Here is a 50490-nt window from a genome sequence, read left to right on the forward strand (position 1 = left end):
TTATTATCAGAACGTGATAACCTGTCCTTGTGCTTAATATATCCGTTTCATTTTTTTTTAATTATATTTTTAACAATATTTTGCAATGAGTAATTAGTTATTATTAATTACTTGCCGGTGTCTAGTGCAGAATTTGTATTAATTTTTTTTTTCATTTCAAAGATAATAAATAATATATTTACTGAATTATGCTCGAGGCATTTGAAATTTTAGTTTGTAGAAGAATGGAAACATAAACTAGACAAAAAGTATTCTATACCCCTACCACAGTGTAGAGAAGAGATTGTTCTTTATTTTATTTTTTTTCGTTATTTAGAAAGGCAAACAAACTGACGGCCCCCAGTCGCCTATCGACATGAATAGTATCATGGACTAAATGGCTCCATAGTAGCTCTTATTTGCTGCTATTTCTGAGGACTATAGTCTCATGCCTCCGAATCTTAGTAATTGCATTGTCATGTGTATATGTGTCATATCATAGTCTGTGACTCCATATGTTGACTCTATTACTTTATTAAAATTATATGTTAAATACAAAATTCACTATAAAAAGCTAAGTAGGTACATCTCTTTCATTTCTAAAAGTCGATATTGGAGTCTTAGTTATGGGTGAAAATGGAACGGTAACCCCACCTGGGCTGTCGATATACGTTGGCGGGACACCAGTAAGAGATGATAGGTCAGGATAAAATTAGATCAGTTAGCTCATGGTAACGATTCCACAAGAATTAAAAGTATTGGTTTTTAGGGGAAGCCGCGTGAAGGTCGATCTGATATCGTATATTGCTGACAATGAAGTTGTTAGACCTCATTACTAATAATCTCTTTCTCCTGATAATGAAGTTGCAATCTGGTTGGTATTATCAATTTACGTTGCTAGAGTACCAGTGAGGGCCGACACGTAAGGATGATGACAAATCCGACGGCCCATCTTGACGAATTCAGTAGAAGTTACCAGAGTGAGACTTTGTACAAAAGTCGATTGCTTGGATACAGAGGAATAACACCTGAGTCCTCAGGAATGGCAACGCATGGGGGTATCATGGACGAAACAGTACACTCTGTTATTTCTATAGTACTGCTCATGTCTATAGGCGACGGTTACCACTTTCAATCAGGTGGGCCGTCAGCTTATTTGCCATTTTAAGATGCATAAAAAAAAGTTAACTATGATGATTTCCAGGGGAGACCGCGTAAAGTCGTCGTGAGGACTAATCTCCCCATTACTAACAATCCTTTCCCCTCCAGCTATACCGGTGTTAACACTTCTCACGAGGCCCGCCTTATTTACGCGCGTTACTAACAATCTCTACACACTTTTGTCAAAGTATGCAAAATATCGTTTTCGACTGTCAAATATATACTTGTATATAAAATATAATAGTTAAGACATACGAACGACCCAGTACGAGGTTATTATTTGTAATAAAAGCTTGATTTACATACCTGTTTACTATGTTTACGTAACTATTATATTTGTATGTGGGTATTTTCTGCGTAGGAAAAATGGTTTCTTAAATATACAATTTTCACAAATATTATAATATTATATCCTTATAGTAAGTATCTATATTAAGTGCTAATACTAACTAAACCCACCCACGTTGTACGATTTATTTATTTACTAGTTGTTTCTCGCAGATTTGTCAGCGTAAATTACTGTACAAAATATTTTTATTTTATTTAAATAACTTTATTGATCCAATGAATGGTATGGTACAAAAGGTTACTACTTGCTTATTTGTACTTAACGCTAATAGTATTCTCTACCAGTCAATCTGTATGATAGACAAAAAATAGCAACTAATAAGGTATACATACATATCTGTATATATCACGCCTGTCTCCCATTAGGGTAGGCAGAAACAATGGAATGCCAAATGCTTTGATTCAAACAAACCTCTTTCGCTTCTTCCATATTCATCAATCTTTTCATACATGCTCGCCGGTTACGGGTATTTTTAATTTGGCCCTTCTTCAGCACGTCGCCTATTTGGTCAACATACGTCCGTCTAGGGCCCCTACCGACATCTCCATTCATTCTTGCTCCATAAATCTCTTTCGTAATTCTTCTAAAAAAAACGTAATTCACACATTCTAAAGTATACTTATACAAAATAAATAATATATAAATAACATAAGATGATGATGATCATCATAAGTTTTCTATGTGCTATGAGATAACCTATCTGTGTACTAATTTTCGTTCAAATTCGTTCAGCCGTTTATGCGACATTAACAAACATACAAATATCTAAACATCCAAATATCTTTACAATTTTTGTATCTTTTATAACACGTATAGTGAAGATTTACTAGCTACCTGCAACTATGCCTTCGAGACCATGATAAAAAGTGGCTTATGGTCGGAGTTCGAGTCTGGTTGGTACAAAAACTTTGTAAACTTTCCATTTCCGGCTCATTCTCCGGTGATGGTAAACCCTGATAACAAAATTAAATTATTTTAGTGACGGCGGTAGGTTCGCGTCTGCCTTTACATTTAAATATGTTTGACGAACTTATGCGTGTCGACTTTTAGATTTAGAACATTACCTATCAGTTGACAAATGTTACTGATTACAGTCGTGTACATATATGTTCTATTTTTTAAATTTTGTTTAACCTGTCCTCTTTAGTGTATCACTATTTTAATATTATGGGCCTACCTCATAGTGTTGTCATAAGAATAAGGAATAGTTTTATTTTACTACAATCTTCTAGGCTCACTCAGGTTCAGGTAAGCAAGCGGTCGGTGGCCCATGGCCGCAAGGACGTTGGTGCGCGGGTGGAAGCAAATGTTCCACAACTTCTTACCCAATTACAATCTGTCTTTTTAAGTGTGTGTTTCCGCGTATGTACACATACGGGTTCAGCAAGACCGCGAATAACATTGACGATTAGTGTTGCCCACAAAATACTTTTTTTACACATCTAGTTATTCTGTGTTGTTAATAATTGGGTCAAATTTATTGGTTGTTGTGAAGGTTTTACTTTAATGATAGCGAAATAAGAAATAAAAAGTCAGAGCGTATCGAAAGGACTGGAATATCTGTTATCTGAAATCGTTAAGAATAAAATACTTTACGGGATAATTGTAAATATGCGGTCATATTTTATTAAATCGTTTCATATACATGGGCTACCCGTCGCCCGCGCACTGAGACGTTACAGCACGTGTAACGTCTCGGTGTGCGGGCGCGTCGCGGTCTGTCATTGGTTGGCGCAGCGCAAGCACCTGGGAATTGTTTGGGAACGCAAGTCTGGCGGGGTCGCTGTAGATGCGCTATGGGATGCGGATATGGGTATTATTGTCTTAATGTTATTTAGTTAATATCACTTGACAGGACTATTACTATAAGTTACATCACAGTCTAACTCAGAATATGACACGATGACATAATTTTTGGTATTATTTCGATAAATATAAATAAACTGTGTAAAATATTCATTATACAAGATTATAATTTAACAGACGGATTTTAAAGAGTAAATTGTTTAAGGGCTGGTTTTATTAGTTCTTATTTTTGTGCTTATATTATTATATAAATAGAATTATTACGAGTAATATTCAAAGAAATATATCAAAATAATTCCTGGGAGTAAACAAATGTGTACATTTGTGCCGAGTACTATTATGTATTCATGGTACTGGTAACACTATTATCGTATTGCGCGCGCTCACTCCTTGGTCTCTCTATTCGTTTCATTCACGCACACTGTTGCGTGATTTGTGGAAGTTGTGAGGCTTGGTTTCTGATTTTTGTTTTTTTTTTCATCTCGTCTGTGCTTTGCCAGCCACTTGCTCGCTTGTCCGTCTCTTACTTACAATTGCTGAACTTTATAAAGTTACCCAAGAAATAGTTATAATAAAATATGTGTATTGTAATTCAAAAAGTTGGTTTGTTACAAAGTGTGAAGTGAAATCTCTGTCAAGTAAGCTCCAGATGTTGGTGTAAACGGCAATAACCTCGTTTCGTGTCAACAAATAATAATAAACAGTGTCGAGAACAAGTTATTGTCGCCGTTTTAACTACAGTATATGATGAATTATACTATGTAAAATAATAGAAGACCACAGGAATGAATATCAGAAACAGTGGAACATGAAATTTGTTGCGACTTTATCGGACTTCACCCACTTATCTTTTATGGTAAGTAAAAAGTTTCAAGTTTTGTTTCGTAACTTACGCCTTTTTTTGGTGGGTTAGTTAATTTTTTACACAGAGCCTTTCTCCATCCTTTAAACATACTGAAGTATAGTACAGTGTTTGTCATTATTAGTTGTAGATAGGTATTTTTTAACTTTGTTTCCTCAATCTTATATATAGAAGAAATTATACTATAATAAAATCTTCTTGGGACTTTGTAGGTGTAACTTAGAACTTGGTTTATGTCTCAGTCTCTATATTGAGCTTTGTATTTTTTAAAAGTAGAAGGTAGCATTTTTTAAAAAAAGAAATTTTATGTTTTTATTTTTTTAAAAGCTTTTATATTTCTATTATTTTTGTAATTGTAAAAATTATAATTAGGTTTACAATTGACTGTTATAAGTGTATGGTTGAAGGGAATTAGAGATGATTTTCAATACCTAAATTTTGTTAAAATAATATAATTTTTGGGAATACATTATTTGGGCTAATGTAGTTGATCCAAATACAAATAACTCTGTACTTATTATTACATAGAAGTAATGAATATAATTTTGTAAAAACTTATTAGTTACATTAATATATTTCATATTTTTTCTTTTTTTAGTAGTTTATACACTTAAAAGTTTTTTTTATATTATTGTGATAATGTTATTATCATATGTGATCATATATAACACATTGACAAATAATAAAAGAACAATGTGTGTAAGGAACATTGTCACTAAATTACAAGATTGCCCATCATAAATGCAAATTGCGTACATGAACACAATGCCGAATTGTTAGAGGTGTATGTGGCAATACAATTTAGATGAGGCCAAATTAATCATTAATGTCAGCACAATACAACTGATGAGTGTCTTTGAATGAATAAGGTGTGGGTATATACTTTAGTAAATGTTTATATATTTTTTTTGTTAAAATTATATTCTCAAAAATTCTATCTGTTCATTTGAAGCTTGTTTTCATTCCAAATACAATAATATAAAGTTCTTAAAACTCTTTTTGTTTTTAAAACTGTTCATATAAAAATTTGCATTACTGCATTATACACTATTTAAAAAAAGTGTATGTGTTCCTGAATGATTATTTAAAAAGTGATTATTTGAATGACTATTATAATGAATTGAGTATATAGTGTTCTATAGCAGTATAAGTGCTCTGTAGCATGTAATATCAATAATAATAAGAGAAAATTTCTATTAGCAACAGTAATTGGTTGGTTATTTATTAAAATCAAACATTATTGATAGTTGGGCTTCATGGAGGGTTATTTGATTGCTATATTAGTGTTACCAACTTTTGAAGAAAAGAGAAGAGATTATAGAGTTACAAATTATATGTATGTAAAATTGTAAAACCTAGCTTTTGGTAATAGGAGAGAAATGGAAGCTTAAAATGATGTTGCCTTGATATGGTGTTATTACAAGATTTTATTGTTTTGCATTGATTATATATTAAGAAAAGGTTCTCAAAATTCCTGTGGAAAACACTATGGAGTATAGTTAGTGATGAAATAATAGTAGTAATTAATGGTGATGATGATAAGTCTTTATGATAAATATATTATGAAGTAGTCACTTTTACATCAAGAAACTTAATGAAAAGTTAAAAAAAAAAATGAAATTATTGTGGAAACACTTCACATTAATTTGTGACAAATCAAACCATTCAATCGGGGGGAAAGGAATTGTTAGTAATGGAGACTGAGAATCCCATTGCTAGCAATATATCCAACCAGGTCGACCTCCTCGCGGTTCCCCTTGGAAACTATCAGGGTTAATTCCTGATGAATTCATCATGATGGGCTAACTGGCCTGTTTTCATTCTCATTTATCACTCTTCACTGGTACTCTGCCAGCATATCCCGTTAGAGCAGGTGGGGTTACCATACCATTTTCACCCATCAAAAAAAAACCATTCAATCCTTAATCAGTTTTTGATTTATACTAATATTGAATATCAGCAGACTGTCTTGTAGTCAGGTCCATTATTCATTTGTTTACCTTTTCATTAAATGTTTCAAAACAGACTGTAAGTACTTAATTTATTTGTTTATTGTACAATATACAGTTTATACAGTATCTTTTATTTTATCAAATCTAGATAAATATGATATATTATTTCTATTTACCTATGCCATGATTACAAATAAATATATCATTGAAGGTTCTGTATACCAGAGGGAGACTTTGTACAAAAGTCGATTGCTTGGGTACCTCTGTCCCATTCGTGTTTCGACTGTGATGCAGCTGTGTTTGCATGGCTGTGTTTCGGTTTGAAGGGTGGGATATGGCGTGAATTTACTTGGTACAGAGGAATAACATCAGAGTCCTCAGGAATGGCAACGCATGGGGGATATCATGGGCGAAACAGTATACTTTGTTATGTCCATGGTACTGCTCATGTCTATAGGCGACGGTTATCACTTTCCATCAGGTGGACTGTCAGCTTGTTTGCCATTCTAAGTTGTATAAAAAAAAAAGGAGATGGAGATACTTTTGCATCCATTTAACGTAACCCTAAAACATTATAAATTATAAAGTTATCTTAGTTCTTTTTAAAGAAACCCATGTTCTTAGAAGCAAATTTAATCTTGAAAACAAATGTAACGATAAAGGCGTTGATTATGTTATTATGTGTCATTATTTAACGTGTAGGTTTTGTGTTATACAGTAGGTATTAAACGATGTCGACTGCAAAGTTGTTTGTGTAGTTGTGTGTCGTAAGAAACGACTAAGGGAGGGCGAGGGATGAGCAGCAGTGTCCCTCATAAAACGTCTTCAAAGCTTAACTGCGGTTGTTAATCCGCTTGTGAATCGTGGCACCTACTGGCAAAACCCCCAGGGGGGGGAGAAGGATTTGTTAATAATTTGCACCATTACTAGCAATATGGATTGACCTCCACGCGGTTTTCCCTGGAAACCATCGCGATTACCGAAAGCGTAGGCTGGGTTACCATTCCATTATCATGTCATAAAAAAAATTCCAAGGGGAAGGCTTATGTTCAGCAGTGGACAGTTAAAGGCTGATATAGTCATGATGATGAACCGTCTAGTATTTCCCGCATTTTTTTTTTACATAATTTTCAACGTCCTGCCAAGATAAAACATGTCTCGTATTTACGAGAATCCGTAAGCAATTCATATAAATGCGAATCGAATCTAATTAAAACCGAATTGCTAACCATGTTTAACTACGATTTTGATTGTTTCATTGTATAAACATGTTCAACAAAAAGATGTGTTACGCGCAGCAAAGTCTGTAACAAAGTATAGTTTTAATTTTAAATAAAACGGAATTGAACAAAAAAAACGCAGTTAAATTTATTTACCCCGGATGAAATAGAGAAATCCCGTATTTTTAACGTTCTTGGATTGCATTTGTTATTTTGAAAAAAGCTATTTCGAGAACACAAAACATGGATGAACGATGAGATTATTAATATCTTAGACTGAAAATATTTGAATTTAGAACGCGATATTGTATCTCTTACAAGTCGGCATATTTTGTTTCGCAACAAGCAAATTCCTTTTTCTGTAAAGAAAGACGGCATCTTTAATCGTTATAAAAATAATATGTGACCAGTATAGGAATACCATAGACTACGTACATAATTGTGAAAATCTGATCAGATCAGAATTGGCGACGTTATCACGTGATATAATAAAAAGATTCGTTCGAAGTGTTGAGAACCTCATTTAGACGTCGCGTTACTTAAGAATTGAATGGAGTTCTCAAACAATTTTCATATACTTGATAACTATACAAATGCAGTTTTTGACCTTGTATTATGTGCTTCCAAGTTTAATAACGCAGTGTATTCAAGGGTACCATATCGCTCGTGCTGCATTCGAACCAGTCTGGGTGACGGTGAGTTTTAGGGACTATGCATATTACGACGGTGGTGAACGGTCGCGTGCTAGAGGGCGCTGCGAGTACAATATAAAAAAATTGGTAATATTACAAGATCACCGAGTGTGATCTTGTAATAGTAACAGTTGTAACAGTTTTGAAATGTTGTGATGTTATTTATGAAACGGTTATTGTATTGAGGACAAATATCTATTCTTCCTCAAAAAACATAGTTAAAATAGGAAAATAATTTTTAAATAATTATTCATCATAATGGCTGAGATGATGATGATTCATCATTGCCTCGTCTCAATCTCATTTTTATTGTCGGCATAGTGTCCTTAGCATCCATTATTTTTTTTTATTAGCTATTTTATACATTATTCTTTAATATCTCATACTAAGTCAGTTACCTATGCATTTTTATAAAATATATTTTATATATTTATAAAGTCTTATCATATTAACTGTAACCAGTCGTTTTGTTTGTGTGAATTGCGACTAAAAAGTTTTTATAACAGAAACGTGTATCAAGTTGAATTAAATCTTTAAAAGGGATAGTGTACCCTAACAGCGTAAATCTCTTGTATCACATTTTATTGCCCAATAAAATTTTAAATATTAAATCCACTTTTACTGTTTGTTCAAATTGTATTGCACTCATCGCGCCTGCGCTTTTTCCGCCCGTTGTAATATATATAAGCCTTTATAATCGGTACCTATTCCAAGAAACAAAGTTTGTTGTTCTCTCTCCTCTTACGCACTCCGCACTGAGAGTCCATTGTTTCTATTTGTTTACATAATACAATAATAATAGTTATGTTTTCAGTAATATGTGTATATTCGCGACGGCCGACATGACCGTGAGCACGTAGCACTCGGCCAGTTTGTACTAAGTTTACTTTATAATAAGATTATGTAATGATAAGTTTATCATTATCATTATAATAAAAAATTGTGAAGGCAAAAGTCTGTACATTAAGTTTTTTTTTGCACAATAAGATAGGGAGGTAAGAGTTCATTTCAACTAAAATTGGTTGATGCAGCTTCTTTTTACACCGAAGTCTCATTGATTCTAATTATCATGCGATATATTTTTACAGATATATTTAACTAGGATTATTACCATTTCTTATTCTAATCGTGAGCATAGGCGGTTAGCATATACTAGTATACTATTGGGGGGAAAGGGATTGTTAGTAATGGGGTCAAATAGCTCCATTACTAACAATATACTCTGTCAGGTCGACCTCCACGTGGTTCCCCCTGGAAAACATCGTGGTTGATTCTGGTTGTGTTTGTCGGGATGGGCTAACTGACCTGCTTTCATCCTTATCTGTCATCTCCCACTGGTGTCCCGCCAGTGTATACCGACAGCGCAGGCGGGGTTGCTATACCATTATCACCCATTAAAAATAAACTCGTATATTATTTGTACGTGAGAGCATATGATTATATAATTTTAAATATTTATAATACATATTTCCGACGTGGATGGAATTTTGATGAGATTTTTAGTTCCAATGATGTTTATGTTAGCGTAATCTAACTATAAAGTAATTTGCAGCAATAAATATCCATTGATTTCATTGTATCTCATAAAATTCAATAAACTACTGAAAGTGTATCGGCTTTATTTATGATCAGAAGTAAAATCAAGTTGTCGGACAAAGTTGCAATCTTCTTGTAATTATGTTTAGGTTCATATTGATATGACCTTAATAGTTAATGCATATCTATATTGTTATGTAAACCGATAACGTTACTAAGTACATAGGTGGGGTTACCATTTCATTTAAAAAGCATATATAATATCATCATCATCATCATATCAGTCTTTAACTGTCCACTGCTGAACATAAGCCTCCCCCTTGGGGGATTTTGCCAGTAGATGCCACGCCTGGCAGGCGGCAGATTGGCAACCGCAGTCAGGCTTTAGAAATGTTTAAGAAAGGCGTTGCTGCTTATACCTCGCCTTTCCTAGTCGTCTCTTACGACATCCACGGGAAAGAAAGGGGTGACCTATTCTATGCCGGAACCACGCGTCTGTATAAAATATAAATAACATTAAAGCATAAAAGTAATTAAATAAATTTGTCATAATTTTACTATCGGATTTGAAGTATCAATGCTATAAATTTAAAATAATTTGGGTTGCTAAATACGATTGGCAGCATTTTTAGGTTAATAGAACCCTTACATTGGTCACTGTTGTGGTATCAGTGAATAGCAGTGAATTTACACATTACAGGGTACAGAGGAATAACGCCTGTGTCCTCAGGAATGGCAAAGGGGTATATTCTGTTATGTCCATGGTACTGCTCATATTTAAAGGCGACGGTTACCACTTTCCATGAGGTGGGCCGTCAGCTTTTTTGTAATTCTATGTTGCATTAAAAAAATCTCAAATGGGATACCTCAGCGGTGACCAAATTTGTTTGTTATTTCTTATTCTTTTATTTATTTTATTGTAAAATGTACTAATATTAGGCTAAGATTATGTTACTAACAAATTAGGCTATTGTAGCCTGTAATAATAAAGATTATTATTATTGTTATTAATAGAATATTTTATCTATTAGTTCAAAACATTTGAAGAGGTATATGTTTGTATGTAACATTAACGCATCCTTATCTAATGTACACTTCACGACAGGTGGACGGTTGCCCTTTCTTAGATTGTAGTATATATATACTTACTTACCTATATAATGTATTCTTAAGCTACACAAGTATTACTTTTATTGTGTTTGGTGATGTAAATCTTTACTATTTTCATTATTAATGTGAATTTGTTTTGTTACCGGTTCGCGATCATAACTTGATGCAGTGTTGCACGTCGCAATCATTTGTCAATTTTCAAAATTAATTGAAAAGTTTTCAATATGTCTGATTGATTATTGAAAAAGTGTTCAGCCTAAGGACTAAAATGTTGATCAAGCAATAATATACCTATTAAGCTATCATAGAAAATTTGGATTTTATTAGCAAAAAAAGTATTTGAAATATTCCAAAATGCAACGATTTATATGCAACGTATTCTATGATTAAAGTATTAGTTCGTAGGTACAGCACTTTTTAAATAAACAAAGACAATTTTTCAATTATTTTTGATTATTGACAGATAATAACGTTTTTATTCCAGACGCGCGGATAAAGTCGCGGTTAAAAAACTAGTAGCTCATGTTCTTTTGATTAATCTGTTAAATTTCTGTATTGAACAATGTAACGATACTTACGATTATGCTTTTTAACTGCCTCAGACGTAATTTATTTTTTAAATAACTTTATTGACAAAATGAAAATATTGTACAAGAGGCGAATTCAATGCGAGTAGTATTCTCTATCAGTCAACCTTTGGAATGAACAGGTAATCCAAATAACAGATGTATACATATACTTAATGAACGTAACAAACAATTCTTATACCATAAAATAATTAAAATGTCAATATTAGCTGTATGAAAACATCCTTAATATAGGTAATGTTAAGTTATTTTTGTTGGTGACTGTACTTCTTATCTAGTAGTAACTACCAACTTACTACTATACTACTATTAAGTAAATATCGTGTCGTTAGTATCAATTCAGGTCAATCAGTCGATGCCACTTATCACACGTAAATGTTTTGAAATTATTTATTTTTAGATAACAGGTAATACACTACATTAACACACACATATATATATATATATATATATATATATATATATATATATATATATATATATATATATATATATATATATATATATATATAATCACGTCTGTAATCACAGATAACCTATAGACGTATATCCAGCAAATCTGATATAGCTGTATACTGCGGGTTTCATTCAAGTACGTTCAGACGTGATTGAATAACAAATAATTGATTATTTTTGCCAATTTTCACATTATGCCTAAAATAAATATATCCATTGAAATATTTATATATAAGGATATAAATATATATCATACTACAATATATATCAAAGTATGTATACTATAAGAGTATCAGAATGATAATGTTGTCTATAAAAATATTATTTCGTAAAAACAGCTTATGTAAGTAAGTAATCATAATTTATCGAAAATACGCGGGAGTGGCAGTTATAATACTTTTATTTGTCAGGGGACTGACTGCATGGTACCTACGTAAATAACGTTATCACTGTTTACTAAATCGAAGTCGGAATTATAAGTTTCTTTTTATGGTTGGCAACCGCGATTACGCTTGCAAATTTTGTTGTTTAATTTTCAGCAAGTGCGATTTCTGTCTCGGTGAAGATTTTTGTTCCCCGTGTGGTCCCGGCATACAATAGGCCACCCCTTCCTTTCCCGTGGGTGTCGTAAGAGGCTACTAAGGGAATATAATGATCGAAAGATGGGCAGCAGCGTCCTCTTAAAACATTTCCAAAACCTAACTGCGGTTGCCATTCCGCCATCCGAGCGTGGCAACTACTGGTAAAAACCCCTTAGGGGGAGGATTATCTTCAACAGTGCACAGTTAAAGCTGATATGATGATGAACATTTTTGGTTTCGAGTTTTAGATGTATCGAAAATGCATTTTATAAAATTTACTTTTTCCCACGCACAACCACTCTTTGGAATCAACTTCCAGCAGCAGTATTTCCGAACCGATACGATAACATAACCTTCCAGAAAAGAGTATATTCCTTTTTAAAAGGCCGGCAGCACACCTGCAATGCCGTTCATGTTGTGGGTGACTATGGGCGGCGGTAGTCACTTACCATCAGGTGAGCCGTATGTTCGTTTGCCCCCTGTATTGTAAAAAAAAATGCTTCTATATTTTGGGGACATCAGTTTTTTGAGGAATCAGTTCTCTTATAGTTAGACAGAGGTCACACTTGTTAAAAATCTAATCTAATAAAACTAAATTCTAAAATCTTTAGTACTTACTGTTTTTGTCAATCTGATCATTTTATTTATATAAGAACTCCGAATAGACATTTCTCCAGAGTCAATTACACTCTATTGAACTTAATTCAAAGCCAAAAATTAATATGCAAAGTACATGCATTTGCTGCATCTGTTTAAATTCATTACTGTGGTGTATCAGATATAGATAATGTAAGTTGCATAGATCACTTTAAAACAGAAGTAGATATTGGAATTAAAAGGTAAGCCATAAACTATCGAGCAATCGATATTTAGGTCGAATCTGTTGAGCCTACTTGAAATATTTTAATACGTACTGAATGGATTCATAAGTATGTGAGCAGTTAAATGTTTTACACTTGATTTTTACACTTTTTTGTTTTACACTAGGTTTTACATTGATTGAAATAGTAGCATGTGTACTTTTCCATATCAAATTGTGCGTGTATGCTACCTTTCCTAACGATTGGTTGAGCCGTTAAGGTGCTAGAAGGTAACAAACAATCTCACTTTCACATTTATAATATTTGTAAGGACTTGTAACTGCGTGTAGAGAATATAGAGATAGTGGGTTCAAGTTTCAAAGAAAAACTAACCGTATTATGTTTTTTTTCCAAATAATTATTATAATTAGGCAAAGGTCCAGAATACTAAGTCATGAAAATTAGTACCCAATACGTTCTGTTATGAGCCTTACGTCTATAATCACAAAGATCTTTATCTACTACTGGTGGTAGTAAATACATTAATCAATATGTTAATAATATTATCATTTTAAATTGTCCTCATGAGCATCGATTATATTATTAACTGCGTGGAACACAATCTTGATCATGGCCGTTCGGTATATTATGATGTGGTACGTAGTATCTTATAGAATGCCTTAGAATAGGCAATTTGCCGTCTCAGTGGCATCAAACTGGCGTGAGTAGATAGGCCTGAAATGTGTATCAATTCACCGGTATTGGTATCGATATTGTTCCTAAATAATATCAAAGAAAAAGTATTACTAGTATGCGTTTATTAAACTTGTGAACCTTAATTTTAGTTTTATTTATACTTTTTAGTTGAGTTAGGATATAATTGATGGCTCAAGGCGTCTTGTACACAAAATGTGCCTTAAATGTTGAGTAGTAATGAACTCCAACGTTTTGAATAATAAAACAAGGAAAGGAATTTTTGTATGCGTTTAACAAAAAAGTTTTAAAAAGTATGATATTTGTAGAAAATATCCGAACATTAAACAATACTTTTTAAATAAAATTATGTAATACTAAGTTAAACTAACATTAAATAGTACTAATACGTCTTTCCAAAAAAAAAAAAATATGCTCACTTTTTACTTTATCTGAGCAGTAAGTACTTTATATTATTCTCAATTTCGTGTATAATATAGTATATGTCATATATGTGTAAGTATGTTTGTTATTTATATATATCTATACGTTTTTATATGTAATTTTAATATGTATGTATATCAATAATTACTAGTACTTATACCTATCAATAATTCGAGTATTCTGACAATTTCCTATGGTTGACTGGGAGAGAATGCTTTTAGCATTAAGCCCGCCATGTACACATATGTGTACTAATGAATAAATAAATACTTACATATTATTTGTATTTAAATACAAATCAATAACTCGTTTTTAAGCGACGTATAAGTTTTTTCATATTTCTAAATAGTTTACGAGAATTCATCGTGTCCAGTTTTGAGTGTCTTATTCTAAGATTGTGTCCGACACTCACGTTTCAATTACACCGCTAAAGATGACAAAACAAAAAATACGATTCGTCGAATATAGTTTCAGTGGAATATTAACATGATGTCCGTTTTGCCTACTGTAAAGTAGGTATCTATATTTTTTTAAATTATATTTAAATTTTTATCCTTTTGGTTTAACACTTAATTCTTACTAATATTATAAATGTGAAAATTAGTTAGCTACCTTATAGCGTCTTAATAGCTTAATCAATCACTATGAATTTGGGTATATTATACGTATTATATAAGATGGAAAAGTGTATAGACTATACTTTTTATCTCAGTAAACATGTCCCGATCACGCGAACGAAGTCACGAGTAAAAGCTAGTTAGTTTATAAGGCACAAAACCGAAGTTTTGTAGACAGGTTAGATTTATAACAAAAATCAGTAAAATAATAAATTTTTTATTGAGAAGCAATGAAAAAGAAAAAAGTAAAATGATTGTATTATATAACAAATTCTGATTCAGTAGTTTCAATTACATTGGTATTGGATTCCTAGACCTTCTGATTTTGAGTCTCTTAAAAATTGATTTTTATATATTTACGATTTTAAAAAAGGCGGAGGCTGTTCTTTTTTTTTAATTTCATTATATCTCCGTCATTTATAAATCGATTTGGAAAGTTCTTTCTGAAATGATACAATTTTAGATTAGTGTTTTAGAAATATAACTAAAATTGGTTTCATCATTTCAGCCATTATTCGTCCTCTGCTGGACATAAACCTCCCCCATAGATTGCCATAAAGAACGATCCCAAGTCACCTGCATCCACTGAGTCCCTGTTTAGTAGTTTTAAAATAAAATAACAGGTTTTGCCATTATTGCAGTCGGTATTTTTTTGTTTTATGGTATGAAATATGTTATTAAACAATTTCTATTTTTTATAAATATAAAAGTTTTACGAAAAAGCAAATTCGTAGTGAACAAACAGGAAGAAAATTTCTTGGTAATATCTAAGGAGGCATAAAGTTAAATATTAGTTTTACTGACAGGAACGGTTAAATTTTAACTTAAAAGGTAATAGTGTCTAGTTAACAAGCTACAAATTATGGCTTTAAACACAGGCAACGTAATCGATTTTAATAATAAAATATTCCAGCAAATTGATTGCTGTTTATGATTATAGTTATGAATAATTACAGGAAATCAGTTATTATGAATACATATTTACACAGCAATTTTTCTTGTCAATTTTTTCTCTCTTTTTTAACACTTTATTGTTTGTATAACTTAATTATTAAAAGAAGTGCATTAATATTCACTGTAGCGGTATTTTTAATTACTTGTGAACTCATTATTATGAAATAGGTTGACTGGAACAAATTCCTTCAAGAGATAAGTCCGCCTGTGTACATTTTTGTTATAACAATATCTATACTATAAATGAATGTACACAAGTATATAAATACATAAATGAATGAATAGATAAATAAATAAATAATTTATAGTCCCCAAGATACAGGTCTGGCCTAGTTTGGGGACTGATGGTAATGCAGATATTTCCTCGTTGAATATAAATTGTAAAAATTGTAATTGTACCTTTATTTTATTTATGATTAAACTCGTGCACCGATTGATTTTTGTATGTTATGGTAATTATCAGGTTTTTTTTTTCATTGGTAACACAATAGTCGTTTAAAAGGAAATAAATAACAAATTGGAAGGATTTTATATTAAAAAGTTGGTTTAGGAATGGCGAAGATTTACACGCTACACACTTAATGGGTGGCACAGTATATTCTGTAATATCTAAATGTCTAATGTCGTTTATGTTCATAGGCAATTATGATTAATGTTTTTATAAGAGGGCTTACAGCCCTCTAGGGCTTATAAAACATTTACTATAGTTGTAAAGCCACGCCATTAATTCAAGTTCTTTTATAAGTTATTTAATGTACTAATTGTATTATTTTGTCTGTACGAATTTATGTATGAAATGCGAAGAATGTCTCCACATCTCACCAATCGAGTAAGAGCTCCTAAAAAAAATATCACCTATATAATGGATGAAAAAGGTAAAACTCTAGCCTATAGAGATTTTTACTTAATGTTTACATTATCATATTTTCAACATGCCTCCGATCAACTGTTTATAAATAAATAAATAAAATAATAAATATATACGGACAAATCACACAGATTGAGCTAGCCCCAAAGTAAGTTCGAGACTTGTGTTATGGGATGCTAACTCAACGATACTATATTTATAATAGATACATATATAGATAAACATCCAAGACCTAGGACAATCAGGAAAAGATCGTTTTCCATCATGACCTGGCCGGGGATCGAACCCAGGGCCTCCACGTCGCAGGCAGGCGTGTTGACCGCTGCGCCACGGAGGACGACATTAGAAATATTCCTTTCCATCCAGAGGTTGTCTGAAGAAATCGTTTTCAGCGATAAGGCGACCCATTGTTTTCTGAGTGTGATCATTTCTTGTAATTGTTTGTATTTAGAATAGGGTTACGACTATAATCTTTTGGAAGAAACAATAAAGAGTAGCTATCTATCTAGTATACATAACCAGCTATCGTTCCGGCTTCGCATAGATAGATAGAAAGATATATTAGTATTTTATTTTAGTTTTTATACGGAGTTTTATGGTTCAGAGTATTCGTAAAACTGTTGTCCAGTACGCCACGGCCTTTGAGTATAACGAAGGCGACCTAGAAAATCTTGTCACTAGAGGGCGACACCCTACATCGACTAATAGTAGTAGTAATGTTCTAACATTAAACATTTACCTCTTTGTTACAGGTTAACAGTGAAGTATGATGTGGTATATGTACAAAGTGGTAGCGCTGGTGTTGCTCTGCGCGCTAAGTAAAGGCGAGCTGCCCGAGGACGACTTCAGGATAATAAACAGCCAAGGTAGCATTTTTCTACCATTTATAGTCCATAAATGCAATTGTTTTATTCTTAAAAATACAATACACGCTCTCGCGACTGACGGAAATATCAAAGGCGTACTTATATTTTTACGATTTTGTATACTTTTATTATATGTTTTGAGACGCGACGTTTATGATTTAATGAGTAAGACAGAGGTATTTTAATATTTTCCGTAATTTTTGTAAAAATATACTCCCAAGTTTGAATCCCAGGCTAGACAGACGGGGATCGTTCAAGTCGTTTGCATGTTTATTTCTTTACCATTCATATTATTTTTCAGTTGTGCTTGCATGCTTGTGAAATTACAGGGTACAGAACTACTTCCTAGTCTTAAACCTTTTCAATCGTTCAGACGTGATTTAGTAACAAATATATAAGTATCCAAAAAGTTTCTTTGCAATATTAGTAAGATGTCTAAGAAATATATTTACATGTATAGGAGAAGAAGCTATATTACAGCGGCTTTATAAAAAAAAAATCAAATATTTGAATAATTTAGCAATTAATAAATAGCATTTTTTAATAGTAAATATTATGAATCTATTGCCCTGTTCGAAATGCAAATTCATCTGAGAAGAACGGGCAAGAAAATTAGCCGTTGCTAAAATAAAAATTTATAACAAAAAATAAATGTGAATTGATAAAATGACTATCACTAACTAAAAAACTATAAACAAAAATCTACAGTCACAGTATTTTTGATAAGACCAGTCTCCACGTGAAGTATTCGTTTACGAGTATCACGAGTGAGCTAGCCATCGTCGTGTTCAACCATATTATAGGGAGCCCAACATGATGTCAGTCATATCAGTTAAAAAAAATCCACGCAAACTTCTCTCCTAATATTTACACCCTTAGGGGCCAAACTTCTAAAAATCCTTAATACTTGTGTAAGTCATAAAATAAACTCGCTGTCAATATTTGGTAATTTTATTTTTAGTAGTTTCGACTGTGCTTTGATAAGTCAGGATTATGATATAGATTCTTAAAATTCTTGTGTATGCATTTATAAACACTTAAAATTCTTATCTTAAATGTTGCGAACAGTTATTCTACCAATCTGTTGTTTAAACCCAAATCTGACTTATCTTGTCTTATCACGATTTAGGAATACATCCTGTATCTACGACGCAGTGCCGAAATCTTTTACAGCACTTTGTTTTGTCTTCTCTCTATTAGAGTAAAGCAAATGTACTATAAGGTTTACTGTTTTTAAAAATTGTTAAAATTTATTTATTGGACGAGCAAATAGTAGATAAATATTATCTTGATATTAATATTAGTATATAAGTGATGTTTGTAACTGTACGATCAATACCGTTGTCCACGGAGCAAAAAGAAGGAAGTTGTTAGGATTAAACACAGCATTCCCTTGAGTTACATTATTAACGTGAAATTATAACATGTAGTCACAATATAATAATTATTTATGTATTAATTTTATTTATATATGTATGTGTATACAATTACTTATTATTGCAATATCCATAGGTATGTAAAAATATGTTTAATTTTAACTAGGAATTATTAAGTTTTATCTTTAGCTGTATAATTTTTATCCCTGAACATTCTGTAGTTTTCTTTTTGCTTCTTAAAGTTTGACTGTAAGAGATCCCTCTATGGGATAAGTCCGTCACTGTATATTAAATTTTTTTTAGCATGTCCAATGTAAAGTATCTATAATAAAGATTTTATAATACAATAAATACAGTAAATTTTTAAGTGAACTGCTGTGAACAAAATGCTGCCTTATTATTAAAGCACAGTCTCTTCCAGACAACTTTTAGTTAGAGGGTAGATATGTAAAGATGTAACGGCTGACATAATACTCCTATTTATATATGTTTGTTGACTTTTTAGTAATAAGGCTGTTTATATACAGTACTGTTTGTTTTGTAGAGGTCGTCCCGTTTATTTGTCGTTGAGCATTAATTAACAATCATAAAAGCATTAAATATTTGTCGCCAAACGGCCATTAAACATATTGTAATGCAATGTTTGAACACCTCGAGTGTTTGTTTAGCAAGACCGTCCATTCAAATTGTTTGACCGTTTGTCTAGAGGTAGGTACGTTAGAATTTACACGTTTTTGGAAACCGTTCTAAGTGTTAGCTGAGTGGGTCAAATGTGTAGACAGAGTGAGTTGTCTACTTTAAAATTAAATATTATAAATTGGTCTATAGAACTGTCTACTTTCTTTAATAATATTAGCTTTTTACGCTACTTCGTACACGTGGATTTCACAAGTAGGAAAACCAACGTTATAATCCACTTCTAGATAGAGTATTAAGATAAAACAAACGAGTACACTAGACTTTAAAAACTCCAGGAACATAATTGTAAAAACCACTTTCGATTCTGTGTAGTATTTGTTGCGTGATGCGGGAAAAACATACAGAGAGACAGACAAAATTTCTAAAAAATATTGTTATGGCATCTATTGGACTTGTTAAGACTCCTCACATTAATTTTTCTTAAATATCTCCTTTGTACAGACATCGTCCAGTTATAATTTTATTATATTAGTTTTTTTTATACTACTTAGAATGGCAAATAAGCTGACAGCCCATAGATCTGATAGAAAGTGGTAACCGTCGCCTATAGACATGAGCAGTACCATGGACATAACAGAGTGTACTGTTTCGCCCATGATACCCCACATACGTTGCCATTCCTGAGGACTTAGGTGTTATTCCTTTGTACCCAGTAAATTTACGCCATATCCCACGCTTCAAACCGAAACTCAGCCATGCAAACACAACTGCTTCACGGTTGAAACACGAATGCGACAGAGGTACCCAAGCAATTGACTTTTGTACAAAGTCTCCCTCTGGTAACATTTATTATATAGGTAATTTAAGATTTCTAATAATATAATTAATATATATTTAATTTATTTCAGATGTACTATCATCGAACTCGGATATCTTTGAAGATAAAAACAGCAAATCATTTTCGCAACTTCTCTTCGATGTGGCAAGGGACCAGGTGATCGTGGGCGCAAGGTGAGTGCCTCCACTATTAATATCACGGTTCAGGTTGCTTGTTTCGTACAACTATTAATATTAATATCAAATACCAAAGTGGATTTGCGTGGATTTATGCTATTTTATGACCCATTATAGTGCGAGGAGACACCAAATCTATAAATCGTTGTGTTCGCACAAAGTTATTCATATTTTATAATAAAATAATATTTCCATAGTTTACTGGAAAGATTGATGTTTGCCGTGTCCGTCTATATGTGTATTTTTATGAAAACAGTAATATTTATTAGTTACCGTTTTGTATTTTATTGACATATTTTTACATTGACATGTAGGGTTAAAAAAAATATATTAAACGTATTTACACATTAGAAATAGCAAAACGACGTTCAAACGTTTGAGGACATTAAGAGAATTAAAACACATTGAACTTTACATTCTTAAATATATATAAAAACTTATTATTACAATGTTTCAAATCCTTATTTCTACTATACTAATATTAGAAATGTGAAAATGAGTTTGTTTCTTTTTGTTATAACGTCTATTTATTTTTTATTACCTTACGACGGTTTAACCAATCACTATGAAATTTGATATACACGTACCGTATTGGAGAAGGATATATCCAAATTTTTACCAGTCAAGAAATATATCTCGGTTATACGGACGAATTTGCGGATAAAAGTTAGTGATCTATAAATTAATTAGGTAGGTACTGAACTTCTGTGGAAGCTAATGTAATTGGCCCTTAAGTGTCTACTGCAACGAATGTTATCCTCAAACTGGCTGTAAGCTTTTCTGTAATTGTAAAATTAAATAAACTATGATAGTAATATTTTATCCACATGGCTTCCTGGCTAGACATATCCAGTATAATAATATTACCGTTCTTTCGTCAACTACACATCTGGCAGTTTTATAATATTTATTTATGTACCACGGGGGAAACACGCGTCCCGTAAATCATAACCTCATAAAAAACGTTAATGTAATCATAATAATATTTAATAGCGGTAACAGTGCACCTATCTTGTGTAGTTATAGATTACTTAATAGTTAGTTTGTGTATAGTCGACAGCAAAAAAGATAATTTTAAATTGGATGGCTATAGTTCTTGGGTAGAGCTTATTGGATGGAAACTGCACTAGTCGTTCTTATGGGTGTCGCTGTCATAATTGCATTAAAATCGGTTTAGTATAAACTAAAAGTAGTTTAAAAATAAATAATTGTTTTTAAATTAAAATAACTGGTTTTGTTACGATTTAAGACGGTTTTTTTGTGGGACATAATCTTTAATTTTTTTTCTGTATATTTTTATTAATTTATGTTTGGGATACAAACAGTTACGCATTCATAGTCAAATAAAATAATATAGTTACTAAGAGACTCCTTGCGGTACGTTAATAGAATATAAAGTAGCTATAAATTGGTTTCAGTAATTATAAGCTATTTAGAATAACAAAATATTGATAATTTATTTATTTTATATTTATATAATATATCCGTATACTAATATTAAACTCATACAGTAAATAGTTTTGCTTCCTTGGCTTTGAAAGTTGTTAAGCTATATGAAAATATTTCGTTGTTTCTTTCGCTTTTCTTTTTTAGCTAGGAGTGCCGCCTATCACCATTTTTTTAATAGCAGTTTTTATTTGGATTATTAGCTAGAGTATTCTATACTTTTCATTGTTCTTGACGTGACCGAAGTACAACATTTTTGTGTAGCTTAACGGTGTTTAACTTTAGCAATACTAGTGCTAAATATTACTAAATAATTACATTAGTTGCTGACTGTACCAGTGTGGTTGAGTCACAAGCTGTCACCGGAGTACAGTGATATTAGATAGCGTGGGGTTTATCACAACTAAACAGGTTACACGGAATGTCTGTAATGACTACAATTCTGTCTCACTTGATACGATTAATTGTACTCAAATTATTATAACTTTAGATTTTTACAAAATATGAGATGAACTTAAGACTGAACCTGTTCGATTAGAAACAGTCGTCAAAATTGCTTGGAAAATATCACAAAAGTTTGAATTTTTTTACAAAGCATAGTTATCACTTTTTTATTATCTGCTATAAAATAGTGTCAATAAGTTATTTTTTTTAATTATTACTGGATAGACATACGACAATGTCAACGAAGTAACATCACTATGAATTAAAACGAATAATTACTGGATAATAATTGTTTATATCTTTTTGAATAAAATAACCAAAATGTATTTATCATACTTATAGCTAAAATAATATTTATCTTTTATGCAACAAAGAATGGCAAACAAGCTGACGGCTCATCTGGTGGAAAGTGGTAACCGTCACCTATAGACATAAACAGTACCATGGACATAATAGATGATATTGTTTCGCCCATGATATTCCCTATGCGTTGCCATTCTTGAAAACTAAGGTGTTATGCCTTTGTACTTTGTAATTTCTTTGCCATATCCCATCCTTCAAACAAAAACACAGCCATAAAAACACAATTACTTCACGCCAGAAACGTGATAGAGACTTAATGCAAAAATAATTAAATGGTACCTAAGCAAACGACTATTGTACAAATTCTGTTTATTTGTCGTTGTTACAGTATTTTGTGACGTTTTCTACACTGTCCATGCTTGTAGGCGTCAGTACTATTTTCCAATTGTCAGTCGCGTGTTTGTTGGCTATTTCAGACAGTATTTGTACTACTATATGGTGGCAGTTAAAATAATAATAAATATCACATTTATAATATCAGCAAGAACTGATAATCTTTAGATTAGTTAAGATAACGGCATGCTATAAAGAAAATCGTTTATCGTAAATGTAAGTATCCATAAAATATCCGGATATCATTATTTTATATGCACGTACACACACAAATTTTATACAACTTATGTCAGTCTTTTTTCACCGACTTCAAACAAAGGAGGTGGTTCTCAATTTGGTTGTATTTTTTTACGTTTGTTATCTCAGACTTCCGTCTTTTATAAATCGATACGTTTTTTTTATTTGTAAAAATATACTTTCACATTAGTCTCAAAGGAGATTTGGTCTTTAAATTTGAATAATTGGTTTTGCTATGTTTGATTATTCTTTTTTTTATAAAACAATATTCTTGTTTATGAAAAAAAGTAACAACTGAGTTTCTTTCCCGTTAATAACATAACCCAGAATATCCTAGCCATATATCGTTATTCTTTCAAGCGAGTAAATTTACAAGATCATAGCAAGAATATAAGGATATTTAAATTATTATTGAACATTTTAACTATGATTGAATTAAAGTGACATGTATAATTATTTCGGCAAAGTTGGATTGAAAATTATTAAATTGTGCAAGTTGTATATTTGCTTCAATTCATTTATTATATTTATAAGGTTGTAATACTGGATTCCAAAACTGATGTTTGTTATTTATTTTTTATGAGATGGTAGTGGAATGGTAATCCCACCTGTATTATTGGTACACACCAATGATTGATGATAGGTGAGGATGAAGTCTTTTTTTTAATGGATGAAAACGGAGTGGTAACTCCGCCTGAGCTCTCTATCTACACTAGCGGGGCACCAGTGAGAGATAATATGTGAGGATGAAAGCAGGTCAGATATTCCATCATGATGAATTTATCAGGAATAAATTATTGTAGTTTTCAAGGGAGACCGAGAAGAGGTTGATCTGATATTTAGATTAGGTCGTGTGATGGATAATGAAGACAATAAAATAGCTACTTGCTTGGAGGTCTGACCCGAAGGTTACTAGTACAAAAATAATTTGTATATTTCACACATTTGGCAAAGATAACCCCAAAAGATCAATCAAAAGGGGGTTTGCTTGGTTCATTTTATTTAATTGCCTATTTACATATAACTAACCTAATTTAATTATGCCGAAGTGTGGCTTTCGACATAATTATTTTATTATGTAGTAATAATAAATTGGAAGATGGGGAGATCTTTGGATCATTGCTCTGCGCTGGGGAATTATAGGTTAATAATAAAATAATATTATAGAATAAATAAATAATAGATAAATTCGCTTGGTTCCTGCAATAATTTATTAATAATGTAAGATTTAGTTTCATAAAAAAATCCAACTACTTTAATCTCAAAAGAATGTCGTTGTTATGTTATATGTGACATACACAAAAAGTACATTTGAATATAGAAATTCTTCTTTTTTGAAGTTTTAAAAAATAACAGTATGAGGGTTTCTTAATTTAAATATTTTTTATGTTTATTTTTTCTCAGAACTTCGTTTTTTATAAACCGATTTGGTTTTCTTTTTATTTGACAGATGTACTTTCAGGCTGATCCCATAGAAAATTTATCAAAATTGATTCATTATTTCAGATAATTTGGTTGTTATTATTAGTTTTTTTACAACACTGAGTGCAAACGAGCATGTGGCTCACCTGATGGTAAGTGACTACCGCCGCCAATAATCACCCACAATACCAGAGGCATTGTAGGCATGTTGCAATGTTTGAAAAAGTTTTAAAATAATAATAGTGAAATCAATATTAATTCAATTTTACTATGATTGAAGTTGGTGTATTTTTTTGTGGAGATGCTACTTGTGATGCTAATTAGTCTTTTCCAATAAATCCATAAATAAATATGTATTATAACATGTGACTTGCTGCTGGTATTTAATTAAATTTATTGCGAATGGTGTAGTTTGACCCAATAAGGTAAATGTACGATTCGCAACGCGGCTGCTTTGATATGTAACAATTAATTATCGCATATGCCCAGTTGCTAGTGATGATTGATTGTAGTTTACCAGGATAGCATATTTCAAGTGAAATTATAAATCTATTTCTCAGTTTTTAGCAATTAGCAATTATTCCTTTTAGAAAATACAAGTATACATTTTGTATATGTTTACCAATACAAAAGTAAATCCATGAGGATTGTAGAATGAATTATCATCGTTATATCAGCCGTTAAGTGCTGGACATAGATCTCTCGACCTCCTATTGATGTTTCATAGATAGATTCAATTGAAAATATTTTAATTTAAAAACCTAGAACCGTGTAGTAGATTTTTTTTTCAGTATTTTGAGAAAATCGGCAATTTTAATTATTATAAAATTAACAGTTAACTAAAACGGTAGGATTTATATACTAACGAATAATTAAAAATTGAATTAGAATAGACGACGTAAAATAATGTAGCTTTAACATAATGTGGCCACAAAAAATAAAGACGAATTGAGTAGCACTTCCTTTTGGAAGTGGCTTAAAAATTAATTAAAAACCTGTTACAGTGTCTTGGTGTATGAAGCGATAGTATCGTGAATGGTCGACGAGACATTCCAGTGGAATGGTAGAGTAATTCAAGTAAATGGTGAAGTATGAACGCTTATCTTACCACCTGTATACTTGTTTGCTCACGGAATTCAAGATTACGACAATGGGACCTGTGTTTCTAGAAAGTGAATTTGATTCTTATTATCTACATCCTGTATCCTGCGGGTTTGCCCACGTATATTACGATAAAAAAGTATCTAACTGTGTATAAAATTTTTTAATAAAAAAAAAAAAGGAAAATATCGGTAACATGATTGTAATTGATGAGAATGAAGTCTTGAAGTTGAAGTTTGCACTTTGTGTTGAATTCACCAGAAATCAATGGTTTCGATGGAGACCGCGCGGAGGTCGACCTAATACAATATATTGTTACCAATTAATACTTTTATTTGTCCTTCAATTGATTAAGATAATCGGTCTCCAATTGGGACCTTTCGGAATAACGTGCACGAATGGACTCCCTAATTCGATTGATCGCTTTTTATTTTTTTATACTGGCCATCAATATGCCCTCTTTACGTGCATGTAGTGGCGGGCACTGTAAGTTAAAATAAATATAATAATAAGAAAAAAAAAAAAAAACTTTCATTTATTGTTCAATCCAGGTCAACGTGAGATTCGACCTGGATATCCGGAATAACTTGCACAAATGGTCTCTCTAATTCGGTTGTCTAGTGTAAATAACGCGGTGAGGATCAAACGCTGGAGGAAATATCACTGTTTGCTACAGAATGTCAATACACCGACACTTGGCTGCTATTAAAACAGTTTGTGTACGCAAGTGGTTAAGAGTTTTAAACTCGTTTACATACTAATAGTTCCACTTGTACATTATTTTCGCTACTTTCGCCTAGACTGGTAAGTGGACAGCATCCGGACCGTAAGAACTGGATTGCTCACGAATAATATAATATGAATATTATAATAATATCTGGCCTGACAATTACAACTCTCATTTTTCTAATTCTACCTCAATTTTTAATTACTGTGGATGGAGTGTCAGAAAACAGCTTTACATGGATCATAATACGAGTTTTTGATTATTTTTTATGATACTTAGAATGACTTTACATTAGAATTACATTTCTATTTTGCCAAAGGTTAACTGGGAGACAATGCTATATAGCATTAAGTCCGCCTTTTCTACTAATATTTTTTTTGTAATGTGTTCAATAAATAATAAACAAATGAATGGCAAACACCATTTTATTGACGTCTATAAATATGAATAGCACTATGGACATTACAGAATATATTATAATACCTATGGTATCACTCAAACATTGCTATTGCTTGAGAACCATAGTGTTATACCTCCGTACCCTGTAATTTCACATCCATATTCCACCCTTCAAATCTATTATTATACTATTAGCTTTTACCCGTGACTTCGTCCACGTGACCGGGATATGTTTATTGATCGAAATAAATATATAGCCTATATCCTCCTCCTGCTTATATAGTACTTGTATAGATACCAAATTTCACAGTGATTTGTTAAGCCGTAAAGACGCTATAAGGTAACAACAAACAAACATTCATATTTATAATATTAGTATAGTAAGGATTATTATTAGACTTATTCTATATACTCTGCAATTGAAATTAGATCGCTATATGTATAATTAAAGTGGTTTTTTTAACTCCCCTAGAAGCCAGGATCTATGGCGTATTTTCACGTGAGATTAACATTGCAAACCTTACAGGGATTCCAGTTATGACAATTTGTTTTATTTATCTTGTTTTATAATAATTTATTTCGCCTTTTGATAATTTATTTTGCTATGCCTACAAATAATCTCCATTGTAACTAATTATATTAATTTCATGTGTGCCCTCATTATTTCAAGTAACTGTTTTCTGATAAACTTTATCTCGATATGAACCAGTGAAGTTCATCCAAACTTAGCTATGAATATGATCGATGTTATGTATATATGCATACATGCATATACGTATAGCTACAAGTATATATATATGTATGTTATTGAGTATCTAAATAAGTAACAACTCATTAATTAACTAGGTATAGAGGATTTCTAAGAATGATTTAGTAGTTAGGTATAATTAGTGTCTCAAATGAACTCGGTACAAAATGGTAGTTACGAGCATAACCTTCAAATGGTATGGCATATCATTACGAGTACTTTAATCGGACATAGCTAAATGTAATTTGTATTTCATTAGAAATTTTTTTACTTATATTTTTAATTAGTCTCAATTCAGCAAGTAATATATGCTGTGTTATAGGTTAACTAACTATTACTTGTCACTCATTAGGTTGTTACTGTTCCCGTAGGAACTTCGTGAAATCTTTTCTTAGTGTACGTCTACGCTTTAAAAGAAACTTTATTCAAATAAGTTTGTAATTGTACCGATTTAGGCTGTGTATAGGTATTTTAGATTAGTCAAACGAGTATTTTCAATCAAAAGGACGCTTACACTGTATTTTTGTATGTTATGGGATATATTCGCAAATTCTGCAGTTCAGCAGCGATTTGAATAATTCTTTTTGCAACCGGTAGCGTTTCTTCTTGTATTGGTCTTATACTAATTTTATCCCGACGATTTTGTCTGGACGAGTCTTCAATCTCTGTATCGTTATTTTATATTAATGTTATAAAGAGGAAAGATTTGATTGTTTGTTTGTAATGGATGTGCACAAAAACTCAAAAACTGATTTTAAAAAAAATCTTTCATCTGTATCAGTGTTTTGTTACGGTAATCACATACCATCAGGTGAGCCGTATGCTTGATTGCCACCTTAGTGGTGTAAAAAAAGTGAGTAACATAGGCTATATATTATTTTCGCTATCGATCTCTAGTGTTAGATAAGTAGTATACTGTGATTATAAAATAAAATATTTATTATTACTGGATTTCTATTTCTGTCATATGTCAATCATATAATTATTAACATAGTTAATAAATTATACCAGGAAATAAAAATAAATTATGTATGTACAACAACCTTTGCGCTCTCAAGACGTATTGGTAATTCAAAGACCACTTTGAGGGTCGGTATATAATCCGCTCAGTCACTGCCGTGTAGTAAATCAACTATCGTATTACCATATGGTACAGTATAAGTATAATCACACTCAACAATAAATTATATATATTTTTCAATAGTGACCAGCCTTGTGACTTCGTATGGGTGCAAATTTTATATACACATATTTAAAAAAGATCTAAATGACAGTGAAACTCTTATCAAAATTCGTTGCTTGGTTTAGAACTAAGTAGAGATACAGACGCAAACAATGACTTTGTTTTATATAAACAAATATTAAGTGTAAAGAGAAAAGACTTGAGTTTTTGTTTGTAATAGATAAATTCAAAAACTACTTAACCGATTTTAAAAATTCTTTCTTTTATAGAATGTTACGTTATTAGCTTATTAAAATCTTACTAAAATAGTAATATTACTTATGTTACTATTATTTAGTAACGTTTCGAAAATGAAATACAGTCCTTCTGTATATCTTATACTTGCGAAGCCGAAGAACAAAAGGATAAAGTTTTTGACTATATTTTTTTTATAAGTATACGAGTATGTCCGCTTTATGTCCGCTACTTCGTAGGTGTAAATTTCAAAAGTAGGAAAACTAATAGGCCACTTCTGGATGGCGTATCAAGATAAAACATATACTTTGTTTTAAGTTAGACCTTCAAAAACACAATTGTGAAAACAGCATCTAATTTGGTGTAATATTTTATGCGTACAGATAACATATGGGCAGAAAGAAAAACATTCTAAAAATTATTGTTTTAGCTTCCATTGCTTAATACCTCTCATATTAATTTAAATATTTCCCATGTAAGTACAAATATGGTCTAGTTACAATTTTATTATATTAGTGAGATATGCAATATCTCTGCCATTTCTGTATAGATTTTTACAATAAATATGGTTTACTACCGTGTCGGTTCTATATTTATTTTATGACTATTATATGCGTAAATGAATCGAATTGGCAAAAATGGAATCCATGTTCGATATTCGATTTATTTACGCAGCAAAACTCTATTCCTTGAGATACACATGTAGACACAAGATTATGTTTTAATTAAAATATATTAAATCTCATGTGTCAATAAAAATATCTCGTCTTTCATCGGTGCGTTTACGAGTATTTATATTGAAATATTATTATTGTAAGTTTCTATAGTTACTCGTTTCAAAGATTATATGTTTTACTACCGTATTTACATTTGAACTGTAGTGTGGCAACAAGAGTTATTCGATATACCACAACGGTACAATTCACAAGCGTATAAAGTTTCATACCTTACTGTCTATCGAGATCGCCTTGGTCACTTAATATCCGAGATTTATGTAGATATTTAGAAATGTCACTTGTTTCGAGACTGCATTGCAAAGCAAGTTTTCACAGCTATGATTGCATATATTTGTCAATCAATCGTAACAAAGCATACATAATATAAACTTAAATAGGCTACAATAAATATATGGGTTAGTACAAATTCCATTTTACTAATTCGTTATATTTTATATACTTTTCCTACATCACTGATGGGATGTGTAAACATGAAGAATCCACATATATGGAGACATTTATACTTCTTGTTCTATTAAAATGATAATAGTAATGATTTATCTTTCTACTGAAGACACTACAGGCGTAAGATTAACAGCTGTTATCGAATGGCTTTTAAAAGACAAATATTGCTTTCAGTGCTTTTAAATTAATTAAAGAACAAAAAATGCTGAATGTGTTACGAATTCATTTAGCAATTTTTTTTACTCTTAAAAACTTAAAAAAAATTCGATATATCATTAATTCATATATCTATTATGTACCTTAAATTTTATTTGTATCGAATACCATGAATAGGTTCATCTGAGAATTGACAAGAAATGAAATCGTTGCTATTTAAAATTAATCTATGAAATAGTTTATGGGGCAAATGCCTGTAATTTTATTTCATAAATGGAGTACTAAAATGATAATTGTACAACAGTACCTAATATAACCTTTTTTCTTCTGCAGGGATGCACTTTATCGACTTACGCTCCGAGGCCTCCGGTTGATTGAGAAGGCGGACTGGCCAGCAGATGAAAACAAGATAAAACTATGCCAAGCGAAGGGCCAAACAGAGGAAGACTGTCACAACTACATTAAAGTTCTTTTATCATATGGACACAAATTGTTCGTGTGTGGTACGAACGCTTTTAGCCCAGAATGCACTTGGAGAGAGGTGGGTGGTTATTATTGTTACTTTGAGACTTTGTACAAAAGTCGATTGCTTGGTTACCTCTGTCCCATTCGTGTTTCTATCGTGAAGCAGTTGTGTTTGCATGGCTGTGTTTCAGTTTGATGGGTGGGATATGGCGTGAATTTACAGGATACAGAGGAATAACATCTGAGTCCTGAGGAATGGCAACACATGGGAGGTATTATGGGCGAAACAGTACACTCTGTTATGTCCATAGTACTGCTCATGTCTATAGGCGACGGTTACTAATTTCCATCAGGTGGGCCGTCAGCCTTGTTTGCCATTCTAAGTTGTATAAAAAAAAAAGGTACTCGTAAATGGAATATATTTGGAAATAGTATTTTTATAAATATGCCATTTAATGTGTGTCATTGTCGTGTGGTTCCGGCATAAAAAATGCCTATTATATATATATATATATATATATATATATATATATATATATATATATATATATATATATATATATATATATACATATATATTAGTTTAGTTTTTTCTTTTCACTTTGTACATCTGATCAATATCATGTTCAATCGTACAAAGCGATAATTTTATAAACTAATTTTTGCGACATACGTAATCAAAATATACTAGAGCGTTGCTTTTAAATCGAGATCTAACATGCAAGCAAACTGCTTGGTTGTAGAGTTTTCTTATTTTTATATAAGCTTTCGTTAAGGATAAGCGAGCTGAAGCATCAATGGGATGGCAGTAGATAAGCGACGACCGCAAATGCATTCCAGGCAGTCAGGATGCAGGTGGCTCAGGACTGTTCCTTATTGCAGTCGAGGGGGGGAGGCCTATGTTCAGCAGTGGACAGTTAACGGCTGATATGATGATATGATGAGTCTTAACAGTAGTGTTTGAACCAATCATAATTGAATTGCAACAGCTATGAACCATCCTATTGCTTTTTTATTGCTTCTGTTAAAGATCGAGTCCATCCGCAACGCATCACACCAAATAACGGGTGTCGCCAGCTGTCCATACAATCCACATTCGAATGTGACTGCCATCCTGTCCAACAGTGGGGAGTACTACGCCGGAACGCCTACTGACTTTACAAGTTCCGACACGGCTATATGCAGGTATTATATGTTTAAGGGTGATATAAGTTGCCAAGCTAAAAGTTGTGTATAGAATTCAGGAATCAAAAAGGAAACAGTAAATATGAGAAAATATTTTGTTTATGTAAATAATTTTATTTTGTATTACTATAGTATGCTTAGTTCATAAGTGAGTTCTTCTGTCATGGGATTGACTTATGGGATAAGTCAATCCCACGACAGAAGAGTCACTCGCTTACACACACCATAACACAGGTTAAACGCGCTTACGCTGCACTATCTACGCCCCGTCAGCTTGTTTGTTTTTCTTAGTTACATAAAAAAAAAAAAAAAACTTGGATAGTATTGGTCATTCGTAAAGGATTATTGTACGAGATATTAAAGTAGTAGTCTCTAGCATTATTTTAATGAGTACAAGGTAGCAAAAGGGTTGTTTCACATATTATTACTATGTATGACAATGTTGCTGTAGTTTTCAATAGTATTGTTTAATTTTGTGTTCCCTTCACTTAAATTATACATTTGTGCAAACTTTAGTGGCTATTCAATTTTTATTTAAATATATAATTACGTATTGTTATAGCTGACTGTTTGCTTTAAATAAATAAACGATAATGGTTTCACAGGAGTCGGGGCGCGGGTCCACACAATGTGACAACACTTCGCACTACGCAGTACGATCAGAATTGGTTGAATGAACCACAGTTCGTTGGCAGTTTCGAAGATGACAACTTCGTCTATTTCGTATTTCGGGAAATCGCCGTCGAGTTTTTGAATTGTGGAAAGGTTGGTTCATTATAATGTACCACAAAATATATATGCAAAATTTTTTTTGCTATAACTCCAATGAAATATATGCCTAAGAGTAAAATACAGAAAATAATAGATAGTAATCCAATATTGCATTCATAATATTAAAAATTAGGTACTTTTAAAAACAAAGTTAAAACTAATTAAAAGTATAGACGACAATAAAAATGTGTCCATAGGCGACGATTACCACTTTCCATTAGATGGGCCATCAGTTTGTTTGCCATTCTAAGTTACATATTGTTTTTTGTCCAAGTAAATTATAAGCATTTTTGAATGGTAATTTTTTTATTAACCTACCAGTTCGAAATGCAATTTCAGTCGAGAAGAATGGGCAAGCAATATAATATTTTACTATCGTATCTTAATTCATTTAAAATACGACTATATATAATTTTTAATGAATGATGGTAACACTGCCTATGTCATTAGTTTACATTGACAAGGTATTAATGAGGATGATAGGCAAGGATGCAGTCCGTTCAGCACATTGTGGTGAATAACCAGGAAATCTGAAATGAATATAGGCACATTGCTAGCAATTTGGTCCTCATTATTGACAATTCCCTTCCATCAATCTTTTATACTAATTTTAACATTTGTATGATTAGATAATATACTCGCGTATCGCTCGCGTGTGCAAAAATGATTCCGGCGGACACGTGATGGGCAAGAACAATTGGAGTACGTTCCTGAAGGCCCGGCTCAAATGTCCCGTCCAGGGGGACGTTCCATTCCACTACGACGAGGTGCAGAGCGTCGAGTATTTGCCGCAGGAAAAAATACTTGTTGCAACGTTCACTACTCCCGCGTAAGTATTTTTTAGATTGATTCTATCAAAATAAAAAAGAAAATTTTGAAAAATTTAAAAACAACAAGCAAACGGATTTTATACTCTCTTTTTTGAGAAGGGAGGCTTATTGTTTTTATTTTAGTATTTACTTTATCAATCAACTTGCATTTGTTTAATAATTCGCTTTCTCAAAATAAGTCGCTAACGATCCACAAGGTTAGTTTACATCCATGGCCAGACAATGATATTATATTTATTTCGGGCTTTTTCGATCCTTGTATTAAATCATCATCTTCCAATTCTTATCCCAAATATATTATATAAATTTTCTGATCGGTGTAATATATTTTTATCCATATTACCCAAAGTTTTGGCTTTTAGTTTTACGATCGACCGTTTGTCTGATATCAACCCCCTTTGGGAATGCATTAGTTGATGGTATTCGCCATCAACGGTATGAAGGAAACTATCGAGGAAAAAAGGAGGCAGACTTTGGGAGTGAGGAAAGGAAGTTAGTAGAAAAAGATGAAGGATTTATGGGGTCTGAGGGACACTGTTGTTGCGGAGATACAGGTTTCACATGTGTCCTGGCTCTAGATCCGGATCACTAGAGGCACACCCCTGGTAGAGGTTTTTGTATTAGATAGAATGTTATATTTGCGTGTTTATAGATCTGTTTTTTCATTACCAATCATGACAATATACTGTATGAAGTTAGTTGTCGATCACTTAGTATTTAGAAGCAAAATATTGTCTATATCATTAGTAGTTTTGTTTTGTAGATATTGAATTCTTTTATTTTAAATTTATTTCTAAAGCTACGTTTTTTCACAGGAACAGTATACCGGGAAGTGCAATATGCATATATAGCATGTCTGAAATCCAGGCCGCATTCGAGGGACCTTTCAAAGTGCAAGACTCTCCCACTTCTACTTGGGAACCGCGATCTCCTTCTAATCAAGCGAAGGAACACTTCCGATGCAAACCCGATTTAAGGTAATTTTCATGCAGATTTTCATTTTATTGACAGATATTGACAATTATTATCACGAATTCATTATAGAAATATTTAATGGAAAAAATGTAGGGATAAAAATATAATAGGGACAATGGGCACATCTGGGATTACAAATTTCTAAACCTGGGTCAGTCTATGTCTATGTCTATCTCTAACTTGCAGTGTTAGGTGGTTAATCACTAATATAAAACGTAAAATAACTTAACTAAATTAGGATAAAAAATTACTAAATTAAGGCCAAAATAATACCCGTAATATAATGTTAACCTTTGTTGCAATTACAGTAATATTTCTTCCACAGACCCCATCAAACAATAGAATACTACCGCTATCAGCTGATGTACGAGTCAGTGTTGCCTATATCTGGGGAGCCCGTGTACAAGAAAACCTTGGAACGGTTCACTCACGTGACAGTGGACGTCACCAGTACCAAGAACGCTGGCAGGCAGTTCGTGGTTTTCGTAGCGACGCAAAGAGGAGATATAATAAAGTTAGCAGTGTTGCCGCGCTTCGATGGCGCGTGTTTGGTGGAAGTTTGGAAGTTGAGCGACGTGAAGGACGGTTTCGAAATACAAACTATGCAATTTGTGAAAGAAACTGTAAGTATTTGAATATAACTATGAAAATATAATAAGAAATATTTTCCATTTTTGGTTTTAAAGCAATTAATTTTTTCAATTGATTTCAGAAAGTTCACAATTTAGAGTTTGGTAACTCGTAATTCTGTCAGTTGTAAACCAATTTAGATTTTTTTTTTATCTGAAAAGATATACTTACAGATTGGTCCCATATACATTTTATCAAAACTGTTTCAGTAGTTTTTAAATTAAAGTAATTAGTTTTGTCACAATATAATTCGTTTTTTTTTTGGAATATAATTTGTTGACACGTTTATGTAATGGTGCCATTTTTTTTTTCTAAATTCCTGTCGTTTTATATACATAATAATGTTTAATTTATGTAATGGGTCATAGTATTTCATCTGATGCTGTGAAATTCGCAAGATGATTGAGCCACTCAGTAGTTACTTACTTTACATTAAGCTTCTCAGTCTGTCGTTTATTTGGAAAGTTGTAAACACAGCATATAAATATGTATGTGACGATTACCATTCTCCAGATTAAGCATCTATTTAATTTGAAAATTATTTAGAGGATGTATAAAAACCGTATTATGAACAATATCTTCGCGCGAAGCTTATATTTGGGTTCGTTGTGTATAAATTATAGATTTTGCAATAGTACAGTAATGGTATGCTTTTGACTTATTTTTCGTTCGAATTGTGGTTAATTTTTGATGAAAAATGAGTCAAATTGGACAAACCGAACGTCGAAAGACGGAATACACGCCGCAGGTGGGTAGTTGCGGCGTGTATTCCGCGTAGGCGTGCGAGTGAGGTGTGCGTGTGCGTGCGCGTGCGCAGATGTCGGTGTACGTGGGCACGGCGCGCGGCGTTGCGCGGCTGGGCGGCGCGCGCTGCGGCCGGTACGGCGCGCGCGCGGGCTGCGTGGGCGCCGCCGACCCGCACTGCGCGTGGGACGACGCGCGCGACCTCTGCCTGCGCCTCGAGCGCGCGCACGACCCGCGCCTGCTGCAGGACACCGCCGCCTGCCCCGCCGCGCCGCCAGGTCCGCACCCTACCTAATCATACTTTTCGAACCTAACATTTTTTGTAATATGGCCAATTAAGAAAAAAAAATCCCCGCCTCTCCCCCCCCCCACCCTAAAACGACTAGTAATCTATTGATGAAGCTACCTTTATCTTAAGCTATTTTTCACTGATTTTTTTTGTAATACATAGAATAACGAGCTAATGGCCAACCTGATGACTTAACCGCTCATATCAATTCCTGAAAGAAACTAAACAAACTTGAATATTATTAATTTAAATTAGTGGCAAGACTTTCAATGACTAGTGTAAATGTATTTTTATAATTAAGTTATATTTTTCAATCCCATTAATGTACCTATGTTAAGTAACGTACTTATTATGTACTCTATACGCCATGATACACGATGTTTGTTATATATACGATAATTTTCCAGAAATCTAATACATTATAAAAAGAGAATTATTTTACTATACAGTTGACGGTGGCTGGTCATCATGGTCGGAATGGGAGCAATGCATGCAAGATGGAACGTCGCAGTCTGTCAACGGAGACGAAAAACCGGCGGACATGTGTTTGTGTCGGACACGCCGTTGTGACAACCCTAAGCCAGCTAATGGTGGACAGCTTTGTAAAGGTAAATTATAATGACAAGTTTGTACATTTTTTTTAAATATTATCTAACTTTTTAATTTAAAGAAAAGGAAAGAAAAAAGGTAGAGAAGAACCTTAAGGAGATAATAGTTATGGCAAAATAAGATTGGTTAAAAAATCTGACTGACATTGCTGTTTTTTTTAGTATTTTATAATATTTCACTTTAAAATATTACTATTTCTTTATATTTTAATATCGTACATTACATGATTTTAAATGAAAAAACATGAGAAAATTTGGAAATTTTCCAGAAAGAATTTCCACTGGTTTTCAGTTCAGAATAATGGTCTGAATTCACTGTTTTCGTTTTTGCCAACCTGTCCCTTACACCCTGTATATGAAATAATGTGTTGAATAAACCGCACGTGGTATTCTCCAGGCGTGAGTATATCGGTGACGAACTGCACGGTGCACGGCGGCTGGTCGGCGTGGTCGGGCTGGTCGGAGTGCAGCGCTACCTGCGGTATTGCGGTCAAGTCCCGCCGCCGCTCCTGCAGCTCGCCCGCGCCCAGACATCAAGGCCGCGTCTGTGTCGGACTCGATACGGAGTACATGTACTGCACCAGCCTGCCGCCATGTCCGGGTACGTGCCTGTATACACACAAACGGATGTAAATTATTTTTATAATATTTAGAATTGAAAATAAGCTGATATATACGTAGTTTATCTGATAGAAAGTGGCTATCAGTGAAAATCACATAGAATGCACTGTGATACCCGTGATAACATTCATGCATTGATATTATTATTTATTATTATATTATATATTTTTAATTATTATAATATTAAGTATTTATAATGATTAAGCCAATTTTCTAAAATTTTTCTATATACTTAAATGTCACATAAAAACTTTGAATCGAAATTTAGCTGAAGACCAAATTCATTTCAATTTGTTGCGGAATATTAATACATTAATTTATATTAAGAGGGGCGACACATTATCTCCGTGTGTATAGTGCTAAATTGCCAATTAATAAATCTCTTATTAAGCAATCAAATTTTTTTTTGCATGCTCACTTAAATAAATATCACTACATACAGTCCTATCCAGCTTCATTTAAGCCAAAATTGATTCAATTTATATTAAATTGCAATATCTTTATAGTGAAGTCGAATTAACAATAACAGTATTACATATATGCAGATATAAAAGCATAAAAGCAGATGTGCTGATGAGTTTTACAGCTCTAAAGTAGTTTGCACGCATACTTTTCATGTATATTTATATAGTTCCAGTTATAACTGTGACCATACTAGCTTGTCCACCTGTACAGTACAGTTTTTTGTATAGATTTGAAGAAGTAATTATAATTACTTCTTTATATCTTTCTTAATTTTCTTAATGGTAATAATTATTACTACGTCTACCAGACATTGTATTGTAATAATAGCATACTTGTTGTTATTATAATATCAATTAAGTATATAAACATTGTTCAATATTTTAGATCCAAATCTGGTGCCAGTAGACGGAGGTTGGTCAGCATGGGGTCCATGGTCCGAATGCGCTAGTTCCCTCCCGGGGTCCGAGTGCGGCCCTGGGTTTCGTGAGCGACGTCGTAGTTGCACAGAGCCGATGCCAAGGCACGGTGGCGCCCCTTGTGATGGCTCGAAGATAGAGCGTCAGCAATGCGACCTGCGGCCCTGTCAGACTCATCAGAAAAAGGCCACCGCTTGGTCGCCTTGGGTGCAAATTCCAAGTAAGTTTCACAATTTTTTTATTACTGTTGAATATTATTAACCATTGAGATAAATTGTGATTTAATTACTTTATATTAGGTGACAATAGTACATTACTGCAGCGGCCAGCAACTGAGGCATTGATGAACGAACGTGCAAATGTGGGCCGAGGTGTAGCCGAGGCACAACACATACGTGAGTCCATCAATGCCTAGTTGTGGCTAAGGCTTGTATAGTACTTTTCTCAAACAATGCGCGGAAATAAAAAACACAATTTTATTTTTTAAGTTCAATGACGAATAATGAACAATAATAATTTTTCACGCACCATAATGTTCCTTTGTTTTTTTTTTCAATAAACAGCTTTCTATTTGCAAACCAGTTTGAAATTTAAATAAAACCTTTAATTTGTTACCTCCTTGGTAGCCATGTTTCGAAGTAAAAGGTCATTCCATTTTAAAATTACAGGACAGATATGAGTTTACATAGTAATTTAAACACGACAGATATGGATTTTTATACAACTTTTGCCGGCCGCTGCCCGCATGTATCTGGCCAGTATGGCAATTTTGATTTATGTATACGAAGAAGATTGTCAAAGTAATGCTCACATTTCTAAGCATGTTTGAGAAAATAGTATTGAAGACGTATAGTTTATAGTTATCTATTGTATAGGAAGAGATTAAGAATCGATTTTCTTTTACAGATAATTCCTCAGACGGGGGATATGTCGAGAGGCGTTTCAAATTTGTCTGTAAAGTTCAACCATCGGAACAAATAGATGTGAGTAGAAGTTATTATTATCAGTATGAGTTTGGAGAAAAGTTTGGATGTGTGTTATTTAATAACGTTTAAAGTTCTAAACAGATATGCTATGATAAATTATTGACAAAGTTCGGGTTGCACACATTTTATATCTTTTATCTTATATAAACAAAGTCGATTTTGAACTTAGACTAAGGAGTATATCTAAGTTAGAATCAAGAGGTGGCTATACTGCCGTTATTTTTCGCTGGTATTTCTCCTGTAAATTTGGATGAAATATTCTCGAATAACTTACGACAAATGCACCTTATTATTACCTTAAGATTCATAGTCATAAGCATTTTTTTTTATATTTATGTGATATTAATACTTATAAATAGCAATAGATTTCTTAGTAATAAAATTATCTCGTATACTCTATTGCATTTTGCTAAGTTAGGTATGCGACAAGTGAACACAGAGGTCGGTTGCACACTGGTTTAATAAATGAGGTGGATGATCTTATAAAGGTGGACGTAGCCACCTGTACGTGTTTAGTTACTACTCACATATCTAACATACTCTATGTGTACTAAGAGTTCATTGAAATAGTTTTTTATTTTCTCTTCACAAAAGATCCATTATGTATGTATGTAATATTTGTTGTTACTATTTCAGCTGTCAGTGGGGCGTGAGGAGGCGCGGTACTGCACGGCGCGGGGCGCGTGTTCGTCCGCGGGTGGTGCAGGGGGTGCGGGGGGCGCGGGGGGCGCGGACGGCGACCCGTGGGAGGCGTGGGGCGCGTGGGGCGCGTGCTCGGCGGCGTGCGGCGGCGGCCAGCAGCGCCGCGAGCGCCGCTGCCGCCGCCCGCCCTGCGCCGGCCCTGCAGACATGCTGCGCCCCTGCAACCTGCACGCCTGCTCGGGTACGATCCGTCCACGTCTCGCTTTGCACTGTATACATTATCGTGGTACAGGTTTTCCCTATAAGGATGTAACGTCAGATTCATTTAGAATTATTTAATACATATATGTATGATACTTTTCTCAAACATGCTTGGAAATGTGAGTATTATTTTGACTTATTTTGACAGTCTTCTTCGAGATAAATCAAAATTGCCGTACTGGCCAGATACATGCGGGCAGCGGCCGGCAAAAATTGTATGAAAAGCCATATCTATCGTGTTTTGCGGCCAGATAAATTACTATGTAAACTCATATCTGACCTGTAATTTAAAAATGGAATGATCTTTTACTTCGAAACATGGCTACCAAGGAGATAACTAATAAAATATTTTATTTAAATTTCGAACTGGTTTGCAAATAGAAAGCTGTTTATTGAAAAAAAAAAAAACAAACATGGCGCGTGAAAAATTATTATTGTTCGTTATTCGTCATTGAACTTAAAAAATAAAATTGTGTTTATGATTTCCGCGCATTGTTTGAGAAAAGTACTATACAATCTTGGCCACAACTAGGCATTGATGGACTCACGTATGTGTGCCTCGGCTACCCCTCGGCCCACATTTGCGAATTCGTCCATCAATGCCTCAGTTGCTGGCCGCTGCAGTAATGTACACAGTAATATACCACAGTAATATTCTTTTTTTGACAATTGGATTTCTTTTTAAATTTAAAGTGGGGCTTTTTTTAAAGTTTGAAACAATTTTTTTTACCAGTGAGGCATGATAGGTGAGGATAAAAAGGCAGGTCAGTCAGTCCATCGTGATGAATACGCTTGGAATTTAGCACAATGGTTTCCAGGGAAGTTCTGACAGGATATATTGCTAGCAATGAGACTGGTAATCATTAGGCATTAGTAATATTCCCCCACCCCTTCTAATACATATGTAATGTGGATATTTCACAATGTTGTATGTAGGTGTCAGATTGCATAGATTGTATTATAGAGATATACAATGGAGAACGTACGTGTTTCATTTATTACAAAGTGTTCGCGGAGTGATTATCATTTAATTGGTGCAGGCGAGTGGTCGTGCTGGAGCGAGTGGAGCGCGTGCTCGGGCGCGTGCGCGGGCGGCGCGGTGTCGGGCTTCCGCAATCGCACGCGCATGTGCCTGTCGCCGCGCGGCTGCGCGCACGCCGGCGCCGCGCTCGAGCGCCGCGTCTGTATCTCCAACTGCGCTACATCAGGTACCACTACAACTACACACTCTCTCATCACCCGTACACTCTTCACAGAGTGCTCGTGGTTTTCATAATGATAGTGGATCGTCGATGAGGCTCTCTTTCGCTATTGATGTCCTCGCAATGCGTCTCCATCTACTTCTGCTTATAGCCGAGCGAGAGCATTCCACAATAGACTATTTTTATGTATAACTATTATTATGTATTTGTACACTCGTGTTCTGTCATGCTAATATAATAAATAAAAAAGTTTTTAAACATGTTTATATGTTTGCTATACAGTCACAATTAAACAGCTGAATAGATTATAATAAAATTTCATACACAAGTAGATTATATCCTAACTTAATAGACTAGTTATTTTGTATACAAATATATTTATTTATTGACCACATTACAAAAACATGTTTGATACAAAACTTATGTTTACTGATTCACATGGATAAAGCCGTGGATGTATAAATACTGTAGTACTATTTCTATCTACTACTAGTAATATTATTGTCAATTTTCTAATCACTTCCTTTATTTGTAAGAACATATGTCTAATAAATTTATTTAAGCGATGGAAGTGTTCTATCTTTTTATTTTGTTTTAATTTTTCAATATTGAAAGAAAGTGACGGACCAATTTAGTTCTAGGTAAAATATGTTTATAAGTTTTAGATTTTATGAATAAAGATGAGTTAGACATTATCATAATTATTTGTTATTATGACAAGGTACTAAATGTAATATAGTATAAGTATTTAAATATTGCATGCGACTATACTACCCAGTGAAAATGCGCTACAAATCAATTAGACTTATAATAAATATTGATTTACGTAATTCTTTTATATAATTTTAAATCAACATAACTTTGTCCTTTATTACGCTTTAAGAGTTTTTGTTTTTTGATGGGTGAAAATGGTATGCGCTAACGGGATACGCTGGCGGAGCACCAGTGAAGGGTGATAGATGAGAATGAAAACAGGCCAGTTAATCCATCATGATGAATTCATCATTAACCATGATAGTTTATGACCTGGTTGGGTATATTGCTAGGGGATTCTCAGTCTCCATTACTAATTTCCCCCCTACGCTTTAAGATTTGTGGGTTTATTACATAGTAGATGAGGTTACAACCATAATTTTATGCCGGGGGGGGGGGGGGGGAGATTGTTAGTGATGGGGTTTGACATTCGTATTGCAATATGGATATATCAGGAGTATACCGATAGCATAGGTGGGGTTACAATCTTATCACTACTCATTAAAAAAACTCAGAATTTCATCAAGCGAAGTCACGAATTATAGCTAGTAACATTCACGTGTCCAGAATCAGGGTGGGGCGAGTGGGGCGAGTGGTCGGAGTGTATGCAGGGCGAGCGAGTGCGGCGGCGCAGCTGCCCGGGCGGCCGCTGCGTCGGGCCGCAGCTGCAGGTCGCGCGCTGCGCTGACGATGACGACCTCATGGACAACGGTAGGTTCCCTGCATCTGTATACTGATTCAAACGAGCAACGTCGTCGGAAATAGTTATCAAATTAAGGCAGAAGAATTAACTCTTTCTTGCGTAGTTATGCATTATTATTTTCATAAATATCACCAGAGGGAGACTTTGTACAAAAGTCGATTGCTTGGGTACCTCTGTCCTATTCGTGTTTCAACCGTGAAGCAGTTGTGTTTGCATGGCTGTGTTTCTGTTTGCTGGTACAGAGAAATAACACTTGAGTCCTCAGGAATGGCAACGCATGGGGGCTATCATGGGCGAAACAGTATACTCTGTTATGTCCATGGTACTGCTCATGTCTATAGGCGACGGTTACCACTTTACATCAGGTGGGCCGTCAGCTTGTTTGCCATTCTAAGTTGTATAAAAAAAAAATAGATATGTCAAGATTCTAATTAATTCAAGTATAAAAATTAACTATACGTATTCCTTGTGAAAGAAGACTGAAGTCCCAAATTCAATTATGATTTTGAGTTTTCAAATGACTTCAAAAAGAAGGAGGTTCTCGATTCAGTTGTATTGCTTTAAACCAATTTGGAAAATTCTTTCTTTTATCTGAAAGGATGTATAAGATTGGTCCTATAAAATTTTATAAATTCAGTTTTTTTATTGGTTCCGTAGTTAATTTTTTTTTAAATGAATATAACTGGTTTGGTCGCAGTTGAGATGGGTTTATTTATGGGTCATACTCATGGATCATTGTGTAAAATTTTGCATATGTCAGATAAGACTTCTTTTTTATTCGGAAATCATACTTGGTCTTCATATGATTTAATTTCTATTTAAATAAATTCCTTCTCTTATTCACAGAGCTATATGCAATGCCTGCGTACACTCAAAACGCAGAATTGGTGTCTTTCGCTTCATCGCCACGTAACGAAGCGCTAAGTGCGGCCAGTGTCACCGGCTACATAGCGGTTGCCTTTCTTGTTGGTAAGTAGATGCAGTCAAACTTGTAACAAGTTGTGTGTGGAAAACAAATACATTCATATAAAATATATATTTTATTAGAAAAAAAAAAACTTCTACATTGTTTTAAAAGTTTTTGATAGTCACCGATAGATGGCGTTAACACTATTAAAATAAATACATTTTCAAAAACTGCTTTTATATATTGATTTAATGTTTTGTGAACATTGTACTAAATGTAATGATGAATTATAGTTATTTTCTATTTAAGTTTACCAAGTTGTACATCTTCATTTAATTTTTATATAAAAATGTTGTTTTTCTGAATCGCGCTATCAAAATTCACCGTTAAGTTAGTATATAAAGAAAATGTTTGTTTTATACAATTGTGTCTATTGAAAGGAGAGACGGTTAGCACTCCCCTTGACAAGGATGGAACACATAAAATGGTTAAGGCACAACTTGACCACATTTTTTTTATTTGGAAAATTTAACCAACTTTGAAAAAAAAGTTGTAATGTTACTGAATTTGAAATGTTTTATGACATTAAGGACTAATTTCTTAATGTTGGTAGTTAATCTTTCTAAAAATAATATATTTTTATGGTTGTAGAATAAAAATAACATTGCCTTGTAACTGAATAACCCGGTAATAAGTTTGAATGTCCATATTCAAATATACTTTAAATCAGTTGCTACCATTATTAATATATTATTATTTACTAATTTATTTTAGTTAAGTTTACAGGAGGCAATATTACTTAATTTAAAAACTTTAATATAAATGCCCAATAATAATTATAATTTTTATTTTTAAAATTTTTACCATTTTTAGGTCAGTCATATTAAACCATGAACTGATTTCTCAAATTAATTTTACGTACCTTGCTCATTAATTTTATTTTAATTTTATATATAATAATATTAATAATTATTTATTGTTGTAGATGTAGATTAATACAATAGTGAGTTTTGTGGCATTTTACATCTCTATCATTGCATATTTATTGAAAAGAAATTGTACTATAAATCTATTTTAGATTATATTTTGTAAGTTAGCATGATACGAATGACAGATGGTATTTAAGTAGGCTTTAACTTTAAAAGAAACTATATTCATTGGGGTTCATTCTTTAAATTAATCTCTTAATGTAATATTTATTTTATAGAAATAATGGTTAAACATATGATGTAATATTTTGATAGTTTCGTAAAATTACTGTTTAACGGACCATCATAAACTAAATGTGTAATAATTCTGACTTGAGTCAATTGAAATTTAGTTCATATAGGTTATTAGAATAAGATTCGATGTTTAATTTTAAAGATAGGTTTAGAAAAATCGCTCGCCAAAATTGACCAGTTCGAAAGTCAATCTAATAATCATGATGATTATTAGAATATTTTTCATGATTAAAATATTTTGGAGTGATTTGTTATTTGTATCAATCAACCAGCTGCTCGTGGCATAGATATATGTTTTATTACTTGCTTGCTTGTTTATGGGTATTTTTTTGCGCCCTTTATATTCTCCTCTGACGTGACGCATCGAACCGTGGCTTTACATGTGTACCATAACATAATGCAAATGACAATCATTTTTATACGATACAAATTTGAATTTAAAACTTCCGATGTCTATGCCATGATTTTTAGATTGCAAGCAAGTATAGTCTAACTGATCTGAAAGTAAATAATATTTAATACTAGGCGTATTTCGCGGTTTCATCCACAAATCACTATATAAAGTGTCCTTTACGCTAAATTAGAATATAGCCTGCCCGTGTAGCAAATTTAATTGAAATCTGTTTAGTAGTTTTTGTGTGAAAGAGTAACAAGCATCTATCTATTCATCTATCGTTACAAACTTTTTCGTATTATGTTTAATATATTTCATATAGAGACGTGTGTTCCCGTAGGTTGCGTAGTGTCCCTGATGGGTGCATTGTTGTGGCGACGCAGCGTGGGCTCCGGCGGCAAGCGGTGGTGGCGGCGGTCGACCCGTGTGCCCTCCAGCCCGCACTATATGACGGCCACACAGAACAGCTACGTCACCGTGCCGCTCAAGGATGTGGTCAGTACATTATGTATCTAACTAACTGCAGATGACCGGGCAGAAAGTGATTATTAGGGATCGAACAGCCTCATTACTAGCAATATACGTTATCAGGTCGACCTCCACGCGGTTCCCTATGGAAACCATCTTGGTTAATTCTGTATGAATTCGTCATTATGGGCCAATTGACCTGTTTAATCCTTATATATATCATTACTCACTGGTGCCCAGCATTGAATACCGATAACGCAGGCGGGGTTACCATTCCATTATTACACAATAAAAAAAAAAAAAAAACTAAAGATAACCATCGTAGAACAGTGGACACGTACGTTGTTTTGTGTAAATGTTCGATACCTAATTTATTTCAAAATAGGATATTAATTTAGTTTTCATTCTACAGCCCCGGAAAGCAAAACGTCAGCCGTCCTTTACCGGGATCGGTGGATCCAGCGGCATCCTACTATCCAAAAGTAACAACATATCGAACGCAAACAATCACAACAACGCATTGACTACACCCAAGTTGTACCCGAAGGCGATAGCCAACGAGTATGACTCTATGGGAACACTGAAGAGGCATTCCAACCAACCCAACAATAAAAGCAATTTGGATATGGAAGAAGATAAATTTTATTGAATTTTCAAAAGTTGATTTACATTTGAATGAGTGAATATTACGAGTGTGATGTGACTTGTACTAAACACACGTGGACATGTCTGTCTGAGTGATGGCTGAATAACAAGTGTTTATTTTCGGGAGTACGCTATCATATGAGACATGTTTCTTATTCGCAGCTCGAGCTAAACAAGTTTGGAGTGTAATGTTTTAATTGTTTAGTGTCAGTTTGTGAAGTTCGGTAAATAACTCGCTTATAAAATACGTCAAGCGTAATTCTTATGCTAATATTCAAAATGTTATTTGCCAAGTAGTATATTGTCGATTCAGAACTTTATTGTTCAAATATGACGTGCTGTTGCTTACAGTGTAATGAACAGAAATAATTTAAACGATGATGTGGCAGATTTAAGATATTTATTTACATATTTTTGTCGTAGTGATGTCTCTAATGGCTTGTGAATTAGTATCAATTTTTTTTTTATTATGAGTGTTTTTCACTCAACGCTAATATATTTATGAAGAATGTGTATACAGAAGAGAAAATCTATTATTTTGTAGGTATCTACCTACCAATTAAATCTCTAGAGGGTTTATTTGAATGAAATAAAATTCTATATTGTTTTACAAAGGTTTAATTTAATAAAAAAATATGCATTTTAATATCAGTTAAAATAGTTGAATTTTTTTTAATACAGTAAATTTAAATATAATTTAAAATAATATATTGAAGGAATCTCAGTTATTTTGATGTGTTTGTTTGTTTGTTTTTATAATATTGATGTATTGAAAGTTTTTTTTTTTTATTTCATACATATAAATAATTTTTATTATTTATATGTATGCATGTGTTGTATTTTTTTTATAATATGATATAGTAATGAAGTTTCAACGATTACTTTTAATGATGGAATATTTTATTAGTATATTTGCCTTATTACGCAAATCCCAGTACTTACTTATTATGTGATTATTAAAACTATAATTGTTTATGTAGGTAGCTAATAAAACTCAGTGCCATTTTAAAATTGTAAATTAAATGTATTGATAAGATTTACTAAAACGGCGATTATTCATTTTATAGTGATTTTTATATAGTTTTCAAATGTGTTAAGTATATAAAAATATAAATTATATTTTAAAACGAAAAGTATGTGCCATGTAAATAGATAATAAGATTGTAAATATATATTTTTCTTCAGAAACATTCAAAGTTCCAAATACTTTTTTATTCAATATATATTATATACAAATGGATGTGTGTATATTTGATAGACTTCGCCGTTCGATTGATTAAGACGCGCTTTGACACATATTTTAAACGAGGTTCTTGTGATGTTGTTTACATTGTTGTAGTTCGTAAGTAGGTGGCAATATTGTATATAAATATAAATATATTAAAATTGCACTATATATATATATATATATATATATATATATATATATATATATATATATATATAATAATATATATACAATATATTTTAGCTTTATCAATCGTATTCTAACTCGCCACTAGATGGTGTTGCAGTACGTCAATTTCTAACATGCAGATCGTCCATTTTTATATAATATAGAAAAATAAATATACACAATACAACCTTTACCAGGTTTTTTAGGTATATACAAAACAGTACAAAATTTATGTGCCTTCACGACAATGTTCACGGAATAGATATATACATATAAAATATTTATAAATTGCCTATACATATTTTGTTGAATGTATTTCAACATTTTACGCGGCTCATGTTGAGCCAAATTTGTTATTAAGTAAGTTTTTAAGTACGGTTGTTTGGTATGTAGACTGTATAGTACTCTTTTGAGGGAAAAGCGGTTAATGTTATTATGGGCATTATCAAATACACCAGTTTCATAATGATAAACTAAGAGTATAAGCAAATGCCGTTACAGTGCAAAAAATAAAAATAAAATATTAAGAAAAATAATTTTACTATATATAGAGAATAGTCATGGCATTTATTTTCAGGTGGCAATACAGCCGTAGGATCGGTATGAAAATATTTGAATTTAGAACACGAAATCGTAAATTTAAAAAATGACCAAAATATTTTGTTATAGATATTTTTTTCTTTTTAAAGATTCTTTTTATAAATATTTTATGGCTTGTTTGTTAAAGATTTTTCAATAACATTCTGATGGCATTGGTCCTTAGATTTATCTGTCATCAATATAGATGCAAATCGTATCCTTAATTTTAGTACTATGTGGTCTATCAAACCGAGTCTTTTGTATTTTTCTAATGTTTACAATATAAAATTTGTTATAATGTTAGCCTTAAGAGAGACTGAGAATCGATGGCTTAGATAATATGTTTTAGAACTTGTTATTTCTATTATATTTCTATATCTTTCATATACAGTATCTTTTATACCACCTTTGCGGCTAGATCCTAAATGTATATCAATCTGAAACAAAATGAATAGTATAAATGTAAAAGACATTCCTATGTTATTTAATCAAGTACTCGTGAATGGAAGACCGGGTTTGCATATTCGGTAGAAATATAACCAGATTAAACAAATTTAGCACTTTTTGTCTTTATTAACGAAGGTTTAAGCCCGGCACATAGATAGTATATGAATATAATTTTAAATTGTACATTATTGCGCCTGCGCACTTTTCCTTTAAGAAAATAGATTTTTTTATATTTCGAATTTCCCGAGAATAAAATAATTCAAATTTATTAACTGCATATAAAGGTTTCATATTGGTACACCTTTCAGGTCTAAGCCTGTTCAAAATATAGATGTTATGGTTGTATTGAACGTGGAAGGATAATGTCTATTGCTCAATGATATACTACTTAATGCTTTGTTACAATGAAAAATTTCAATTGGTTATTACTAACCACTTTAATGTTTTACGTTTAATATAAAATAAATTTTGAAAGTTTTAAAATTAGAAACGAGCGCAGTTCCAATGAGAGGACACGCTCTTAAAACAATACCAGTGATTCAAATTATATATTAGTAATTATATTAATGCTAATGTTGTGAATGTAAAAAAACACGTCCAAATTTTAATGTAACTGCTGTTTTTATATTTTAATGCTGAATAATATTTCAGAAGCTAATTAAAATTATTTAGTTCCAACATTGCTTGAAAAATGTATGACATTGTAGATCATATAATTTTAGATGGAGCGAGTGTTCATAAACGTTTTAAAAATGGTTAATCAATTGCTGAGTGACGGATTTATAGTGTAGTAAAAGTTTTAAAGTAAAATAATGAAATAAAATAATAGTTTGTGTGATAAAATTTACTAGTTGTAAGATTAACATTTTATATTTTCAAAGAGTCGAACCATTTTTAAAAGAGGCCATATTTGTCGTATCAATTGTATATTTTATACGCTCTATCTAGATATTATTGATCTATATTTTAAGATAAGAACTTTAGTTCTTATATGAATTCCGCAGGGAAATGTAATTAATATTACACATATTTATAAGAGGCTTTCTCACAATTAGCTCACCGATAGCTGATTTAAATTTATAATTAAGTTTTTTTGTGATATACTTCAATATGCAGCTTGACAAGGTTATTGCAGTGCTACAAGTACGTAATTAATTTTTTTTTTTATTCTAGCTTTGTCTACTCCATAAATCTTCTAAATTAATATAGTAAAAATGAAAATAATGATATTTTGTTTGTAATGTAAAAATGTTCAATCGTTTTTATAGATATTTTCTATAGAAAGTTACATTATCAACGAGTAACGACATAGTAACAGTTGTATTTTATTTAAAAAATATAATTTTATA

The 50490-nt window shown here is 32.6% G+C and overlaps 1 protein-coding gene and 1 non-coding gene across 2 annotated transcripts; both read left to right on the top strand.

The window, feature by feature from the left end:
• Nucleotides 1–3693: 3693 nt before the first annotated feature.
• On the top strand, nucleotides 3694–49717 carry LOC113519302 (semaphorin-5A). Its single transcript, XM_052898007.1, has 20 exons — nucleotides 3694–4151; nucleotides 17420–17533; nucleotides 20457–20559; nucleotides 30870–31077; nucleotides 32032–32186; nucleotides 32792–32951; nucleotides 33587–33786; nucleotides 34603–34764; nucleotides 35088–35385; nucleotides 36210–36414; nucleotides 36875–37033; nucleotides 37431–37634; nucleotides 38504–38755; nucleotides 39442–39518; nucleotides 40158–40404; nucleotides 41465–41632; nucleotides 42947–43090; nucleotides 43929–44051; nucleotides 45947–46101; nucleotides 46487–49717. Exons 2-20 carry the CDS (start codon nucleotides 17434–17436, stop codon nucleotides 46721–46723), a joined length of 3357 nt encoding a protein of 1118 aa, XP_052753967.1. The 5' UTR covers nucleotides 3694–4151; nucleotides 17420–17433; the 3' UTR covers nucleotides 46724–49717.
• LOC128201387 (U6atac minor spliceosomal RNA) lies at nucleotides 44416–44506 on the top strand. Its single transcript, XR_008253225.1, has one exon. It is a non-coding gene; the product is annotated as a U6atac minor spliceosomal RNA (small nuclear RNA).
• Nucleotides 49718–50490: the final 773 nt, after the last annotated feature.

This window comes from Galleria mellonella, unplaced genomic scaffold (assembly GCF_026898425.1).
Source record: "Galleria mellonella isolate WM207_F2 unplaced genomic scaffold, CSIRO_AGI_GalMel_v1 utg40, whole genome shotgun sequence".
Classification (NCBI taxonomy): Eukaryota; Metazoa; Arthropoda; class Insecta; order Lepidoptera; family Pyralidae; genus Galleria; species Galleria mellonella.

Excerpts from the sequence above, each read along its gene's own strand:
- LOC113519302 (XM_052898007.1), top strand. The coding sequence starts at position 17,434 with ATGATGTGGTATATGTACAAAGTGGTAGCGCTGGTGTTGCTCTGCGCG. Across the intron at positions 33,787-34,602 it reads GCAACGTTCACTACTCCCGC|GAACAGTATACCGGGAAGTG; the intron begins GTAAGTATTTTT and ends GTTTTTTCACAG. Across the intron at positions 40,405-41,464 it reads CAACCTGCACGCCTGCTCGG|GCGAGTGGTCGTGCTGGAGC; the intron begins GTACGATCCGTC and ends TAATTGGTGCAG.